The 72,089-nt window shown below is 37.4% G+C and overlaps 4 protein-coding genes and 1 non-coding gene across 9 annotated transcripts; 4 read left to right on the top strand and 1 right to left on the bottom strand.

The window, feature by feature from the left end:
* The first annotated feature begins 4,655 nt into the window (after nt 1-4,655).
* On the top strand, nt 4,656-25,873 carry LOC124375656. 5 transcript variants are annotated; one of them, XM_046834195.1, is made up of 12 exons: nt 4,656-4,897; nt 11,295-11,375; nt 11,469-11,696; nt 11,807-12,922; nt 14,091-14,252; nt 14,932-15,183; nt 15,752-15,831; nt 16,338-16,444; nt 20,606-20,749; nt 23,548-23,679; nt 23,845-24,114; nt 25,312-25,873. In XM_046834195.1, the coding sequence occupies exons 3-12, from the start codon at nt 11,548-11,550 to the stop codon at nt 25,504-25,506; spliced, it is 2,607 nt and encodes an 868-aa protein (XP_046690151.1). In that variant the 5' UTR covers nt 4,656-4,897; nt 11,295-11,375; nt 11,469-11,547; the 3' UTR covers nt 25,507-25,873. The 5 variants fall into 5 exon arrangements, with proteins under 5 accessions (XP_046690151.1, XP_046690153.1, XP_046690152.1 ...); XM_046834197.1 differs by having other exon boundaries at nt 11,515-11,696; XM_046834196.1 differs by lacking the exon at nt 4,656-4,897 and adding an exon at nt 9,789-10,110 and having other exon boundaries at nt 11,515-11,696.
* On the top strand, nt 4,787-8,378 carry otulina (OTU deubiquitinase with linear linkage specificity a). Its single transcript, XM_046877354.1, has 3 exons — nt 4,787-4,897; nt 5,737-5,858; nt 7,946-8,378. The coding sequence occupies exons 1-3, from the start codon at nt 4,787-4,789 to the stop codon at nt 8,376-8,378; spliced, it is 666 nt and encodes a 221-aa protein (XP_046733310.1).
* On the top strand, nt 22,858-22,929 carry trnad-auc. Its single transcript has one exon. It is a non-coding gene; the product is annotated as a tRNA-Asp (tRNA).
* A 4,326-nt stretch (nt 25,874-30,199) lies between the features above and the next one.
* ankha (ANKH inorganic pyrophosphate transport regulator a) lies at nt 30,200-51,496 on the bottom strand. Its single transcript, XM_046834199.1, has 12 exons — nt 51,045-51,496; nt 48,577-48,793; nt 48,159-48,277; nt 45,893-45,976; nt 45,379-45,549; nt 43,349-43,483; nt 43,163-43,255; nt 37,955-38,047; nt 34,765-34,894; nt 31,830-31,953; nt 31,159-31,258; nt 30,200-31,028 (listed from the first exon to the last, which is right to left on the bottom strand). Exons 1-12 carry the CDS (start codon nt 51,138-51,140, stop codon nt 30,891-30,893), a joined length of 1,500 nt encoding a protein of 499 aa, XP_046690155.1. The 5' UTR covers nt 51,141-51,496; the 3' UTR covers nt 30,200-30,890.
* Nucleotides 51,497-66,747: 15,251 nt separating this feature from the next.
* On the top strand, nt 66,748-69,635 carry myca (MYC proto-oncogene, bHLH transcription factor a). The gene is made up of 3 exons (XM_046877353.1): nt 66,748-67,020; nt 67,551-68,168; nt 68,625-69,635. Exons 2-3 carry the CDS (start codon nt 67,556-67,558, stop codon nt 69,206-69,208), a joined length of 1,197 nt encoding a protein of 398 aa, XP_046733309.1. The 5' UTR covers nt 66,748-67,020; nt 67,551-67,555; the 3' UTR covers nt 69,209-69,635.
* The last annotated feature ends 2,454 nt before the right edge of the window (nt 69,636-72,089 follow it).

A 72,089-nucleotide genomic window follows, 5' to 3' on the forward strand; every position in this document is an offset into this window, starting at 1 on the left:
TGGCATGCCAATAATAAATCAAAGAGTTACATTAATTCAGGTTATAGAATCACCAAGTCACTTGAATGTAATGATAGAAAAACCTGAACAGTGCCATGTAGGACAGCTGTCACCAACTTCATGAATTCAATAGGCAATGTACGCCATCTAGTGCACAAAGCCTTACAGCAAACTATTTGCCCTCAGTGAGACATTTCAAACTTGATCAATTTTCCATTTCATTATTATTAAAGAAAAATATTTGATATAAGTGTTAGCAAGAAAAAAATAAAATATTTCATTGCCTACCTTGAATTAAAAGGTTAGAACACCTGTATCAAACTGATAACAGGCTCTATGGCCTCAAATTCTTCTTACCAACTGTAAGACACCTCTATATACGTACAGTATAGACATTGCTGTTATGTAAACCATGGCATCACAAGGCACTCTTGGTTTTGCACAAAAGCATCTCAGGCTGCAACAGACACAGTGTTAAGGTGGAAAATAAACCAAAAGGGAGTGAAGACACAGTTCAAAATCTCTGCTGATGCCAAATGGACTCATTAGACCTCATTTATTAAATAAAGGTGTGTGTAAATATTTGTGTGATCGCAACAAAGCTCAACAAAAACATTTAAATAGAGTTCCAAAACTTAGATTTTTATTTGTTCTCTTGTCTGTGTGTGTGTGTGTGTGTGTGTGTGTGTGTGTGTGTGTGTGTGTGTGTGTGTGTGTGAGTGTTTGTGTTGATCAATCAGCTCATTTGCATTTCATTTCATGTTCAGAAAAGCCTAGAATACTGAATGACTACAATATGGGGGAAAAAAGGCAGAACTGAACTAAAGGTTATTTGGACTAAATTCTTTGTCAGTAAAAAAAAGTGTAAGATTGATAAACATTTTTTATGTGAAAAGAAATGAAAGAAATAGAACTGAAATCAGTGTGAATAACATAAGGTAAAAACACAACAAATCACATCACATGCCCATCACAAAGGGAATATTATTTAATGTCTCAGCTGATGTGTGCACTGCATTAAATAAAGATGCCACAGCAAATGGAACAAATTAATAAACCAGCTTTCATCCTTACATAAAATCATACTGACCTTTAAACATCCTTATGCATGCAGTGTGCTAAATTTTCCATTAGCTAAGGCATTTGTTTAAGATTTACAGATACACACGGACCAATCTGTCCTCCACTTATACAGCAGCATTTGTTTCTAATTTGTGGAGTTGTGTAGTCTACCTGTCTTTATTTTCATATTCTTTACCTAATGTTTATAACATAAAATAGTTCGGTTTTCCATTAATAATGTCTTTCTCTTATATCTTCTTGCACCATGGCCACCCAAGAGTAAAGCATGGAATTGCTTTGTGCTCCTTGAGTTCCTTAAGACCTCTCCTTATGAGAGAAAATGAGGGTTAATGACTTTGCCATGCATTTCACATCTAGACCTTCAAAGCTCAAACCTGAATCAATCCACCACTTAATACCACCATTATGATACCACGGCTCTAGAAACCATCAATATCATAGAGAAACCATAACAGCACTACATCACCGACCAAATGCCGTTACTAAAGCAAGAAACTCATCGATATTAACCTCATAAAATAACCCTACGTTTTCCATGCATGTTTTTTCACCCCTGCATTGTGGTTTGGGGTCTTGAAATTAAGGCAAATTTTGTGTTTTTGTGCAAATTCTACCCAAAATGCAAAAGTATAAATGGTCCATGAAAAAGCTTTACAACTGTTTTGAACTGTTTTAGCTGACCTTTCAAATAAAATAAAATAAGATAAAATTTTATTTTGTCACATACACATACATACAGAGTACAAAATGCAGTGAAATGCTTTTTACGATGGTCCGGCATGAGGGAATAGAATGAGGGAAAATAAACCAGGGGAAAAAAAGAAGGTAGATAAATAACAGCGGGGAAAATAAGTATTTGACACATCAGCATTTTTATCAGTAAGGGGATTTCTAAGTGGGCTATTGACACAAAATTTCCACCAGATGTAGCCATCAAGCCAAATATTGAATTCATAGAAAGAAATCAGAACATTTAAGTATACAAGTTGAGTCATAATAAATAAAGTGAAATGACACAGGGAATAAGTATTGAACACATGAAGATAACAAGGTGCAAAGTGGCATAGAAGCCAGGAGATCACCTGAAATCTGTCAGTATTGAGAGAAAAACCCTGCCCCCTATCAGTACTAATTGATATCAGCTGCTTTAGTCCTAATTTATGGCCTATAAAGGCTTCGCATTACCCAAGAGGCACACAGGAAGAACTTCATGATGGGTAAAAGCAAAGAACTCTCTCAAGATCTTCATAATCTTATCGATGAAAAGCATTTTGATGGGAATGGTTATAGGTGCATTTCCAGAATGATGCCTGAATGTTCCTGCCTGAATGTTCCTGTGAGCACTGTGGGGACCATTATCCGGAAATGGAAAGAGCATCAGTTTACCTTAAACCGGCCACGATCAGGTGCTCCACGTAAGATCCCTGTCCGAGGAGTCCAAGAATAATCAGGAGAGTTCGCCAAGAGCCAAGAACCACTCAGGCAGAACTTCAGGAAGACCTTGCATCAGCATGTACTGTTGTTTCAAAGAAAATTTAAAGCAATGCACTGAACCGCCATGGCATCCATGCACGCTCACCACGCAAGACTTCACTGCTAAACAAAAAGCATGTTGAGGCTCAGTTAAAGTTTGCGAAAGAGCATTTGGAGAAGCCTGTGGATTATTGGGAGACTATAGTATGGTCAGATGAAAGCAAAATTGAACTTTTTGGCAGTCATTCTACACACCATGTTTGGAGAAGAAATGGCACTGCCCACCACCCCAAGAACACCATATTAACAGTTAGGTTTGCGGGTGGAAGCATCATGGTTTGGGGCTGCTTTTCAGCAAGGGGTACTGGCAGACTTCATATTATTGAGGGCAGGATGAATGGAGAAATGTACCAGGACATTCTGGATAAAAATTTGCTGCGATCTACCAGAAAGCTGAAAATGAATAAAGGGTGGACATTTCAGCAAGACAATGATCCCAAACACAAGGCCAAGGAAACAATGAAGTGGTCTTAAAGAAAGAAAATCAAGTTGCTTGAATGGCCCAGTCAATCACCTGACCTAAATCCCAGAGAAAATCTATGGAGAGAACTGAAGATCAAAGTTCATAAAAGAGGCCCAAGGATCCTTCAAGATTTAAAGACCATTTGTGTGAAAGAATGGGCCAGAATCACTCCTGAGCAATGCAGACGACTGGTCTCTTCATACAAAAGGCGTCTAGAAGCTCTAATCACCAACAAAGGCTTTTCTACAAAGTATTAAATAAAGTGTGTTCAATACTTATTCCCTGTGTCATTTCAACATTTATTACTCAACTTTTATACTTAAATGTTCTGATTTCTTTGTATGAATTCAATATTTGGCTTGATAACTACATCTGGTGGAAATTTTGTGTCAATAGCCCACTTAGAAATCCCCTTACTGATAAAAACTTACTTATTTTTCCCACTGTACGTATGACAGTAAAACAGTTAAATTTAAGGTGATTGACGTGATTGTGCTTAAAGTGACCGTGTGCATTATGGTGTGGTATAAAGTGCACTGTGCTGTGCAAGTACAGAGTTAAAGTGACAGTCCAGAGATTAAAGTGTCATAGTGTCCTCACAATGTCCAGCTTTTCTTATAAAGTTTTAATCTTGAACATGTCCTTGTAAGGAATCAATCAAAATGAATCAAATAAATGTGTTCTCCTTTGTGGAATTGTAGAATAAAAAAATGCTAAAATATGTTAGGAAGCCTAAATGAATATATTTGAGCTTGTGCAGTTTGCTACAGATTGCTACAGATGGTTTGTGAGCTCTGACTGTTGCACTCTCTGAGCATCCTAACAAAAAAGACTTAAAAATGCCGATGTTACCTGTTAGAAGGCCATGGTGTTGCCAACTCAAAATCTGATTGGCTAAAGCAAGCTACAGGCCCTCACACTGTAGAGTGAGGGCCTTAATTAAAAGTTCTGGCAACATGTGTTGACTGAAATATGATTGGATCTAAACTCTAACATAAACATACACTACTGGAAGTAAAGCAACTGAAAAAAAGGCTATAAGGTTGAAGAGAATAGACTATTGGAAATAATTTAATCCACCTACACATATATATTAAAATGTAAGTTAGTGTTTCTGATAGTGTTTTAAACAAGAGAAAGGACTTGGAACTGTTTACATCTTTTACCAGCCCGCAGAGATGTCTACCAGTTTAACGTTGTGCAGCTGGTAAACTGGAGTTTTCATTTCATGTTATGATAGTGATAGTTCAGGAACTGTTTCATACCCTTCAACACTTACCACCTGGCATAAATGATTTACCAGTTTGATAGCAGTCTGCCATTTTGATTTCTTATCCTGGTCTATTCCTACCTAACATGCATAGACGTTAATAGGGTTAAAGAACTTACTAGAACAAATGTATTAAATGATTTCTGCAAATACATTAATTGTAATATTTTATTATCATTCGTTATTTTTATTGGAAAGATTATACAATATCATCAATAAACGTGCCAGAAGATAGATGGCGATGTGGCTTATTTTCTGACCAAACATGTGGAGGGAAAAAAACACACCATGCGGCGCGATTTGATGACGTCATAGCGTGGCCAGAGATATGTTGAGCTCCTCCCCTGACGTGTTTTTGTGGTTAAAGACGTGTGAAAGCATGGTTGGGATGAGCAGGTTGATGTCTGTGAGCTGACGGATTTGTAGTTGAAGTCGATATGTCGTGGGTGACAGCAGTACCGCGTTGTGACGATGTGTTTGATGAAGATCTGGATGAACTCAGCGTTCAAAACAAAGAGTGGACATGCAACATGGAAAGGCGAACTAAGGTGAGACAGCTTTTTTTTTCTTCTCCTGTAGATCCGGCATGAAGTTCTCAGAAAACGTGAAATCGGTAGTATTAATTACACGTGTATCTATCATTTATCTTTAACGATGTTCATCTTTGCTGGAGCACAGTTTTAAATCTGTCCACACATTTTATTTTACGTTTTCGTGAAGATGCCTTTCTAAAAAATTATATTATTAATTATTATTATTATTATTAATAATAATAATAAAACAACAACAACAACAACCTAACAGTATGCAGTTTCTACTATTATTAGTCATGCTGTTTGTTACCCGGAAGTAATAACCGGTTGCAGGTATTAACGTGATCCAGTATTTGGGGTTAATATTGGAACTGAGCAGCACGTTTGTGTAAAAGAATAAATTTGTAATATTATTCATTCATCTATTATAATTTGCATTATCCTAATAAGAGTTTGTGGTGGACGGGGAGACTTGGTGAAATGGGAATTCCCCCCTGGATGAAATGAGTCACATGGCACACACACTTAGGATAGCATGGTGAATTTGGTACAGATAGATCATCATGCATGTTTTTGCAAAGCGAAGTGAAATGAGAAAAAAACTCTGAATTGGGATCATTTCTATTACAAAACCATTACATTGTAGGGTGGTTGTTTGCAAATTTGCTCTGGTACTTGAACTGGGGATTCTGAACTGTGTGACAATACCGATGCCCTTTGCACCATCAGTTCTGTTGGTGTTTTATATTATTTTGTAAAGAATTTGCATTACGAAAAAAAAAAAACTTTTTGACATAACCTGATATAATAAAATTGGGGATGGGACTGGAATGGACAATGTGGTTTTCTATCAGGATGGTTTCAGGGATGGGATTGATGCAGGCAAAGAGGCTTCCCTTCAGCAGGGCTTCAACTTGGGTTACAGAGAAGGAGCTGCTAAAATGAAGGCTATTGGTCAGTTCAAAGGAATCATAAGGTAAGTATTTAGAATTATTCCTTTTTGTAATTGACGAGTACAAACCTCTGTGTTTATAATGCTTATGGCAGGACATTGTCTCCTATTTAGCATGTTACCACCCCTTTTATACCTCTGAAAGCGTATCGGTTTAAATGGGGTTCAAACGTGCAGCATCTACCACCTTTATAAAGTGCGATATCCCTTTAAGTGTTTTCAGATTTGTCTGAATTACAAATGCTATTTACACAGATTGTTCCAGACCGGTTTTTTTCCTTTTTACATAAACCATAATTCTCATCAAAATGCATTATTTTACGTTATATTACGTTAGCCGGAGAAAGATCCTACCTGCTTTGCACACTATTTGGGATTGATTTTCTCCTATTCCTCCTGGCAGATTTGCTCTTAGATCTTCAGGTTGATTGGATGCTGCTTGTTGTCAGCAATTTTCCAAAAGTCCCACAGATTCTATTTAGAATTCACAAAATTTTCACTCGGTCAGTGCAGAACATCCACCTTTTTTTTTTTTTTACCAATATTATCTGGCTTTGGTTTTGGGTTTGGATCTTTTGTCCTGCTGAAAGGTGAATTTCCTCCCAAACTAGGTGTTTCAGAAAACTGAAGCAAGTTATTTCGAGCAAATTTTTACACTTTTGTCCACAATTTGTCCACTTTGAACTAATGTTAAACCAATCAGAATCAGGTTTATTGGCCAAGTGTGTTGACACACAAGGAATTTGGTTCCAGCTGTTAGTGACTCTCAAAAGTACAGACATAAATAACACTACACATTTAGCTTGGACTAAAACAAACGAGTGCTAAAACAATGCTTATTGATAAATGTTTTACCATATTCGATAATGGAAGTTCTATTAACCCGTTTGGACTGATTGATCATCTCTTCAATGGTTTTTGTTTAGGAAACGGTTAAAATATTTGTTTCAACTGGAGTCTTTAAATACTTACACAAGCGGCATATCGTTTTCTTTAAATTATTTGCACGCATGTGCCATACAATACAGGAAAAATATTTGTTCTGCAGACAAATCTAAACAATTTAATTGGGATTGAATATATTTGCAAGCGACTGTATCTGTAAAAGCTTGCAGAAGGCATAAAAAGAATATCTAAGATGTATTCAGCCAGATCCATTAAGTGATGATTCATGTGCTGTTTTTCCTCCCCTGCTCTGGAGAAGCTTCTGTCACGTTATAGAGGTCAGTAATGTGAGTGCTTTGTTCTGATAGACTTCAGTGTGCCTCTGGATTATCCTGCACATACCAGAAAAACCCTATTCTCATTATGTGCACTGGTTTGCACAACATTTCTCCGGACTCTCAATTTACCAGCCAGCAGTAGTTTTTCTATGAGATGCTCACTTACAGAAGCATAGTTAGCTAGAAATACAATGCATTAAATAAGAGCTAGTTTGCTTATTTAAGTACAATAATACAGACAGGTAATACCTGATCAAGTAGGTGATTATGAAGATTATTATTATTACTACTTTTAACAAAGATAGCTTGGCCAAGCTTTTTCGCTGTAAGTGGTAGTCTCTCCTTGCAACACTCATACAAGCAAGTCCCATGTAATATTTGGTTTGTTTTAAGATGTTTATCTGTGTATTCCTGATCCTAAAAAGATTTTTGGTCTGTATTTCTTAAATGTATTAAATGGTCCTGGTAGAACTGTATTAGCATCAGACAGATTATCACCTTGCCTAATCTGTGTAATGCAGGAGGTGGTAGGATTTGAAAGCACATGTTACATTGAGGAGGCATATCATACCACCATTCAACTTACCTACCAAATGTGTTTACATTGTAAACGTTAGTGAGGGGTCGATTTTTGTACCAAGCAAACAAAAACCAAGCAAAGCAAACAAAAACACTAATAGGAAAGAAATCTTTTTGGTTGATTAAGATAGTGATTTGTTCATAGCTGAATTTTTATAGCTGGGTAAAAAAATCTCCCAGAAAAACAATCATTTGTTTATCCAGGCCAAGATTAGTTGTTTAAATCACTTCAGCATGTCATTACTAATTATCTTACTTGTGAATATGGATGATATGATGAGTTTGACACATTGTCCTTGCCTTCCCCAGTGCTGTGCGGTGTTGGTGTCAGTCACAGCCATCGATGAGATCAGATCCCATTACACAACTGCTTCAAAAAGTGGAGAAACATGAAGAAAGCTTATTTGAGGCCATGCGTAAAGCTCAGGAGATGCCTCCTCCCGGTGTTTCGGAGCTTGTTGGTGATATGGATGACTTGGCTGTAGATCAGAGTTATTGTGGAGGCTCCGACTACTCCAGAATCGATCAAGATGGAGAAAGTTGCAGGAAAGGTCATAATGACTGCTGTATACATGACAAGGACATCAGTGCGAATTATGCTGGAATTCATACCAAGAGTTTGTTTATAAAGGGAGAGAGTATGGAGCAGTTATTTCACAAGTTTATGGAACTTGTGACTGAAATGGGACTGCCTGAAGAGCTGAAACTACATATTCAACAATTCAGACACTTGTGTATTTGATTTGAATTTATTCTAATTCAAGTGACTCAGTTTCATGACTTGTGGTCTCTATTAGATATTTACATACAGCATCAAAATAAATTTTTTTCTAGAAAAAAAAACATTTCCCTATGTAGTCTTTTGTGTCCCATTGACAACAAAGACAGAGGCAGAACAATTTGTAAACTTGAATGAGCGCTGAGGCGAGGGATAAAGCAAACTGTCTTTTATGTATCTGTTAGGATATTAAAACACCTCTTATTAAGAAGAAAATTTTCAGTGGCTATAATGCAACGTTTAACACAGATGTGGATCCTCTGTTCTAACCTGCACACTGTATGTAATGAAAAACTCAACAGGGTGTACTTTTATAGGAAAGAAATCAGTAATTGTGTGCTTCTTGGTGTTCTTGCTAAAGAATAAGCCATTTTTTATATTTATTATTGAATGTAATGTTTAATGGGTGGACATTCAGTGTTACCCAGATGAGAACAGGTTCCCTCTTAAGTCTGGTTTCTGCATCATACCATCTCAGGGAGTTTTTTCTTGCCACCTTCACTACTGCTCACTCATTAGGGACAAACTTACAAGGAACCAACTTATAGGCACTAAACTTAAACATTTCAACTTTATTATCTCTTTATTTCTGTAAAGCTGCTTTGGGACAATGTCCATTGTTAAATGTACTATAAAAAATAAAACTGATTTGAATTGACTTCTGCGGAACTGCAAAACAAGTTAGTTTTTGTTATGACTGTGTTTTAACTGGTAAAAGTAGTCATTCTCTAACCAGTCTCTGTTTTTTTCCTCCCACTTGAAGTTAATGCAGCTTTTGACATAAAAACCGCAAAGGCCACTGTGCGGAAGACCGTTATAAAACAGTAATACTAAAAACTGCTTACAGAAATGATCAGTGTTTCCTTGCAGAAGAATTCGATGTTAGTGATATGTTTCCAAATCAGTTTATGTGGGGTGTCCATGTGCAAGTTCTTGTTAGTATCAAATGCTATTGGCATTATAATGAAAATGTTGCACAGTGGTGTAATGGTACTTTTTCCTTATTAGCCTTTTTCTATTATTGACTATGATCCCTTCTACTGGCATGTTCCAAACAATATTGCATTTAACTAAATCTTACCATGCAAACCATCATAACAGTGTTACATATATTTTTTTGCTCACTATGATATATTCTGCAGGTTATATCATGGGCAAACATTGTTGAGAGACTAAAGATGAGTGTACTTTGTGTACAACCTGTCACAGTTGTGTATATACTAGCTGTGTACTACTTTATTTAATTCCAATATTATAATTTGTTTTCTATTATAGTATTTCTTCTTGATCTATTCCTACTGTTAGGTTTCTTTGTAAGGCTTTCTTTAAGACTTTCACTTGTGAAGGATTGCTGTACAAATCAACTTGTCTACTCTGAGGATTTGGGATGCGGCCCAGGTCTAAAGTCTTCAAGTCTTCCAATTGCGCAAGACCTTTTATTTAAACGCTTCCTATGTTTGGGAATCACGTTTCCACCCCTCACTCCATTTATAGCCCGAATGCACTGGGCTAATATTGTTTAATGCAACCTGCTTGTGTTTTCTTTTCGCCATTTATTTTCTTTGTAAATATCTGAGAAGTACTCGAGTGGGCGTGGCTCAAAGCCAAAGGGAAACTACGTTGTAAAAGCTAAACTTCCTGGTTGCCGAAAATGCGGGCGTCTTAACAAATGTCAAGACCAGGCTACAGTGGTTAGGTAGGTAAAATATCTTTATATATTATTTTTTTACGATACGATTTTGTACATAAATATACAAAGCAGGAGTAGGTTTATTTAGCCCTAGCAATGTAAGGTTTAGCGGGCGCGTGTGTGTGCGCGCGCGTGCGCGCTGTCGTAAATCAGCCGCACTTGTCGCACTTGGTTTAATGAAATTTCATGTAAAAGGGATATGGTGAAATAATTGTTTAATTGAAGAATGAACAGTTGTTTCATTGTTCAGGGCGATGGCTGTGTTTGGCACAGGGTGGTACGTTCATATGACTGAGGCTTGGCTTTATTCTGTTGGTTCACGTCAATGTGTTTAATGGAGTGAGGCGAAGTGAAATCAGACCAGGCGTGTGTTCGAGAAGCTGACAGCAAAATCAACTCCTACATGCAATGCACATGTGTGTGAGGAAAAGAGCTTTGCAATCAATGCATATAGAATATGAACGCGTAATAAAGGAATGTGTACTGTAGCAGGTCCCATTTGGAAAAAGTTGAGACCATGCTGGAGGAGTGATTGTGCTGGAAGTCAGACTCCAGCTCAGGTTGGTCAAGTGGAAAAGCACAGCAGTGAGCTCCAGAGACGCAGATTAGCTTACATATTAGACATAGCGTGAATGCCACAGTGAAAGTACAAACCCTACTGACCCAATTCTGGAGCGCTCTAGTTGCTTACTGCTTCCATGTCTACACTGAGCTGTGATTTATCTGGTCAAGATCCTGTTTTTTTTTTTTTTGTCTGCATACTTTAGGCTTGTGACTGATCTGACAATGTTCAATTCCTTCCTGCACAAGTAAAAACCTGTACTACAGCATAACTGAGTGTTCTTTGCCTGTAGATAACCCATGTTACTTGTTCTTTCTTTCCATTTGATTAAATTATTTTCACCATCACAGTGGATCCAGAACCCGCAATGGAAACACTGCATGAGGCAGGAATACACCCTGGATAGAAGGACAATCCATCCACACACACAGCCACTCATTTATTCACACCCAAGGACAATTAATTCTAGCCAGTCCATGTAAACACATGCTTGTGGAAATTGGTGGAGACCAGAGAACCTGGGACTCATCCATATGCATACACACTATAGACCTGAACTCACGCTCAGTATCAATTAACAGATTCTATATATTGTTTATAAGAATATATATCATCTTTTTTTTTACAGCTTTGAATGTAGGACTTTGTGTCTGGACCACTTAAAGCTTGGCTGATGACCAACCGTCACCAAATATCTGCGGTATTACAGGTAAATACTGAATCTACTTCGGTAGTAAAGAACGCTTAACACTGTATTGTGGGGTCTAGAGTCAGATCTGTTTGTGTTTTGGATATTCCTTAGTCAGGACATTAACAGAGAAAAAGTAAAAGATTGAAGCCCATTTCAGATGATTGGGTGAGAGCATTCGTTAAACATTACCATGGGGAACAGCGGGTGCTGCCCAGCATCAAACCCGTGTGACCACACAGTGGACGAAACGCAGGGACTACTGAACTCACCCGATTCAAAGGTTTCAGCCAAGCCGCTGACGACTGAAGGCATCAGCCATGCAGTGGAGGTCGAGGAGAGGTAAATAAAAATAAAACCTCTGACGTGATGTAAAAAAAAAAGGTAGTAATAAAGGATTGCTTGATGATTTATTTATAATTTATTACTTGGGTTTTGTTTGTTTTTGACAGTAAAAAGGAAGCAGGTTGCATAATGCAAGAACAAGATGTAGTCAGCACGCAACCGACAGCAGCTCCCAAGTCGCCTGAGGGGCCTGTACAGAGTTCTTATAATTCTGTAATCCAGATACTCCACACTGATGTCTCCCTTGTTGCACAAACTAGCCAAAGTGCCTCACCTGTGTCAGTAGTGTCAAAGGAACTAGTAGATGCATCTGCTACAGCCCCAGAAACAAAAAATGAGGATGAGACTACAGAAGAGACCCAGACCTCTGCTACTGAAGTCACTGATGCATTGCTAGTTAAAGCACCAACAGAGTTGGCTACAGCTAATGTGAAAGAGGAAACAGAAGCTCACATATCTGATTCACTGGAAAAAGAACACACAGCATGCAAGCCTAAGTTGATGGTACAGGATGCGCTGGAAGAAGGTCCTGCTGATGACGTTATACAAGTGAACCCACAGGAGGAGGTTGATGAAGAAGACACAAAGAAGAAGCTGTCTGAAGCTGATAAAAATGAGGATTATGTGGAGAAAGGAGCTTGCAATGTAGAGATGGGGAAGGAGGAGCTCAAAACACCAGTAGAAGTTTTACCTGCGATGGATACCCCTCAGCTCATAGAGCCAGTTTTGAATAACTCAGCAATAGATGAACTTGAAGTTAAAGGACTCGTAGCTGAAATGGACATGGCAGAGAACACTGTAGATACCACGCTGCCAGAAAACGCCAATGAAGAAACTCCAGTAATTGTATCAGAGCCCTCATGTAAAGAAAAGGCAGGATTAGACATTGAAAAACCTGTTGCTGATAAAGTGCAAAAAAACTACGAAGATCATGCTGTTTTCGGCATGTCTGAAATGAAGGAAAACGGTTTACCTGCGGAAACTCAGGAAACTTTAGCGCAGGAGTCTTCTCCAGCAATGAACATTATTGAGGAATCCACTGTGAATTATATAGAAAATGGCCAAGTGGAAGACTTGGCTGATGTTCCTTTGAAGGATGAGAACGCAGCTGAGCTGAATGCAGAAGAACCTCAATTGACTAAGTTCTTAGTGAAGCCACCTGAGGAACCTTCACATATTGAAAATCAGGAGATAGTGTCTGAACCCTCTGCCGACAGTAAGAGGTGAGCATGTGCTATAACATTGCTTGTTACTGGTTTATAAGTCTTGCTGCTCTTTTTGTTCTTAGAACATGTCTCTCCAACACAGACAATTAAATGGTTGAGCAGATTACACTCCAATCCAGTATGAAATATTGTCTAGATCAGTTTTAGTGTGGCTTTTTCATATATATTTTTTTATTCCCCCACATTTTATGCCCAAAATTTAAAAAAGAAAAAGGGCAAAACATCGGCTTCCTATGAAAGTAGGTCACGGGTCATGGTATGTTTAACGCATACCAATATTTGCATCTAGGTCTGGTTTATAAGACCTTATATTAGATGTCGGTATCAAAAGCTGCCTATTGCTCTGATATCAAAATACTCGTTTACAAAAAAAGGTTGACACATTCACAGCTATGTTGCTGTTCTATGTAGACTGATTTGGTGGACTATATATTAAACTGCACATCGTTTTTATTTTGGGGTAAATAGAACGCAAATACTTCTGTGAACTTCTACCCTGGAAAGTTATTTCCTTACACACAGCTTAAGTTTTTAAATAGATTGTAATTTAAATAGGCATTTCTCAAAGCCATACAATTGACTTTGGCATGCAGGATCACAAAGCCATAGATCAATATACAAGAAGTTATTATTGCATTAATCTTATTATATTTTACTCTAATTATGCAGCGTATATAATGATATTTTGTTCTTAAAAGTATGGGCTTATTAGGCTCACTCATGTCAACTCTGTGTGTATTATGGCAGTTTATTTCGAAAATTTTATGTTTTTTATGGTTTTTTTATTTCCTTTATTTTTGTATTCTTTACATACATTTAGGCAACAGATAATTTCAGTCAATCTCTTAACTTAACTTTGATCACCTTAAAACCACTTTAAAAACCTTAAATCTGTGTGTCTTGTTTCATTTTTGTCTGAGGATCAATGCATCCATATATGACTATGAAGCCTATTGAGGTTTCAATTCTTCTGTAACAAATTGGAAGTATATACATTTTTTTTCTGTAAAGTTCTAATTAGGATGCTGTCACATAAATCTTAAATATATTTGGGTATAAAAATTCCCTGTGTGGATGGAGACTTTTATGTCTAGAACATATCTGTCGAGCCTCAGCACATACTTAATGAGATGACGTCCAATCAAATCTTGTCTCTTCTCTTCAGTGCCAGCATTGCAGAAGTGCTGGAGAAGCCAGAGTCAGACACTGCAGAAATCCAGATGACAATCCCCGAGTATGAAAAGGAAGGAAACGTTGGAGAGGCTTTTCAGAATGGTTTGCCCACGTACACTCCTGTAGAGAAGCCAGAATCTATAGAGAAGCCTGAGTAAGCGCTTTCTGTTGTTTACACTCCTCACCACTAGGTGGAATTAAAGGACCAGAATAGTTTTCTAAATTTGATTTGACCTTAAGATTAGGGGGTTAACAATAGCAACACCACCAGGTTTTTACTTTGGGATGGAAGGTGAAATTGTAGATTTAAGGTAACTATTTAAATCCACTTAGTGACAGATGGGAAATCATTTTGTGGTCTGAACAAGAACACGTTTTTAATAAAAGTCTAACTGTTCCAATTTTATATTGGATCTGTTATATTTTAAACATTTTAAACAAGTACAAATGAGCTGTATTTCCAGTGCTCATGGCTTGAGTTGGTCTGTTATAATTTATATTATGAGTATTCTATTAACTAAGTGGCTTTTTGAGAATGTGTGTTTATTTATAGCGACACACAAACTACACTGTGGCATTTTATAAGCTATTTATTAGCAGGTGCATGTTTCTAAATGTGCACATAGTATTTTATTTATTTATTAGTCATAGCGCTGGCATCTGTGCAGTAGGTATAATATTGTGGTGTTGTGATGTGCACCCTCAAGAGGCCAAAAGGAGAACTTACTTTGGGACCAAACAGCCAACAGTTAAAAATTAGGTTTCATGTATACTTTTATTTAATGAATTTGTGTCACTTGCTTACAATACTACCCATTTTGTCTCATTTGTAGTGAACAAGTCAATGAAAATGAACTCGAGAGCGAGTCCACTGCACCGAGCGAGGCATTGTCATTTGATCGTGACCTTATCTCTCAGCCAAGTGAGAATGATGAGAGAGCAGCAGGAGAAGAAAAAGAGGATGCTGAAAGCAACCAGGCCCAAAAAGGAGAAATTGTATTCAGCAGTGGTCATGACATGAAAGTTGCACTAATACCTGTGTGTGACTTAGAACACATTGCAGAGAAAGAGCCGGAGCATGAGGAGTAAGTGTCACAGGCATTCTAAGCTTCATTCATTTTTGTAGAACACAGAGGATAAAGAAGTAAAGGTATGATTAAATTAACTCTGGACAACTCTGTAGCTGTTTTTTTTCCTTAACAGATATTTCAGCTTTAGAACTTTACAATCCCTGGGCTATTCATCTACATAGATTATTCTGTATAAGGGGCCAGTTTAACAAACCTTGTGTTAAATGCAGTCAGTCTGTTTAAAGATGTCTTAAAGTCAGCTTTTAATCATGTTGTTGGATAGTGATGTGGAGTTTTATCACGGTTTTTTATGTTATGTCTTTGCCAACACACATAAGCCTGCCCAAGTCAGTTTAATCAAATATAATACGAGACAATATAGTTTAGATCAACACTGATGCTTTTGTGTCACAAATGGAATTTTCTGCTTTCAGCTTAAAGGCAAAATGTTTATTTCGGTTGTGAAATGTTTATACTAGTTTTCAAAATGATAAATAGTTCAAGATGTAAACATTTCACCATGGGTTGCCTCTTATTTCTTTTATTTATTTATTTATTTATTTTTTTTTCTTCTTTTTTTAAGCAGCATTGAAGACCTCTATCAGGCAGACAATGAGATTGGACAAGAGCTGAATAAATCGATGCCACTCCTGGAGTTTACAAGTATTTAATCATTTTTAATGCATCAACTGTTTTCCTTAAGTGTTATAAAACACAACAGTGCCTTTGAATATTATAATTACAGCATGAAATCTTCATAGTTTTGGTCTCATGTCAGATCATGTCTTCTGGCATTTCTTTCAAACTTTTTATAGATTATATATCTTTTTTCCCACACTGAACATAAATGTTTTGGAAGTTTTCGGAACAGCAAATTTCCGGAAAAAAAATTATTTGTATGTTCATGATTCTTATTGCTCTCCTGCCCCTTTAATCCAATTCTGTGTATTTAAGCACGTGAGCTGTAATGTGCATTTGAGTCAGTAGCCTGCTCATTTAACATTTCAGGAAAAAAAACATGAAATTTGTTTATCTGCATTAGAAATTGTAACCATAAAATGTATTTCTACCGAAATGTAATAATCTGTACACATCTCAAAGCATTCAGTGTTTGAGTGATTTACAGGTAATTTTGCACAGTCACATTGATGTGTTATTTCTTCTTTCAGTTCCTGGAGTGGAGGAGAAGTGCAGTTTAGCTGCCCCTGTTGACATTTTGGCCTACAGTGAGAGAGAGTGGAAGGGAAACACGGCCAAGAGCAATATCATCAGAAAGGTGAGTTCCAGTTTTAAAAGAATTGCAGAAGTGCAGCTTTTGTACTACAGTAACAGGATTATAATGGCTGTTAGAATATTTACAAACAATATAATCTGATACCGTAGAATGCATTTATTTAAGTATAATTTGAGGCTTTTCATAGTTTATGATTTAAGCAACACTTTGTAGGACTCTTGTCCCCTATTATGATTTTAACTGGAATGGCCAAACTAAGTTTAAAATGTGCCCAGCTAAACACTGATTTAAAAAAACTTCAGTGTGCCAGGTGGAAAGAGAAAAACGGCTTCATCATTCAGGTAACTAGTGTAGATCGTTTTAAAAATAGTATGTGCATGTGTCTCAAAGTAATCAATAAAATAGGTTCAATATTTTGCTGGTTTTAAACAGTATATGTCTATACAGTAAAACCCTGTTGTACAAGCAACTAATAGTATTCAGTATAAATTTATAAAATTAATAATATAGTATAAATTTCGAAGGCACGAGCAAACCCACGCTGCCGGTTCCCCGCTTTCGGCTGAGGGTAGCATCAGTCGCTTAGTTGATGACGTATCACTCGGTCGCTCTCATTGTTCAGTGCAGCAAAAATGTAACTTTTTTTAGTTTTATATTTTTATTTCACTAGAAATCTTGAAAAATGTTTTCCAAGAAAATCAGTGATTGTGCTGTGAAAACGAAAGTACCGTAATCTCCGGACTATTAAGCGCACCCAAATATAAGGCGCACCCACTGAATTTGACACAGTTTTTTTATTTTGAACATAAATACGCCGCACCTGTCTACAAGCCGCAGGTGTCTACACTAAAACTAATGAACTTTACACAGGCTTTAATGAATGACAGTGACTGTTACACGGCTTGTATCTAAACAGTAGCCCACCAAGAAAGTCATTGTTCACTGTCTTCCTCCTTCCTTTCACAACTATTTCTCTCGAGAGTTTTTCTTTTGGCATCGTCGTGCGTTTAAAAATCACCATCTGTGAAGCTTTTCTCCTGATGCCGTGCAGCTCAGAACACAGGTGAAGTGTGTTTTTTCATGCCCGGTTGTTTTCAGTGTGACGAATGATTCACTTTTCCTGTTGACAGTCCGAGTGAGCGGCAGGTCAAACGTCAGAGGAACCTCATCCATATTTATGATGTGGTGCGGTCCGATTCAGTGGGAGCGCATCTGATTTAATATAAAGAGTTTCATTGGTTCACCTGAACCCGTTCGGCAATTTCATTGGTCTAATGTTATGGGGCTCAGTTTTTTGGCTTGAAGTTTGTAAAACCGGGAAAAACCCTGGAAAAATCCATTTGTTAGCCGCTTCGTTGTTTAAGCCGCGGGGTTCGAAGCGTAGGAAAAAAAGTAGCGGCTTATAGTCCGGAAAATACGGTATATATTCACAGATGGTTTCTTCATTTCTGTGTGATTTTTGTGAAAAAATAATAATAATTATAATAATGACAGTGTAATAAGTTTTGTGTTGTTCATCTGATTCTAAGACCTGATAAGAACCAGATGATTTTTATAACGTCCTGATATGTAAAACCATAGAATTTTTAAGCGGGGGTACTTTTATTTTCACACATCTGTATGTGTAAACTTTTTGCTTCTGCAAATGCACCTATTGCTTGTACAGATAAACATAGGAAATGCTGGCACCTCGTTGTTAAAAATGAGCCCACCTCTTACTTGAATCATGAAGGAGGGTGGTCTGGTGAGATGCCTCACTTGTGCTGTCACAGAACCATGTTTTATTATAGTTTAATATTAAAGTTTGATAACACTATGGGATATGCTGACTGCTGTATAACTAAACAAGCTCATCATTAAGGCAGAATGTCACACGTACATGGGCATGCTTGAGTTAGATTGAGGAGAGGCCCAGTTTGTTGCAGCATAGATGTCCTGAACACTCGAGCCACAAAATCATAGGAAATGTCCATAGGTTTTTTATTATTATTATTTTTTTATTTATTAAGAGCTGCATGAAATTAGCAGCTTTCCTAAATGTCTCTGCCTTATGCATGTATATGTGTCTGCCATACAAAACATGCTGTTGCTGGTCATCCAAAGCAAACAGCAGGGGAACAGTTGAATAGGGAGTTAGGCTTTTTCTGATTTAAAACACTTGGGGATAACAGGTCAGTTAGTGACTAATTTTGTAAAATTCATGTCTGAAAGAGAATGTTGGAGCTGCAATGTTTATAATCTTTTCTGCCTTGTTTAAAGATGTGCCGTGGACCCCAATCAGTGGGCCTAGATTTGTCAGACTATGTAAAGTGGGCTCTTTTGCTCATGATACATGTTGAAAATCTGTATCTCCTGAAATAGTTTTTTCTATGGTAAAGATAGATGATTTTGGGTTTTTTTTGGTAAAAATAATATTTAGCTTCCAGCTGTTGAATTATTAATAAGTGCACTTAGAAAGGCATGTTTGAAAGAGTGAAATCAAATGAATTATTGAAATTACAGATTAAAATATATATATATATATATATATATATATATATATATATATATATATATATATATATATATATATATATATATATATATATATATATATATATATATACAGTGCTCATGAAAGTATTCGCCCCTTGAACTTTGCGACCTTTTGCCACATTTCAGGCTTCAAACATAAAGATATAAAACTGTAATTTTTTGTGAAGAATCAACAAGTGGGACACAATCATGAAGTGGAACGAAATTTATTGGATATTTCAAACTTTTTTAACAAATAAAAAACTGAAAAATTGGGCGTGCAAATTTATTCAGCCCCCTTAAGTTAATACTTTGTAGCACCACTTTTTGCTGCGATTACAGCTGTAAGTCGCTTGGGGTATGTCTCTATCAGTTTTGCACATCGAGAGACTGAAATTTTTGCCCATTCCTCCTTGCAAAACAGCTCGAGCTCAGTGAGGTTGGATGGAGAGCATTTGTGAACAGCAGTTTACAGTTCTTTCCACAGATTCTCGAATGGATTCAGGTCTGGACTTTGACTTGGCCATTCTAACACCTGGATATGTTTATTTGTGAACCATTCCATTGTAGATTTTGCTTTATGTTTTGGATCATTGTCTTGTTGGAAGACAAATCTCCGACAAATGGTCCTGTAATTGGCTCCATCCATCTTCCCTGTCCCTGCTGAAGAAAAGCAGGCCCAAACCATGATGCTGCCACCACCATGTTTGACAGTGGGGATGGTGTGTTCAGGGTGATGAGCTGTGTTGCTTTTACGCCAAATATAACGTTTTGCATTGTTGCCAAAAAGTTCGAATTTTGGTTTCATCTGACCAGAGTACCTTCTTCCACATGTTTGGTGTGTCTCCCAGGTGGCTTGTGGCAAACTTTAAATGACACATTTTATGGATATCTTTAAGAAATGGCTTTCTTCTTGCCACTCTTCCATAAAGGCCAAATTTGTGCAGTATACGACTGATTGTTGTCCTATGGACAGAGTCTCCCACCTCAGCTGTAGATCTCTGCAGTTCATCCAGAGTGATCATGGGCCTCTTGGCTGCATCTCTGATTAGTCTTCTCCTTGTATGAGCTGAAGGTTTAGAGGGACGGCCAGGTCTTGGTAGATTTGCAGTGGTCTGATACTTCTTCCATTTCAATATTATCGCTTGCACAGTGCTCCTTGGGATGTTTAAAGCTTGGGAAATCTTTTGTATCCAAATCCGCTTTAAACTTCTCCACAACAGTATCTCGGACCTGCCTGGTGTGTTCCTTGTTCTTCATGATGCTCTCTGCGCTTTAAACGGACCTCTGAGACTATCACAGTGCAGGTGCGTTTATACGGAGACTTGATTACACACAGGTGGATTTTATTTATCATCATTAGTCATTTAGGTCAACATTGGATCATTCAGAGATCCTCACTGAACTTCTGGAGAGAGTTTGCTGCACTGAAAGTAAGGGGGCTGAATAATTTTGCACGCCCAATTTTTCAGTTTTTTATTTGTTAAAAAAGTTTGAAATATCCAATAAATTTCATTTCACTTCATGATTGTGTCCCACTTGTTGTTGATTCTTCACAAAAAATTACAGTTTCATATCTTTATGTTTGAAGCCTGAAATGTGGCAAAAGGTCGCATAGTTCAAGGGGGCAGAATACTTTTGCAAGGCACTGTATATTTGTTAAAACGTTTTATTTGTCTCATTTTGCAGGGCTACTCTGAAATATCTTGTAGCTTTAATGGGCTGAGGAGAGTAAGGGGAGATAACTACTGCTCTCTGAGAGCTACACTCTATCAGGTGTTGACCACTACAACACAAACACCAGCCTGGCTACAGGAGGAGGATTTCACATCGGTAAGATCTCATAAATTCAGTCCACAGCCTTTGTTCTTAATATTCTTAGACCAGTGAGATATAATAAGGCCAGTCATGACAAACTCGAAGTCGGTAGAAAAAAAAAAAATCACCAGTCCAGATGTTAAACAGATTAGTGCTGAGTGATAAAGCGCTAGATGCAAGTTATTAAATCAGAATTAATATGTAAGACTGTTTTGTTTTTTAACCTGGGATTTTGATGAGATTTGCATAATGATGCATATGTATAAAGGAATTAGATTATTACATAAACCCATATTAAGTAATAGGAACGTGTTATCAAGTGTGCATTTGGTGTTTAATTGCAAATATTACAGCATCGCAGATGGAATTATTGGCACCCTGAATGTGCAAAAATATAAATTGCATAAAACATCCATTCATTCATAAGCAATAATTAATAGTAAATAAAAAAAACACATGGCAGTGGTGTATAGATTTATTTTGCAAACATACACTTTTGAATCTTACAAGGTTGGGAGCACTTATGCTGGACTTTGCTGGATTTTGTGATCTGCCAAAATATGTTGATTTGGGTTTGCATTTGGTTTGTTTGGGTCATTATCTTGTTGAAATATCCAACTTTATCTTCCTGGGAGAGGCAACTAGATTTAGTCACAAAATTCAGTACTTAAATGTTTTCTGAAAAGAGTGCTTTAGCCCAATAGGAATCCACCACAAATTTTTCATTAGGACTGGGGATTGCTCCTTTTATGCAGGAAATCTATCACCTGCGAGTTAGATGTAACCACAACACACAATTACAAAGGGTTTAAAAAGAGGTTCTTTTAGCTTCTATATGTGATGATTTTAAAATGTGTAGATTTAAAAAAATGTACTAAAATGTACAGTTCTGTTTGGGCAGCTCCTTGACTTTTCTCATCATCCTTAACACTGCATGTGTCAGAATTCTCACTGTTTACAGGCAAACTACTCTGTGCCATCAGAGAGGCAAAGAACAGAACAGCTGTTTATTTTAAGAACAGCTAGCGGATGTCTTCACCGACATCTTCAACATCTCCCTGAGCAGCACCGTTGTTCCTTCGTGCCTCAAGACAACGACCATCGTTTTCGTGCCGAAGAAGTCTACAGTCTCCTGCCTTAATGACTATTGTCCTGTCACACTTACACCCATCATAATGTAGTGCCTCGAGAGGCTCGTCATGAGGCACATCAAGACCCAGCTACCACCCTCACTGGACCCCATGCAGTTTGTGTATCGTCCAAACCGGTGCACGGACGATGCCATTTCCACAACCCTTCATCTCGCCCTCACCCACCTGGGCAATTAGCACACTTGCGTACGAATGCTGTTTATAGACTTCAGTTCAGCATTCAACACAGTCATCCCTCTGCAACTGGATCCTAGACTTCCTGACTAGGAAACCTCAGTCAGTCCGGGTCAAGAACAACATCTCCACCACACTGAGCACTGGAGTCCCTCAGCCCACTGCTGTTCACTCTGCTGACTCACGACTGTGTAGCACTGCACAGCTCGAATCACATCAAGATCGCCAATGACGCGACCGTGGTGGGTCTCATCAGCAAAAACGACGTGTCGGCATACAGAGAGGAGGTGAAACAATTAACAGCCTGGTGTAGAGCCAACAACCCGTCTCTGAGCATTGACAAAACCAAAGAGATGGTTGTTAACTTCAGGAGAGCACAGAGCAGCCATTCTCCAGTGATCATCGATAGATCCTCCATGGAGATAGTCAAGAGCACCAAATTTCTTGGCGGATAACTTCACCTGGTCACTCAACACCAGCTCCATCACCAAGAAAGGCCAGCACTTCTTGAGAAGGCTGAGGAAAGCCCATCTCCCTCACACTTTACCTCCTGCCATCAGGGAAGTGGTTCTAAAGCATTCGGGCTTCAGATCCAGACTGTGCAACAGTTTTTTTTCCCTCAAGCCATCAGGTTCCTCAACACACGGAACTGAACTGTACATAACTCACAGACACACTCTTACACAACCGTGTGTTACTGAACTGTATAACTTGAACTCAACACACACACATTACTCATCTCAATCCATTCCACCACCCATGGTATATTAATCATATTATACTGTTTACATGCGAGGTTCCCTGGTGGTCTAGTGGTTAGGATGCGGCGCTATCACCGCTGCGGCCCGGGTTCGATCCGCGGTCAGGGAACCAACCCCAGCCACTCTTAGTGCCGGTCCCAAGCTGGGGAGGGTTGTGTTAGGATGGGCATCCAGCATAAAAACATGTGCCAAATCAAACATGCGTATCATGAATACGGATGATCCGATGTGGCGACCTAATGGGAGAAGCCCGAAAGAAAGTATACTGTTTACATGCTGTTTTGCACCTCTTGACTGCTGCTACTGCTGTTTTTGCATAACGTTGTGTTCATGTTTACAAATACACTCTATATATTTATAATTCTCTCTTTTGCACATTGTATTGTATAACATTATACTGTAGATTTACTGCTCGGCGCTATTTTGTGTTTTGCGTATCTCACACTGTCTTGTGTTGTCTTTTGTCTTGCACTGTTTGCACTCGGTTGCACGATGCACTTTCTGTGGCGAGGACACTTACTTTAGTCCTCCACCATGTGTTTTGTATGTAGCTCCATGTTGTTTAATGTAGCACCAGGGTTCTGGAGGAACGTTGTCATTTCACTGCGTACTGCGTCAGCGAAATTACAATAAAAGCTTCTTTCTTCTTGACTTGACTCTTTTACCTGACTCTTATATTTTGCTTGTTGTCAAATACTAATTTACTTTTGTTTAATTTATATTGAAGTTGCCGGAGAAAATCGAGGCTCAGAAGCAATTGGTGGGCATGTGGGTGTTCCCTCCTCAGTGTGCCAAAGCAGAAGAGAAGGAAGATCCTGTGGAGAAACTTAAACACTATCTGGAGCTTCTGCAGATAAGAGTAAAAAACTTAACACTCAACTGTTTTCTTACTAAAACTTTTCTTGTGTGTGAAAAACAAAATCCTTTTGAATGCAGCTGCAGATTTTATTGCAATCTTGATGCTATATGACCTATATTGATATCCATCATATATAATAATCTCTGATTGTGTGTGTGCTTCCAGTGGAAGGCAGCAGCAGAGTTAGAGAGCCCAGAGGACAAGCAGAGCATGTGTGATCAAGTATTTCAAGGTGGAGAGGAAGAATACGCTCTTCTGGAGGTGCTGAAGTTTCTCATGCTGGTCAAGGCAGTGGAATTTCATAGCAAAATGCAGGAGCAACAGGAAGTGCCTATATTCTGTTGGCTACTGTTCGCCCGTGACACTTCTGAAAACCCCAAAACGTTCTTCAGCAATCATCTGAGCCAAGTTGGCTTCAGTGGGGGCCTGGAACAGGTAACCCAATTTGACCTTATACACAGTACATTAACGCACACAGTTTTATCAACAGAGGAAACTGAAGTGTAGCAGAATCCTGAAATAACACTATAATACGTTACAACACAGTAAGCATGAATACAGGTGAACAAACTGCATGTTTCATCTGGAATAGACATGTTTACAAGGGAATTAATTGTATTAATATTATTACTTTTAATAAAGCAGAGACAAGACTGGGCTTCAAATTGTTTAAAATATGTAACGGGTATAAAAAAATAAATTGACACGCCCCTAATAGTTTTTTTTTTGTTTCAGGCTTTTGGGTTTTCAGGGATTTGTGATGTAAAAATATAAAAAGAACAAGATATGGACTAAAACAACTTAGACAATATAGACAAAAGTATTATGGACATCTGACTTTTGCAGCCATATGTGGTTCTTCCCTAAACTGGTACCAGAAAGTTGGAGGTACACAGTTCTACAGGATGTCTTTAATGCAGTAGCATTGCATTGTCTACAAGTAAGCTCCATGAAGATATGGTTTCCATGGGTTGGAGGGGAAGATCTTGAGTGGCCTGCTATAGAGCTCTGACCACAATCCTGTTAAATACCTTTGAGATCAGTCTGAACACTGACTGCACCCCAGGCCTCCTGACCTGAAATCAGTACCTGACTTTACTAACACCCTTGTGGCTGAATGAACAGAAATCTTCCCCACAACCCTCCAAAATCATTATTATAACAGCGAATGGGGACTACATGTGGAATGGGATGTTTAGAAAGCACACACAAATCTTGTGGTCAAGGGTACACAAACTTTTGTCAATATTGTGTTTATATTATTTTATTAGTGATATGAAATAATAATAAGGCTGCCAGTTTTAAACGTAATGACTTGATGTGCCAGTTACCTAAAAGCAAGTCTTTTCTCTCATAAAGTTCTGTTTTAGACAAATGTGAGAAGAAAAAAAAAATCTTAAAACGATGGACATGATGTAGAAAAATAAAGATCCTCTTCACTGTGAAATATTTTAAGCACTTTTGTGTTATTGGTTTATACATTTAGTGTAATTTGTTTTAACTGAATTATCCTGACACATTGCAGAATTGATGAGGTCATGAACAGACTGAAACCTGTGTAATTTCCTGATGTGGCATGTGCACGAAATACAGAAGGTTTGTAAAACATAATTGTTCTTTCCACTGTTGCAGGTGGAGATGTTTCTGCTCGGTTATGCCTTACAGCACACCATTCAAGCCTTCCGCCTCTACAAGGCTGACACGGAGGAATTTGTGACGCACTACCCTGACGACCACAAACAAGACTGGCCATGTGTGTGTGTCATCACAGAGGATGACCGCCATTATAATGTCCCCGTTAGGAAGCCGACACATTACAGAGCGTAACATTGTTGCGCTCCGACATCAGCTGATGTCAGGAAGGAAATTGAGAGTGAAACTAAGACATCATCATGCTCTGCCTTCTCCTGAGTAATTATTAATGAAATGCCAGAAATCCTGTTCATAACCAGAGTTAAAGTGAAGGATTTTATTTAGTACAAAAGAAGATTATGTCTAAAATCTGCTTGTGTTTGGCTGAAGTTGTTGGCAATTTGGCTAAAGCTTACAACATTAACAAAAGCACTCAGGTTTTTTGTGCAATTTGTTGACGTTCTTGTTTTTGTAGTAGTTTTTATTTTATACAGTCGAAGAAGTCACGCATGACAGTTACACAAATAACATACCTGTGTTTACTATAAACTTTTAAAACTTTTTACAGTCCAAGAATGAACAGTATTGCTGACATTGACACAAGCCAAATTTATAGAATTTTCTCTCAAACATACAAATTCAGCTGCATAGAACATCATGTTTAATAGAGACCCTGCAGTGGTGGACAGTAACAAGTGAACGTAATTCGTTAACTGTACTGAAGTAGCTTTTTCACTTATCTGTACTTTAATGATTTCCATTTAGAGAGACTTTTACTTCACTACATTTCAAAGTCAAATATCGTAACTTTTTACTCGACTACATTGTGCGAAATCAGTCGTTCCTTTTTATTTACAAGTGGGTAGCACCCAGCAAGCCTCCAATCAGGGTGGAGGGCGTGCTCTGTTTTGAACTTATTTTGATTGCCGCTTGCTGGTATCTATTTATCTCAAAAATACAGTTCCGCATCAGTTCAATAGCAAGCAGAACATTTTATGATGGAAGAAACTACTGATTCTAACTTGCCACAACATCTGTGGCCTTATTTGCATGATTTAGCTTTTTAAGTAGTTGATGATAAGTTTTTGGGCTTATGTTAAGTTTAATAGATATCAATCAGTGTTTGACTGGATATCATTCTATTAATTGATTGGTGTGCTAAGAGTAACAGAGTCTTTTCACATTAACTGGGTTGATTAAGCAACAGTCTTGTGACAAAAATGATAATAGGACATAATAGCCATAATAAATCATAGTACTTTGGATATTTAAGTACATTTGAAGGCAAATATCTTTGTACTTTTGCTCAAGTGAAAGTTCAAAGGGAGCACTTTTACTGAAGTAATGTTTTACCTACTGTATCTCTACTTCACAACTTAAGTACATGAATTGTCTACTTAGTCCACCACTGAAACCCTTGATCAAAACTTTATATTTCAGTATTAGGCCAAGATAATTAACCTTTTTTTTTTTTTTGCCAGTATCACATTGACAGATGTCAAGACAGAGATCAAATTTGTACTTACAGGCTGATGACACATTAAAAGAAAAACTGGTTCACTGTTGTGCAGTAAGGGACAGTTTGTGTCCATTTGGTTGACTCCAATTGTCTTCTCAGTGCAAGGCATCACTGGATTAAAACATCATTCTCACTAATTACATTTGATTTCCAATATAAGAGTTCTATCCTGGTGGGGGTGGTCTCTCAGCATGACACACACATCAACAAAGCACAAGGGCTCACAAGGGTGTACACCTGAACACCTATGGGAGATTTGGGTCCACTCTCCACTCCCATCATCAGTTAAGCCAGAATCATTTACAAGTGTCGTGTTCAGCTCTCCAGTACAGAGCCAGAAATTAGTATGCAAATACCTTAACACGTTTTAAGATAGTTTTACTTCAATTTGTTACCCGTCTGATTAATAATGCATGTGTCTTTGTTAGAAATCAGAATTGCTACATAATAGAACTGAACTTAAACCTATGGAGTGTGAAGCCTTTTATAGGAAAACTGTCAAAACTTTGTTATATTTATAAGGAGTAGTCTGTTGTTTTTTAATAGTTGCCTTGCATGGACTACTCCAGATGTTCCTCTCAGTCAAGTTTAGCAGTCATTTATTTTTTTTTTCTTTTATGGCTCTCAAAACATTTGAACTGTGTAATCAAAGGCTCAGGAGCACCTTAATTTATTTTTCTCTGGCTCCAGAAAGCCTCAATTTGGAAAAAGAAACATGGATTTGATTGCTGGATTGAAAGTTACCACCTCACCTATTAATTCAGCATATCACGTTATAGAAACGTGATTCTCTCTACTTATTTTTCATTTACAATACAAAGGTGTGGAATGTGTTACATAGCTGTTTAGATAACTACTGAACCCCCGACTGCTGTTGTCACTACTTGATACTTGTATTTGCTTTCTTAAATCATGAAATAATTTTGTTGAGCTCGTCTCAAACTGCTGCCAAAATGTTTAGTATTACTACTGTGTAATGTAAAGCTAATCTAATTTAATGTAAATATGAAGTGAAAGTTTAAAATGGTGCTGTAGAACATGTTCGTCTTACACACAGACCCATTTTTTTTGTTGTCCACGTTGTTTACCATCAGGCACGTTTTCTGCTTTGGGTTGATAAATTCTTTATTTATGGTTAGTTTCATTAGACTGGTTCGTTATTGTGCAGAAAATAGACAAACTGTTGTATCCGTGTTTTTGTTTTTTTTGTGATGTTAGACTAGCTTTTTTTGTTTGTGGAAAATACAAATAGATATTTTATGAAAAATGTTTACATTAAGTTAATATATGAAATATTAAATGAACAGACCTTTTAAGGCAGATTTCTGGGTTTTTTTTGGTTTTTTTTTATTTGACAAACAGCAAGGCGACTTTGCAAGAAAAGTCAGCAGGTAACTTTGTTATTAACAGAACTTGTTCATATAGATGATGCAAAATAAACATGCAGCTACTAATTGGCCCCACTTGTTGCTGGAACAGTGTGTAATTGTGTGAATGATAAAAATATGATTACAACATTTTTTTTTTTTACATTTCAATCAATGCTAATATAGATATTGATATGCACATCAATACAGCAAACGAGTTTACGTGCTAAAGTACGAGCCACAACCTCTGAGTGATTGTTCAGAAATAACTGGCATCACTGTTTAACTGTAGCTTGTTGAATGCATGACATGTTCCCTTTAAAGCTGAAGATGCTAGTTGAAGAGATTATGTATCGATGACAGACAAAAACAAAATGAAGTGTATCTACAATTTTAAATATTATACTGACCACATACCTACAGTATCTAACAAAAATAAGCAGTATACAGTGAATACTGAACTTCTCTAGTGTTTAATTACAGTTTGTTCTAACAAAGGCTTCGAGCCCTGACCCTGGGAGTCCTAGTTCAGCTCAGTAAGACACACATTACAAAAGGCTGAGAATATATTGTGGCAGAAAAAAACAAAAAAATCATTGTAATGAAAGGACATAATGATTAAAGTTATTCACTTGTGAAAATATCAGTCATTTCTACTGGTGGGTCAATAGAAAACTCTTCACTTTTATCTGTTCATAAAACCTCAGTAAATCAAGTATAACTTTTGTTAGCTAAAACAAATTATTTAAGGCTGCCTCAAAGCTGCAGAGAGGCATGAGATCCAGTCAAAATCTATATAACACCTGTGGTGGGCTCTGAGAGTTGATGTAGTTTTAAGGGTTAAGAGTGGCCATGTGAGATTGTTAAATATTGTTGAAATCATTTACTTTTGTTTTTACGTAATATTTATACAGAGGTGTGTTGGTGTAACAAATAGCATTGCTGCCTTATAGCTCCAGAGTTTCTGGTTTGATCATGAGCTCGCATTATTGTGGAAATTTATACGCTCCCCTCATGTCTATGTGGGTTTCCTTCCAAAAAAAAAAAAACCTATTTTAACTGTGTCTACATAGTGTCTGAGAGTGTATTTATTTCTTCCTCATATTACAGTGTTTCCAGGATTGCCTCTAAATGCAGGATAAAGCGGTTACTGAGGAAAACCTGGAAAATTCAGTTTGCCAAGCATTCTCACTGGATATATGTAATGTATTTGTGATAGATAAAAACAAACAAACAAAAAATACACTACCTAATAGAAAATGTAACATTATTAGCATATGTAGGCTAATACACACTTTACAGTATTCTTTACAGTATCCCTGCAAAGTATATTAACATATTTGGAATTCTTGGCATTCCTGACCTTGGAATTAATTTGCCGTGTTACTCTGGAAGTCCTGAGCACAAAATACATGATCCAAAATATATTGTAAAGAAGGTAAAGGTTGTAGTGAGCTAAATGAAATCAAACTGATTCATGAACAGAAATCACAAAAGTAACATTTCCATGTTTGACAGTTTCAATCATCATTTTCTTAATCCAATCATTCATAATAATGAGGCTTACAGAATTGTAGTGTAGTTTAAGAACAATGCCTTTTAAGTATATTAAAACAGCAAAGCTGAATCATGTGCAGCTTTAAATTAAAAAAAAAATACGAATAAGTCCTTGATGAAAATAAAGTCCTTCTATTCATTCAGTTTCTGAAATGTACACTTTTACAATGTACATGTGACTGTAGCCTGGACTATTGCTTTTCATGGGACATTTACTGAACTGTAGCCTTTATTAGGGCTTTATGGGGATTTTTATAGTTCATACAAAATCTCAATAAGCATCGTTGAGAAACTACAAAGGAGTGTAAGCACTGTTATGAAAGACCGATAAAAAACGGGTTGTAGAGTTTTAATTTTTGTTGATTAAAATTAAAAGTGATTAAAACTCAAATCAGTTTGAACTGTTCTGCATTGTTTAATATGTAGATTTCTGTTTAAGCTGATGTTAGAAAGCATTTTTACCACAATTTATTTTTTTGTTAAAAAAAAAATACACAAATAAATAATCCATGCAACCTCCCATTAACCATACAACACTAAATAGAACATGTCTAGCTAAAAATATAAAATAAACAGACAATTATATGAATTTCTTTGTGCATGTCCCTGAATAGCAAAAAAAAAAAAAAAATCTTTCATAAAAATGTTCAGATATTTCTATAATATATCAAAATTCTTTTGTGCGTTAACAGACTGTGCAGATATTGTGCATTTTAAGGCCCACACTGTAACAGACATGTTCCACTGTGTCAAAGTTCAGTAACTGTGCTTTTGTGCCAGATTGTCTCCCTCTGAGCAATTATATGTACTTAAATATTTTTGACAAGTTGGCATAAAGCAAAGAGCAAATACATCTTCCAGCCGCTCCCATTATCAGGACTGCTGAAATGCAATCATTAAGTTGTTAGCTGCTGGGCAGGGAGTCTCTGAAGGACTTCAGTGCAAAAAGGTTCTTTCAGTTGCAGAAAGTGCTGTAGCAGATACAGGTTGAGCGATCGGAGTAGGAACGCCCCACTAACAGGTCGCCGTCCTGTTACTGGTTTCAAGAGTAGGGGTTGTTTTTTCTTTTTCTTTTAGTTAACAGTCATAATCAGCAAATTCTCCTTAGCTTTCTTTATCCATGTATTCCTCAGAATTTACTCTTTCTGTCCCTCCTCCTGTTCCTCGTCCTCATCTACCTCTTGGATGGCGTCTAACTCAGTCGTGGATGTGACAGCACTCATCGGGGCAGAGTCGCCCCCCTGCGTGCCTAGCTCTGTGCCTGAATTCTTTCTCTAGAGGGAAAGTGTTTTATGATTGATAATGAAGGAATAAAAGAAATGAGCATAATTCTATAATGCACAAAAACTACAAAAAATTATGAGCTCTAATGACAAAGTAATTACATGTGTAACAGTCACTCACCTGTTGGCGATACACATAGCATGCACCGACTGCCACCATCGTGGCTTCTCCAAGGAAGCCGGCCAGGAGTGAGCCCACACCTAATGAAGCACCATGCACCCTGTACAGCAAAACACAGAGCATAAAACCCTGAGCATTCTGCGCTTCAGTTTAGGGCTGCTGCTATCAATTATTCCATCGATTAATCGAGTAATCGGATAAAATTGACTTTTTCTTTTTTAAAGAGCAATAATAAATGAGAGAGAAAATAAGACAGGCTTGTTAAAAGGAATTCATAATTGACAAAGTAATTTGTTTTACTTTTCTAGTAAAGAATTACATTTTTATTGCTAAAATTGCATACAAGAGTATCGGTGAAAACTAAACCATTTTAGTGCATTTAATAGCGATATTACATCTAAATACAAATACAGTACCTTATAAAAATACCTCCACAGTGGCCGTGTAGAGCAGGTTATGGAAAACTATTCTTGTATTTATTGCCAGTATTAAAAACATGCTCCACTACCTGCTCTAGACGGCCACTGTGGAGGGATTTTTATAAGGCACTGTATTTGTAATGAGGAGTGTTATTGCTGTTTAGGAAAGTAACATGTTCATCTTAAATTGCATTCTACTGAATAGGAGGAAGAACAATTGCTGACATGATAATAAATATGGATTATTCTCACCCCATATATGGAAGCACTATGAGACTAGTGATGAGTACGACTATCCTCAACACTGAGCTAGGGGCTAGCACAAACGTCTTCTTCAGGGTCATCAACCAGCCTGTCAGATGAGCTCGAATGGTCACTGGAACACACAAAGGTCACACCGAAATATTATAATTCTGTAAACATGAATAGAAACCAAGGCATAATGACAGTTATTGGACAAAAGAGAGTAAACAATAGCATATTTTGTAATATGGTCAGGTAGTGTACTGTACTGTAAAGACTTTGTTTTACCTCCAGTAAGTGTCCATCAGCAAACTATATACACGTTTTAATCAGTCTATAAGCTGAGTCTCTGTAAAACTTGTTTCATTATTAGAGTATCTACTGACTATATTTTTTAACAGAAGGACATAAATTTGTCATAATTCTCGAGCATCCAAAAAATGGATTTGTTTATAGGCAGGTGCCACGTTAACTGGAGCAAGCACACAATGACATACACTATATTGGCAAAGGTTTGTGGACACCTGGTCATAATTATAATGTGTTTTTTTAGCATCACATTCCATTTAATCCAATTTTCTCTTATAATTCCCTCCGATCTTCTGGGAAGATGTTCCACCAAATTTTGGTGTGTGCTTGTGGACATTTGTGATCATCAGCCAAAAGGGTGTTAGTAAAGTCTGGTACTATTGTAGGTGAGGAGGCCTGGGATGCAGTCAGTATTCCAATTCATCCCAAAGGTGTTCAGCAGGGTGGAGATCAGAGCTCTATAGCAGGCCACTCAAGATCCTCCACTCTAAACCAGGTAAACCATATCTTCATGCTCATTCTGTGCACAGGGGCTTTGCCACGCTGGAACAGGTTTAGGTTTCCAAGTTCAAGTGAACGCAAAATTGTATTATAGCGCATCCAAAGACGTCCTATACAATTGTGAGCCTCCTGCTTTGTGGTAACAGTTTGGAGAAGAACCACATATGGCAGAAAAGGTCAGGTGTTACAATACTTTTGTACATATAGTCTACTTATAGTCAAAAATATTATTTATATTATGCTAATTCTAACAAATAGGATATTACACATCATATTCTACCCAATAACCATTAAGTTTGATTTTAATGATCTGTACTTTAATTCTGATTTGAACTATTCCCCAAATGCTTTCATTTGCAAAATCAATTAAAAGCCATTTAAGCTTTGGTATGTTGAGGAATGAGGAGTATCAAGATGATAGCAATGTTCAGTTTTCATACCGATTTCGAACTTTTAAAAAAGTAAAGAGTCTCAATGTAAACAGATATTGTCAGAAACAATCACGTAAAGAGAAATATCGGAGACAATTTTATGAACTCTACACACATAGAATTTACAATATATGGTGTCTTTTTAAGCGGAGTAAATAAACAAAAACAAACAGTGGCTTTGTTATGTCAGAAGGCATTGATTCGGCTTTGCATGGAGCACCGGCGGCAACACAAGCAGCATTGTTTACACCCTCGGCTGCATAGTTTATGGACATCTGGAGGATTAAAGTGACATTCAGCAGACAGCACAAATTGAAATCTAACAAAGTATTTTTTTCTGTTGTGTGGATCATGTACAGCATTTCATGATTGTTAAATGGATTTGGACATGAAATCTGGAACAGAAAAATTTCTAATCTAAGTTTGTCTACTAGTTTGTCTACTTTTCTGAGTTTGTGATTGTTGCGCAGCAGCTAACAAATTCTCATTTAACTGACATTAAATTTAACTACACTTTATTCAACTGCCGTTTCAACTTGACGTGTGTGATGTATATTTTTTAAGCCTATAAGCAAGACTAGTGCTTAGGCTATGCCTAATTTTACTTTACCCTCCACAAGCACTGCTTCTCCTCAATCCTCATCAAGTGACCCAAAGCAGACCCATCTCCTGTCCGTTTCAGACACAGTTTAGGTAGCTAGCGATTTTAATAACGACTCGCACTCCCAGCCAATATTAGCTAAAAGCTTGCTTTTAGTAATGTATGGTGCTCATATAATCCTTTTGCTCCACTGTGTGTAAATATCTGCAGGAGAATAAGGACGCTTTTTCTGAGTTGTATAAATTGTATGCAACAGCCCTGGGAATTTAGTGATCTTGGCCCATGAGAAATCCATAACAAATACTTTATACATCAATGCAATGAATTTGTAAGGATTTCTGCCAAGGGAAACAGGAGTCTAATGCTGTAGATAGATTGGTAGATGGATGGACAGAAAAACTGCTAGACAGAAAAAAATAAATTGGGATACAACTAAAGATTAAGGTTGCTGTTGTTTATAGAGAGATAAAGTGTGTGTGGGGGGGGGGACTTTGGCAACAAAGAAAAGTGGTTATATAATGTCATTTTTTTAAATAATGAATTGAGAAAATAAATCTTAAAAACAGGGAAAAAACATTTTCTATAATGTTCAGATTTTGTAGTGAAGTTTGAAAATAGGCTTGATAAGTTGATTTAGGATTTAATTTTATTTGAGAACTAATCTGATCCAATAAAACAAGATTTATGGAATTTAAAATGTAAATACAGAGTAGATATTAGATTAGATACAAAGTAAAGACTGAAAGTTTTTGAGGTTGTTTTCATTATCACACTTTTTAGTTTGAGTTAGATTTTTTTCATTTAAATTTTGTAAATATGAGTTATGGAGAGAATTGAATTAGGTGTTGGGGCCACTACCACATATTATTTGTACCAGCCCACCCTAAAATAAATGAAATTTTACCTGTATGATAATATGGCAGCAACTGTTTATAACCACATTATTTTACTATGGTGATTAAACTAAGGGGAATTTCCTTTACATTTAAATGTTTACCCTTTCCTGCCAATCCTAGCCAAATATTCATATCGAGCATGATATCAGCATTTCATAACTGCTTCATGGATCTAAGAAGTGAATGATTTGGACATGGGATCCAACCTGGAACAGGGAAGAAGGAGAATATCCGAAGAGGAACTGTGCAGAGTTGAGCGAAATTTCCATCCACCCCAATGACATTCACCAGGATCAGCTCCGAAACACCAGGGGTCCAGAACACTATAAAGCATAGCTAAATGGAAAATACAGTCATATTAATGTATCATCCTTACACAGCACTACACATGGCTTCAAAGAACCAATCATACACAACATTTAACACTGACCAATCTCATCCTGCCAGTCATGCTCTGTAGTGTGTGTCGTCGCAGTCAATGGATGTTTTTCTCATCTGTGGTGTTTTGAATGTGCTGCTGAAACCAGCATGCTTTGTCATTGTGCATGCAGGGACATGCAGCCAGAAGCCACCCTGGCATGAGCAGCACTTCTAATGCTGTACTAACTCTTTTTCCTGGCGTGTATGTCTGGCACACAGTGCCAAGCACAAGCTTCAATCACTTGTTTACAATGAAGGAGCCTGCGCGTTCTCCCAGGCTCTTACTTTAACACACACCTTTCAGAAAAAAAGCACAACCCTCCCAAACCCTCACACGCCACAAAACATCCTGTTATTGAACTGAAAGAGCTCCTCCACTGCACCAGGGATCAGGCTTCAAAGGAACATATCCTTAACCCCAAGCCGCTGTCTTGTCCCTGCCGTGTAAATGTATTTTTGTTTGTTTGGTTGCTTTTTTTTATCCAAAAGAAATGGGCTTTACCATTTCAAAAGTGTATTACACTGAACATCTAAGAAGAGCACTGGAAACTAAATCACAGGGCTCTGGTGAAAACAAACAAACAAGACAAACCGATGCATACCGACACGCGTCTCTGTGCGCAATAACTGCAGATTGTTGCATTTAAGTGGGTTTCTGTTTGTCAGACTGTTGGATTTTATGTGAATACCAACTTTACAACACCTCTTAAATCAGCACTTTGAGCAAAAACAAAGAAAGTGCTGAAAACAGCTAACAGCTAACACCATTGCACCATTACGTTCCGTTTTTTTTCTGATTACAAGTGGTTGGATTTTAACATATTTAATGCCAAAACAGTTTTAGCCTACGATCTCCGGGATATCCGCATTATGAACGTTTTTTTTTTTTTACATTTACGGCTCATGACATTCCAAGTCCGGTTTCTTATCCACTAAGGTCCACTTATTATAGAGTTACAATGTAGAAGAGAGGCCACAATAGCATTTGCTATTTAATGTACAGTAATATTACATACATATTAAGTGCATTTACATTAAAATGCATGCCATTTAACAGATTTCCTTATCCAGAGCATTTTAAAATTGTCTAATTTAAACTTTTGAGCCTGTGCCTCTTATGAACCCCTGAGCTACCACTAAGCTACCTATTTTTTTGCTTGCACAATTACTTAATACCAAATAATTTGTCCTTTTCCTGTCCATTTTCTTTAATGTTTATTATAGTGTGACATGATAATGTGAAAAGTTTTTATAACAGAAGTTTAATGTATTTATGTCTTTCAAACGTGTACCACCGCATTGTTAAATTCTCAATTTTTATTTGTATTAGATTTAGCAAGGCCCTGATACGTACAAAAAGTTCCAATCAGATGTTTATAAAACCCTGCTCATTCTAATACAGTATGATTTATATATTAGCAGCTAATACAGGGATGTGTACAGTAGGCACCTTCAAATACTCACATACTTATGATAGTCAAGTCCTACTATAAATAAATAAATAAATAAAAATTATTTGGAAAAAAATATTGAGAATTACGACTCATTCAAATTTGGATTCATTTCTTACGATTCTGGAGAAATTTGTTAAACCATTTGAATGTAAGAGACAGCAACCTTCTTATTATCTTACCGCAACGTCCCACGCTTATTTATACTGTAATCATTTTCCTGATGTAGATGTAACCAATAGTAATTTGGAAAACAGCTAAAAAAAAAATCACTGCATTTGAGAAACCACAGAGTTTCAAAAACAAGTCAGATCTTGCAATGCGAAAAAAATTTGTGAAATTCCATTAAAAAAAAAATACAATCAAATAAAGCCTCATATGTCCCATTTCACCCAATTATATTTGGTTTCAGTGATGGAGTTCAAATAACCTAAAATCAGTTGTGAAATGAGAACAGATTTGAGGGAGAAATCTTAAACATAAATCAATCAACAATCTAATCACTGAGGTCAAACGCACATCAGGCTTTGAATGAACAGTACATACAAAGTTGTGTTTTAATGCATACAAAAAGATTAAAATAACAAAATTGCTTCTGTTGTTTCTAAAATCTTTCAATATACTGTACAGTGGTTTGTTGTTAAAAAAAAAAAAAAAAAGTGGCTGAAAACAACATTTTGATTGACAATTGAATTATGAACTACTTGTACATGTGCCAGGTCAAATCCAGTGTGGTAGTGAAGCAGAAATTAATCCGCAATCTTGGGTTAATTCTTCCTCCAACATCTCATCTTACAAGTCACATCACAATTAATAAACGATTTGAAATGCCTGAACATGCTGCATACACCTAATTCGTGACAAGCCTTAAATAATTGTAACGGCTTATGGTGTCAAAATAAATTAATAGCTGGGTCTTATATTTGACTGCATTGTAAATAATATTTGTGATCTTTAATATTTTGAGTAATTTTCTGTCTCAGGACTATGGACCAGATGAATCTCATATCTGTGTTGACCTGCTTGAAAATGTTTGTGGTGTTTTTAACATCAAACGCTTTACTACAGACAGTCTGCATCTTGTATCTGCTTCATAATGTTAATTTCATTCCCATACGCTTATACAAATATTAGAATGAACATCAACCGTCTTTTCTTGAATGGAATCGTTTTTTGTACCAGCCTTAACGCTATGTATCAGCACATGTACAAAAAAAGAATAATTCTGTAAAAACACTGATACAAAAATGTTTTTGCCAATAATCCTTCTATTTAAATAATTATTCACTGGATGCTCCACCTTGTTCAATAAAATGTAAATTGGTTTCAATTAGTTCATTTCAGGAGAAATCGAAATCTTAGTTTGTGTGGTTTTATATGAAGCTCCTTAGACCTGGAGAAACATTGTTTTGTATTACTGTGGACTTTATCAGTGGTAGGAAAATAAAACCACATTGCATTACTCATCAATGAACAAACAAAATTCAATAACTAAATTCTTGAATTGATATACAGCGAATCTTACCGTTAAAGAGAGGGTAAAGCAGGCTAACGTGAACCTCTTGATGTGGGATTTTGTCACTCCAGTACCAGCAGGAAACTTGTTGTTTAAGTTGTTCTGAGTAAAAAAAAAAAAAAAAAAAATAATATATATATATATATATATATATATATATATATATATAAAAATACACACACACACACACACACACACACACACACCCGCACATACACACAGTATCTTCAATGTGCAGCCTGTATAGCAGTACAGATTTACTGTCCTCCAAGACGTAACTCAACATACAGCCAATATTGGCAAAATAGCTGCCAACAAAAGTGAGTACACCCTAAGTGATAACAACTGTATGTCACTTAACTAGCAAAGCCACATATCCACAATCATGTTCATGTCTACTTGAAAATTTAGTGCTTTGAGTACATGTAACATATGTGCTCGCATACTGAACACTGGATGTTCAACATGGCACCTCACAGCAAAGAATTCTCTGGGGATTTGAGAATTAGAATTGTTGCTCCCCACAAAATGGCCTAGGCTATAAAAAGTTATAAAAACGCTGAGTTACAGTAGAGTGGCCAGGGTCATGCAGAGGTTTTCCAAGACAGGTTCCCTGGGAATAGGCCTCGCAAAGGTCGCTTAAGAAGTTGAGTCCTCGTGCTGTATAAAACCAGATACATGAACACTCGCAGTATTGCTTTAGAGGTTGCAGAAGTGGAGGGTCCGCTTGTCGGTACTCAGACCATACGCAGCACACTGCAACAAGTTGTTTTGCATGGCCGTTGGCCCAGAAAGAAGCTTCTTCTGAAGCTGGCTCACCAGAAAGCCTGCAAACAGTTTGCTGAAGACAACCTGTCCAAGAGCCCAAGAAAAAGAGCACTAAGAAAATGGTGTCTTGGTTACAGTCAAGCATGGTGGTGGCATAATGGTCTGGGGCTGCATGAGTGCTGCTGGTACTCATTGAGGGAAACATGGACTCCAACATGTATTGTGACATTGTGAAGCAGAACATTGATGCCCTCTCTTTAGAAACCGGGCTGAACGGCAGATTTCCAACATAATAACGACCCCAAACACACCACCAAGATGACAACTGCCTTGCTAAGGAAGCTGAAGGTGATTGAGTGGCTATGGATGTCTGCAGACCTGAACCCTATTGGGGCATCCTCAAGCGGAAGGTGGATAATTGCCATGTGTCTAACATCCAGCAGCTTCATGATGTCATTATGGGAAAGTGGAGGAGGATCCCAGCAACAACCTTTGCAGTTCTGGTCAATTCTATACCCAGAAGGATTAATGCAGTGCATAAGTATTGAAAATATTGAAACGTTGGACAGTTTTGACATGTTTACTGAGGGTGTACTCACTTTCAATTCCAGTTATTTGACATTGATGGCTGTATGTTGAGTTATTTTTAGAGGACACTAAATCTGTACTACTATACAAAATGCACATTGACTAAAGTATATCCAATTTCATTTCAATAGTGAGGGGTGTACTTACTTTGTCAGATACTGTGTATTTTAAATTTTATATTATATATATATATATATATATATATATATATATATATATATATATATATATATATATATATATATATATATATATATTAGTTACAAAATGTTGGAGAAGAAAATGTTATCAATCAAAACTATAATAAAAGTATAGTTGCCAAGCATTTAAATAAAACAAACAAGAAAATTACATTATTGAATTAAACATAGCTTACAGTCACACTATCATTTTACTCTGCACTTGGGTTTTGTATTTTCGGCCACAGTGCGTTTCATCCATGTTCCCCCAATTTACTTTAAACTGAGTGAGGTATGAATGTGTGTGATGTCCTGCAATAGAACGGCTTCAGATAGTATAGTGCATAGTATATTGCACCCAGACCGCCCGCATTATGCCACTAAATCCACTAAAGCTAAATGGTGAATAAATTAATTAGTAAATCAATCAATTAATGTTAAAATTGCATTATACAAACAGTGCAACTGATCAACCATTATTTATGACTTTATTCTTATTTGCTAAAAGATTTTGATAGATATCATAATATCATTATATTTATGAATATAAGAAAAAGTTTGAATAATATTATTTAATATATTTATTATAATAATTTCTATGTTAAATTAGATATACATTTAGTTTATTACTGGTGTATATTTGAACAATTGTCCAACTATTTAAAACAAAACTTTTAAAAATATTACTTTTGTACATCTCTGTTTAATCTAAATACAAGTAAATCAACACATTTTACTCTGCATGTATTCTTTCAAAACAAATGACACAGATGAACCTACATCTCCTCTAATATATATCTATATATTATATCTATATATATATATAATATATATCTTTTTATAAGATATTTATGTACACAATCACACATAAAAAAAAAAAACACCTAAACCATATAAGACAAAAGCTACCTTAAATATTACAACCTCTTTATACGTTCTACAAAAAAAAGATAAGGTCACATTTTATATCAATAGGACATTGTGTCCTCTTCAGTCAAGCCAAAACACAAACAACTGAATCATAGACTTTCTGGTAGGTTCACACCACCGCAGGCAAGTCACTGTTATATCACCGCTATGTAATTAACTACAGGTGTGCTTACAGAGACACTCTAATGCAAAACATGTTGGCTAAAACGGACAATGTGTGCTGATTTGGAAAATTCCACCCTGTTGGTGCAGATCAGGACAAGTTTAAGAATTCTCACTAATGACAGGTGAACATCTTGCTCTGACATAACTCAAATATAACTCAGATAAAGTCACCTTACATGACCCTTGTAAATTATTTTGTTAAGATTGCACTATGTCTGATATAGCTATCATACATACATATATACCGTAATTTCCGTAAATTCACTGAATTTCCCAAAGATTTTTTTATTTTAAACATTTATAAGCCGCACCTGTCTATAAGCCTACATGTCTACATTGAAACTAATGAATTTTACACAGGCTTTAACGAAAGACAGTGTCTGTAACAGGGTGTAACGGGTGAAATAAGTTGCGCTTTCTTTAGGAGCATAGCGGTATTTTGGGAATAGTCTGCTGCCGCATTTTTCCGCTATTACTGCCTGTGTGCAAGACTGAGGAAGGAATATGTCCTTATTATTTTCTGATGCTAATTTCTAAGTTTCTTTGACTAACCCGTAACGCTGTTGCCAAGAACAATAAAAAAGCACGAGTTTTGGAAACCTGTCTGTGCTTATATGATTTCTGTTGCAACTGGAGTTAGCGAGCTCTCCCTTCACCCAGACTCAACGCGTTACAACGGCTTGTATCTAAACAGTAGCCTACCAAGAAAATCATTGTTCACTGTCTTCCTCCTTCCTTTCACAACTATTTCTCTCAGGAGTTTATCTTTTAGCATCGCCGTGCGTAAAAAAAAAAAAAAAAGTTTTTTCTCCTGATGCCGTGCAGCTCAGAACACAGGTGAAGTGCGTTTTTTTGTTTCCGTTAGGAAATTGTATTCGTCTGTTATGGGGTTCAGTTTTTTGGCTTGAAGTTTGTAATACCGGGAAAGACCCAGGAAAAATTCATCAATAAGCCGCTTCGTTGTTTAAGCTGCGGGGTTCAAAACGTGGGCAAAAAAGTAGCGGCTTATAGTCTGAAAAATATGGTGTGTATATTTTATATATATATATATATATATATATATATATATATATATATATATATATATATATATATATATATATATATATATATATATATATATATATGTGTGTGTGTGTGTGTGTGTGTGTGTGTGTGTGTGTGTGTGTGTAGATACACACACTGGAGATCAAAATTAGAGAACAATTTATAAACAATTGAACAATTCTGAAATAATGTCATCTTTACTGCTCAACAGTTAAAGGAGTTTTTGTCCTTTTTTGGAAAGGAAAATCAAAGTCCATAGCTTAACCACTTTGAGATGCGGTGAGGGTATTCTAAGAGAGCTGTGCATAAATTAACTCCTGTAAACACCAGGGAACTGAAGCAAAGTTGCAAGGAATAGTGGGACTGATAAACAACCTATTGAGAAATGTTTGTCTCCATCTGGATTTTGAATGTTTATTTGGGGAATAAAAGAACATTTTTAAATCTGTTGGGTATTGTTCTCTATGCTCAAAGTAAATTTTTTTGTTGTTGTGGGGATCACAGAATTGTTATTTAGTGTGTGTATGTTTAAATAAAACAAAACTGAGATTTTTGTAATAAATCTTGGTAAAAAGATTCTGGTGTTAGTTAAAAAGATTAAGATAAGTTTTTCATTGATACTTGATGAAAGCTTTTGTCAACTTTCAGGGATTTATTAGGATTATGTTGTCTTAAATGTGTTTTACAAAGCCATACATGTCAGACTACACTGAAGATATTGTAAAGTGTAAAGTGAAAGCAGTGAATGCATTAAAATGTAATCATAAAACAAACCCTTTTTTTTTCCAACATAAATTACAGAATTTCTTAATATTTGGTATGTCCTAAACCAGGGGTCACCAACCTTTTTGAAACTGAGAGCTACTTCTTGGGTACCGATTAATGTGAAAGGCTACTAGTTTGATACACACTTCTGATATAACAAATTTGCTAAATTTACCTTTAATTAAATGTTATTACTAATAATTAATGATATTATAAGATTTTGTCAGGGAACCACCAGCCACACCGCCCTCCATTGCTCTAAATCTCACTCAGCCTCTCCCTGCTCTAATCACCTACACCTGTTCCCCATTACCTTTCCCCTTTAGAAGGTCCCGATTCCACCTCACTCACTGTTGGTCTACTCGTTGCCAAGAAAAAGCTACCGGACTTCCTACCACTAGTATTCTCCGTACTTCCATGCTCCAGGCTCCGCTTCAGCGGACTACCTGCATTACGGATCCTATCCGCATTACGGTTTATACTCGCTCTCCGGTTCGTACTTCTCCTCAAGCCTCTGCCTTGCATACATTGAGACTAAATAAAGACAAGGTGTTTAACCATACTCCGGTTTCCGACTCTTGGTCTATCCTTGACATTTTTAAAAAGAATAGCAACAAAAACTATGTTCTAAACTATGCCCTAAACTATGTTCCTATAAGGCATGGACACCATAAATATGTGTAAATGCTGTTGATGCATGTTCAATGAAGTCCATCAGAAAATGGTCTGAGAGGAATTGTGTTTGCTAGGACAAGGAGAAAATATGGAAACACACCTTGTCAAATGCTGGATAAACAGCCCGTAGTTCCGTTAACCAACCGTATGGCATGTGTCCCACTGGGTAGGTGGCTGTCAGCACTGCTACAGCCTTTTAACACATACATAAACATATATTGTCAGTCTTTTTATAGGGAAAAGATTTGTGGCAATTTGTAACAAGTTGAAAGCTTAGACTACTGACCTCTATAGAAGCAGAGCTGCCTTTGAGATCTCGTGACACAAACAGGTTGACGATGGGCCTACTGATTCTTTGGGTGGCTAATATGAGTGCCAGTGGCCACCAGAAGCCCAACATCTTCCTGATGGTGGTATCTCCCTAAAATAAAACAAAATTCTGGCAAAGCTGTTTGATTGATTGTTTACTGTTGGCCAGTCAAGTCTTTGCTTTGTAATATTAAACAACAATGATCAGTTCTTAATGACAGTCACTCATATTGCAGATGTGCAACAGATAATGTACAACCCCTGCTGTAAATATTTATAGCACTGTACACAATTATTAATTTTACCTCTATATCTGTATACATATATATTTCCATCATTACTCATTTTAGCTTTTAAAATATACTACTGTAGTAGACAGCTAAAGTATAAATATTTTGTCAATATACACCAAATGCAATATATAATTAAGCCATACCACATGCCCAATTGTATTGTTATTCCTGTTATATAAAATTATTATGAAATAGATATATATTTACTGACTTTTTTTTTTTTACACACTATGGACATATTATTTGGTCATGTTCTGATCCTAAAATGAAAATTGTATGAAAATGTATGTGTTGAACACAGAATAGCTTATCAATAGAAAGAGTGAAATGTCCTAATACTGTTATACTGAATATGAATGCTTCTCATCCAATCACAGTTGTTCAGCTCATCACAAGGTTATGTGAAAGTGAAACCCTCTTTGAATTCTATGATTGTATGTATCAGGGTATAATAAAAATCATCTGTCCCTTAGCAAGTCTTAGAATTAGGAAAATTATTTATTTTTTCAGAATTAGAATTATTAAATACAACCTCAGATAAAAAACACATCATGTTACACAGTGTCAGATTTGGCAAAAAATAAAACTAAAATGTAAGTATATTTAAGTACATCTTATGATTCAATAGTTTGTAGAACCACCTTTAGCAGCAATAACCAAGTAATTGTGTTCTGTATGACTTCATCAGTCATCATTGTGGAGAAATTTTGGCTCACTCTTCTTTATAAGGTTGCTTTAGTTCATTGAGGTTTGCAGGCCTTTGTTTATGCTCAGCTCTTTGAAGGTCATGCCACAGCATTTCAGTCGGGTTGAGGTCTGGACGTTGGACTTGGCCATTGCAACACCTTGATTCTGTTCTTTTTCAGCCACACTGTTGTAGATTTGCTGGTGTGCAAAGGATCATTGTCTTGTTGCCTGTTACTTTATTTCAGCCAAGTTTTAGCTGTTAAACAGATGGCCTCACATTTGAATCTAAAATACTTTTGTATACAGAATTGTTCATGGACAACTAAATGATTGCAAGGTGCCCAGGGCCAAAGTCTGCAACGCAAGGCAAAAACATTACCCCTCCACCACCACCATGCTAAAGAGCTGGTATGAGGTGATTGTGCTGATATGCTGTGTTAGGTTTTCACCAAATGTGCTGTGCATTACAGTAAAACAGTTCAGTTTGGCCTCATCTGTCCAAAAAACATTGTTCCAGAAGTCTTGTGTTTTTTTCAGATGCAATTTTGCAAACCTAATCAGTGTTACCATGTTATTTTTTTAAAGAGAAGAGGCTTTCTCCTGGCAACCCTCACAAAAAAATCATACTTGTTCAGTGATTTACTAATTGCATTGTCAAACTTAAACATTTAATATGCTAACAAAAGCCTGAAGAATCCGAGATGTAACTTTTGGGCGTTTTTTTAATTTCTCTGAACATTGCATGATTTGACCTTGGGGTGAATTTGCTGGGTTGTCCCCTTCTGGGAGGACTGGCAACGGTCTTAAATGTTCTATTTGTAAATAATGCTCCTTACTTTAGCATGGTGACTTTAAATTGCTTGTTGATCAAAGGTTGTGCATAAACCCATAGAATTCATAAAGGGTGTACTTTCTTTTTCACAAGACTAAGTATGAAAATTCCAGATGCAGAAGAAATTTTGTCCAAATTATATGCTACCCTACACATATCTTGCATGTGAAGTGGGTAAAGATTGAGTAACTGTACCCCCATGTCCTGGCTGTTGGATTCAGGAAAGTTGTCATGAATGTTGCAGTAGTAGCCGAGTCCCACTATGCTAAAGCGCACCAGTGCTCCCATATACAAAGACAGGATTGGAATGAGCAAGGGTTCAACACACTCAAGGTTGCTGTGGAGCAGGACTGCCACAAACATGATCTACAAAAGAGGAAATGATTGAAGACGACAACATGGTACATGGTCTTAAAACAGCACTGAAAGAGTTAACCATGAAATTATCTATATGTGTCTCACAAACAGAAGAGAACAAGACAAAGCATGCGGAAAAAAAGAGAAAATAATACAATAAAATATAGAAAAGGAAAAATAAAGCCCCAGTAGTTATTATATTTAAAAAAAATGACTGTTGAAAAATCAATTTCCGATTCCCCCAAACCTGTAATCCTAGTGTAAAAAAAATCTATTTCTCATCTTTGTATGTCTACGATTCAAGAGTTCAGAAACTGAACATACAGAGAAGTGAGTGTGAGAGCTACGTTACCTGAGCCACCACATCAGAGATGGAAGCAGAACCCACCAGCAGGCTGTATTTGTGCTTTAGAAGAATGCCAGCATGAATCCATGCCTTTTGGTGGGAAATAGGAAATCAAATATTTTGTATTATTCAGGTATAATATTGTTAGAATGGTATAATGTTAATGTTGCATTCCACCTGATAAACACAATATAGTTTAGTAGACAAATTACAGTTCAGCTGGAAAATCAGGTTCAATACTGAAGTGGTGGTGTGGTTGGGTGTTTCGGCCCTGCCAGGCTGCCATGTCTCAGTTAAAAGCTGTTTTAAGTCACAAAAAAATTCTTAAAATTTTGATTACATAAGTGTATATACCCACAGATCTATAACCTCTATATTAGTTCTGGTGCAACCAGTTACCACCCAAACCACAGAATTAGCTAAATGAAGCCAAATTGTGTGCAAATAAATACACCTGATGGCGCTAGCATTTGTTAGAGAACCAACTCAAAACAAAAAAACTGCATCAAAAAGACGTCAAAACAAGTCTGGAACAAATTTAAGCATATGGTCGCAGAATCACATTGAGTTACTGTTGTTTGCTTCTCTAACTAGGGCTCTCTGTACTAACTTTTTCCATTTCAGCCTCAGTTTCTAACATTACAAAATGTGCAAATGTTCAAGAGTTAGTGGGGGTGAAAACTGAGGCAAGGCATTTTATATACCACTACAAGAAACAAGTCCAGATTACATTTAATTTAATAATTACAATACACAATTTGTTCCTACATATAAGTGAAACATTTGATTAATGTCAACAAACAAACAGTAAATTAAGGAATGGAAATATATTTATACTATATATTACTATAAGCTAAAGAACTAGTATTGTGTAAACCTTAATAAAGTTGTAACAGTACAAAAGCTATTTTAATGGCTTGTTTTTGACTAGAGTTTCTTAGACTCTGACACAATTTCTACAGCATACTGGTACCCGATAAAATGTTTTCTTAAGGTTTTAATTAATATCTCTGTAAAGATTATTGCTTGTCACAGTATTTGAAATGATCCCCATAAAACCTTAATTGACTTCTACAACAGACATGCAGCAATGTGTTTCCTTGTTCCAGATTATAGAATTAAGATCCTCTAATTATAAACCTGCTTCTACAATCAAGGATTTGCCACGATCATATTTATTTCTGTTCCATGAGTTTTGCAATATACTTTGCCACCTGCCTTGGAGAATTTATGATGATTGGCCATACTGTTTTTGATTTTCTAAATGATTTTCTTATTTAGTAGCTGGTTTCAAGCTGATTTCAAGTTTTATCATAAAACAAGACAGTAAATTCATTTATTTTATTACTACCAGAAAAGCCTTAACATTCCGAATTGTAAAGAGTGCATTGACTATTCATTGAAATGCAATAGAAGACATATGCTATATGGACAGAATATGCCATATGTGGTTCTTTCCTAAAATGCTCGCACAAAGTTGGAGGCACACAACTGTTTAAGATGTCTTTGGGTGAGGTAGCATTAAATTTCCCAACCCAAACTAATGCCCCTGTGCAGAAAGCAAGCAAGGTTTGGAGTGGAAGGTCTTGAGTGGTCTGCTTTAGCACTCTGCCCTTAACCATATTGAACACCTTTGGAATAAACTGAAACACTGAGTGCATCCTAGTCCTCTTCACCCTACATCAGTACCTGATTTTACTAATGTAAGATCTCCATGACAAAACTACAGAATCTAGTGGAACATCACCCCAGAACAGAGGTTATTATAACAGCAAATTGGGACCGAATATGGAATGGAATGTTCAATAAGCAGATATGAATCTTATGGTCAAGTGTCCACAAACGTCTATCCATATAGTGTATATGAAAATATGCTAATGTGTCAAATTTTACTTAGTAAATAAACTAGCAAAACTATGATATAACTGATATAATGAAATGATACTCTACTCTTTATTGTTGCCTTGTAAAACGTGATTTTGTTGATACTGAAATTAATTGCTATTTGATGTCCTAATTTACATTACTGTGGTATTAGAAATTACAGCAAGCTCAAATTAAGCACTCAAAAAACGTGTTTAGATATTAAATGCTCCACGACAGTTAAATTGAAGTTCATATCTCTAACGCAGAGAGACAAATGAATTATTTGTTATTTATAACTATTTACAGTTATTGAAGATTTCAGTTTAGATTTTTAATCTATCATGATTTGGTTTTGAAGTTACATTAGACACCATAATCACAAGAAAATAAACTAGATCAGACTCACCATTGCATCCAGCAAAGGAAACACTGCAAGGTAAAGAAATGCTTTTCGTGTTTTGTTGCCCACGGATTCGTCCACATGGTGGAGTTTGTTGATGATGTAATAACCCAGATCTGTGTAAGCTGTCAAACAATAACATTTGTAATGGATTTATAAAACATGGGCCCAATATGGGTTGATATTCCAATCAAACTACATCAAACTAAACTAGTTAAGTATAAGCTTTTTAGTTGCATCGAATTTTGTCACTGTAACTGGCAATGTGAAAAATCACCCTATTAATAGTTATCACCATTGCAATATTTAAATGTGTAACATTGCAGCTTCTACATTATAAGTCTATGACACTTGGGCAGAAGCAATAGAATTTTGAACAAATGCAAACAATTACCTGTTAAATGTTAACCAAACACACACATACCTATGAGAACATGAAGGATCATAGCTATAACACCAGCCACAGCCATGCACAGCACTGCTTTTCTTCTGTCTTTCTTGCTGTGGACCAGTACCAGCCCAACACTCTTGAAGTCACTCATGGGTCCAGTGAAGAACTTCATAAGTGAGTAGGCCAAACCATAGCTGGCCAGCATCTCCACACGATCCTCTTTTACTGATGCAATGCCTCTGTTCAGAGCCTGCCAAAGACACAAACACGATTTTCAGCATTGATTTACACAATTAAATTTGCCCATTCCATAATAAATTCCTTTCATCTAAAGGATGGCAGAACATGAGGCAAATATGCAGCTCAACAATTTGTAATTCTCCAATTGGCCCTTTTGAACAGCTGTCGAATTTGGATCTAAAAAAAAAGCCTGATCACAAATCACAAAAACGTTAAACACAGACATAACTGTGACACAAATTAGAGATATCCATTTTAAAGGCTCCTCTCGAATGAAAGCAGAACAATGCTCCTTAGTAGGTGTTTTTTACTTTATGTAAGTACGAGCAGATATGAAGCTCAAGGCCATGTTCATTAACATGTATGGTTTTCAAGTGGCACTGTTTGATATGTTCAAATAATTTATTTCTATTAATTGATCATTCAAGAAACTCCACAATTCACTACATAAACACATGCAATGCTCTGACTTGTTTTGCTGTCACGTTTCTCTATCAAACATCTACCTGTCTGTGTGGGTGCTTCTAAAAATAAACATTAACACACACACACACACACACACACACACACACACACACACACACACACACACTAGAACTGGCTGTCCCTTAAACAGAAATAGAACTGAGAATAACATTTAGTTACACTACAGTCCACCTCACTGTAAACAAGACCACTTGCACTACAGAAGACATGGACTGACCAAACTGTTCATTTGCATACAACAGCTCCGAAATACTTCAGAAAGTGTGATTAATTCATGCTCGGTTATTATTAGCCATAAAAGCTGTAAGCCAACTGAAAAATCAGCAGTTCCCAGCCCACTGTTTCATAGACTAGCAGCTACCATGACCGCAAAAGCCATGGCGTGTTTGCTTAAGATTCTTTCCTCTGGTATTTTTCCCTCAATACTATGGTCTTACCCACAGAACCAGCTCCTGGCTAAGCTTCTCCACTTCAGCTGAAAAAATAAACCAAATAAGGTGCAGAATGTGCAAGAATATAGACAACAGAAAAAATACCTGCTGGTCCAAATTAAGAAAAACATTCCCTGTATATATTAAAAAAAAGAGGTTTGGGTGCATTTTGTAAATAATTTGAGGAATTACTGTTATTAAATAATAAAAAATATTTTTAAAATTTTAATATTTCATATATATTATTATAAAATATTATATCATTTAGGCAAATATCTGGGGAAAACACACACAGCCAAAATGCAAATCATTCTGTTAAACATTAAGAGATTTTATTTAAGTATAATTAGGTGCCTCTTGAGATTTTGACACATGATTAAAGAGTTTTCTAAGTATTAATAAGAAATGTAAATAAAAAGTAATAAAGATTGATAAGTAACATATAAGGACATTAAATGAAGTTTTATTCTATTACATTTGGTTGGAAGAATGAAGCTTCTTTAACCTCACTTCTTGACGCGCCTACCACTCTGTAAGACCTGCCACTTGTAAAGTAAGTATTGGTGTTTTAGTGTGTCTGGTACCTGCGCATTATGGTTACATACAGGCATAAGTGAAGGCATTGAGAAATCCTGCACGGTTAAATTTGTAAAAATACTCTCGTTTAACTCTTTGCTGTTCTTCATTTTCAACCAATGTTAAGCGACTGTTTAAATATGTTCACATTTGGCGTGGGTGTGGAATATTTTGAATTCTATGTTTTGTTATAATCCTGCCACTGCCAAAAAATCAATATTATACATTAACGTGCACGTGAACATTTTAGACCTGCAAAAGCTGAGCGTGCAAAAGCTTTTAGGTGAGATTGTTTATCACAAATGTTCGCATCTCCCATTTTCTGTGTAAAATGGTATATTTACTGTGTATCAGCTCTTCAACAAATGTAGATCTTAAAAAAAAAAAAGAATCTAAAATTCTAAGCACACAGTGTGTCCATGATGTACTAAAACATTTATATTGCGATTGTGTGTGTGTGTGTGTGTGTGTGTGTGTGAGAGAGAGAGCACCAGTGACCTTGTGTGACCATGGCAACAGGAAGAAATTTGCAGTATCAAGTATTTGACTGTGTTGTATGACTTTATACTGTCAACTGTCTGTTACATGGTTACTAAAAGAGAGCTAAATTACATGATTTTTTCAAATATATATGCTTTAGTTGTACATTTGCTCTACTCTATATATTATATATCTGTAAGGTGCACAGGAAATGTGCTCGAAAACAGTGCATCCAGCAGTTCTGCTATCATTTACAAAAAAGATCACGAGAGATTCTTGTTTTCTCACCTGTTCCCCGAAATCGATGGCAATGTTAGTAATGGCCAAAGGAACCAGGAACCGGATGAGAGGCCAATAAGCATTGAGACAAGTCAGCTCCACCATGATCCTCGAAAAAATAAAGAAATCAATAAAAATCTCGGCTTACATTCGCGTCGATCTGATCATCAAACACCAGCACGTTTCTGGTGAAGCTTCTGTATCTAGAATTCGGTGCAGTATTGAGCAATCAGCTGCAGTAGCTCGCAACTAAGTACCGTTCTTCCAGGGATCATCAGAAGAGACTCCAAAAAAATTGTATTGAAAGCGAACAAATGTCAAGGCGTCAACATGCAACATATAACTGACAGCTGATCTCTACTAACTATACCAACATGCATCAGACTAAACATAAACATTTCAAGGGCAGCTCGTATCTATACACCTTCTGCTCTCTGATCAGTGATCTGTCTGAGAGCAGCTTCTCTTTTAGGACGCACGTGGGGCTGCAAAACACCAACCCCTGCCCTCCGGAAATACACGTCACTGACCACGCCTACCAAGCTGCACGTGTCAGGGTGTATTCATGCTTAATGTCTGTTTTATATATATATATATATATATATATATATATATATATATATATATATATATATATATATATATATATATATATACATACACGTATATATACATATATATACAGTACAGACCAAACGTTTGGACACACCTTCTCATTCAAAGAGTTTTCTTTATTTTCATGACTATGAAAATTGTAGATTCACACTGAAGGCAACAAAACTATGAATTAACACATGGAATTATATGTGGAATTATATACATAACAAAAAAGTGTGAAACAACTGAAAAATGTCATATTCTAGGTTCTTCAAAGTAGCCACCTTTTGCTTTGATTACTGCTTTGCACACTCTTGGTATTCTCTTGATGAGCTTCAAGAGGTAGTCACCTGAAATGGTCTTCCAACAGTCTTGAAGGAGTTCCCCGAGAGATGCTTGGCACTTGTTGGCCCTTTTGCCTTCACTCTGCGGTCCAGCTCACCCCTAAACATCTCGATTGGGTTCAGGTCCGGTGACTGTGGAGGACAGGTCATCTGGCGCAGCACCCCATCACTCTCCTTCTTGGTCAAATAGCCCTTGATGCCTTCAGTGTGACTCTACAATTTTCATAGTCATGAAAATAAAGAAAACTCTTTGAATGAGAAGGTGTGTCCAAACTTTTGGTCTGTACTGTATATATATATATATATATATATATATATATATATATATATATATATATATATATATATATATATATATATATATATTTATATATAAAGCATAACCGGGGCTATTTTTCTTATGTAGAATCTGTAGTCTATAATTTCTTATTTCTTATTTAGACACTTAGTATCGTTACTATCATTTAAACTGCAATTAAAAAAGTACCATGATACGCAGCCATTATCCATTAGTAACACAAAGAGGCCAATTAAGTTAAATATTACCAGTTAATTTTAGTTAGTAAAACCAATCTCACTACACATGAAACGTTAATAAAACAGGAAATCCAGGAGAGGCAGGTGAGAGAGTGCCTCAGCTGCTAAATTCTAATAAAAACAAAAATCTATGTAAAATATATAAATGTGTACAAGATATTTAGGCTCGTTGCTATCGACAAAACTGCAATAAGAAAGTACAATGCGAGGCAGCCATTACCTTTACCACATGGGGGTGTGTGAGAGCTTAAGTACTGATTGTATGACACCCCTAACACTGACTGTACAACACCCCTAACCCCTAACCTTTTTTTTTTCGAGGTTAATATATGTGTAAATCTGGTTCTGTCTGTCCAGTGACGCAGCCTCCCTTGTCCTCATTGTATGTCATCAAGTTCAGATCAAAGTGTATGCCTCTGTTTCTGGAAGTGTTGCTGTGGTTGTTGTTTTTGTACATTTCTGTTATTTTAATCTAACAGAATGCAGAATGTTATCCAAACGAGCTGCATGTTTTTCTGTTAAACGTTCTGACTATTATCACTGTTTTGCAAACAGATAATGAAGGGTTTGGTCTCAAACACAAAATACCTCATGAATTGTAAGTATCGTCTAGAGTATAATATACTATAGTATAATATGTAATAAATAAAGAATTATGCCAAAAACATTAAATTCACACTCCTACATACAAAATATTCAACATTTGAACTGTCTGTGTGTGAGAATGAGACAGAAATAATGAAACAAATAGCTTATGAACACACACTCTCTTCCTTGTTTTAACCTAATGAATCTGAAAAGAAAGTTACTGTGCGAAACAGCCTGCAGTATCTACTTATCTGAGTTTTTATACTATTTCACAGCACAGACATACACAGACAGAAGTTACTTTTGATATGGTGAGGACGATGTACAAAATGAACTCATAATAGTGTCATCATTATAAGATGTAATCTCCTGTGTAACAAGCTTGCCAGATTAGTAAAGCTGCCATAAATTAACACTGATCAATAAACTACAGTACATTAAATAAGAAAAATATAGAAAACTTCATATTGCAGCTTAATACACTTTCACAAAACATTTCTAACCTAAATTGTTTTATCTGATCAATTCAATACTGTACAGACATACAAATATGAAGTAATTCTGCAAACCTCATAGATAAATGTATTTACTTTTTTTTAAGTTATAATATACATTTATCTTTATTGTTTTGGAAGGAGGGTTCTTGTGTCTGAAAAAAAACTCAAAACTTCGAATAAAGCCCAAATCGCTTCCCGAGTCCTCCTGAAGAATAAAGTGCTTAAAAAACTTTATATAATGATGGTATTAAGAGACGTCTTCAAAGTTACTGTGTGTATTTTGTTTCTTCTGTGTTTTAGGAAGTCTTTTGGCACTTTGAAGTTAATCCGTACTTATGTGTGAGACATTTAATGTGCGAATGTCAACCAACCTACTGTACACAACTAAATGTGTGTGTGTGTGTGTGTGTGTGTGTGTGTGTGTGTGTGTGTGTGTGTGTGTGTGTGTGTGCGTGGTTTGATCTAACAGGTCAATTTAATTAAATATATTCAGTTACTGTCAGTTAGTGAAACAATCTCACCGCACATGAAACATTAACAAATGTATCATTCTAAGCTCAAAAGTTGCTAGTTAACTAAAAATCAAACGCTCATACATTAGAACAAGGCTACTGTAATTCAAACAACCACAGTGAGCAAAAAAGCATCCCAGGATGCACAACAAATCTAAACTCGATGCAGATGACAAACAGTAACAGAAGGCTGCATTGGGTTCAACTCCTGTCAGCCAAATACAAGAATCTGATGTTTGTTTTCACTTTAATTCTTAAGTTCTGTAAAGCTGCTTTGAGACAATGTCCATTGTGAAAAGTGCTATAGAAATAAACTTGAACTTGTTCTTTTTTATCTTCAGTTGATATTTTGATAATACTGTGCCCTCTGTAGCCTCTGATACCTGCATTTTGCTGACAGAAACTAAACCATTGTAAACCATTTATTAGCTTAATACATTTTTTTATCAGGTGGATGTCTTAACTATTAATTAGCTTTTTTAAAGAAATGTATGTAAAAATGTACTGTCAATTAAACAACATTAATATTTATATTAACATAGTGTATTATGTTAATTAATATAAACATGGGGTGCCCTACAGCTAGAATTAATCTCATGTAATTGCTTTTGTCCATGCTGTAATCAGAAAATAATCAACTTTTTGTGCTTCATGCCCTGATTTTCTTTGCTTAATCTTCAGACAAATTAGAATCAAACATCCAATGGTAAACCTGTGGTATAAAAAATATATTTGCAAATACACATTACATTTGCCCTGGATAATAATAATAATAATAATAATAATAATAATAATAATAATAATAATAATAATAATAATAATAAAATTGTTGCTGTGTATTATATCTTTGCTGCCACCTTCTGGACATTATTGTGCAATAAGAGTTTGTCCTTCCAATCATTGAAGGTTATTAATGAAATTACAAAAAAGGTTTAAGCTTAAAATTAAGTAAGGTGAATTCAAAAAGAATATTGTATAGATTTTGTGTAAATAGTAAACATTTTGGTGTGTCAGCAGAATTTTAGAATTTTCTTTTGACTGACCGTCAATATAATTTTTAGATCTACCTTGAAGTCAAACGACAAGTTGCTATCATACAAATTCAGACCTGAGTGAGATAAAAAATATTGACAAGAAGAACTTGTAATAGGATTAATACAAAATCATCTAAACTAAAATCCAGAGACCACTAGATCAGTGGGCATATGGGTATAATAAAAAAAGAAAATTCATCAGGTTCTTTTCATAGCTAATTAATGGTGTTTAACTAAAGTTTATCCCTCAGGTCTGTGTTACCTTCTGGCTCTCCCTTTAATTAAACTGCCAAAGCGAGTTCTGCACCGTGTCCAAAATTTTCATACAAACAACAAAGATACTTTTCTTTTTTTTAAAAAAGTTAAACATGCCGTACCAGTGACCACTGTTCCTGCCCCTCTCCGCAGATCTGCCTGCTTTGTCCCGGCCTGTCTCTGGAGAGTGTCCTCTTCGATTGGAGGCCACTCTGTGCAGTTAGCTACCTTTCACGTCTACGGCCTGGTGATCCATAAAATTACTGAGACACAGGGGCTTTAAGGATGGATTTGCACTGTACTTAATGGCAACAGTCTGCTACACTGACTCAGGACTACAGGTTGCATTTGAATACCATCACTGTAAATGGCACATAAATGGACATTTAGTGCCACCCAGATGAGGATGGGGTTCCCTCTTGGGTCTGGTTCATCTTAAGGCTTTTTCTTTATGCCATCTCAGGGAGTTTTTCTTTGCCACAGTCACCACCAGATCGATCATTAGGGGCAAACACACTTATAAAGAACATCTTATTCATTCTTTTCTACCACATTATCTGTGTAAGCTAAGTCCATTGTTAAAACTCCTATACAAATAAAAATGAATTGAATTGAATTGAATTGAATTGAACTACTAAGCTACCACTTCCCTGTTGCTATGATGCTACAAAGATGCTAAAATTGCAAGAAAAAACCTATGTAAGAAGACATGAGAACCTTGAAAGGAATTAAAAAGATTACAGTCAACATGTATATAAAGAAATGCTTTCGTATGTGTTAAAATGAAACATATTATTAGATTTGATTGTCATATAAATTGAATTGTTCAACAAGATTCTGGAAGGTGGGAGGATGCCTGAGGAATGAGAAGGAGTGTGCTGGTACCGATCTTTAAGCATAAGGGAGATGTGCAGACCTGCAGTAACTACAGGGGAATTAAGTTGATCAGTCACACCATGAAGTTATGGGAAAGAGTAGTGGAAGCCAGGCTGAGAGAAGAGGTGACCATCTGTGAGCAACAGTATGGTTTCATGCCGAGGAAGAGCACCACAGATGCCTTATTTGCTTTGAGGATGTTGATGGAGAAGTATAGAGAAGGACAGAAGGAATTGCATTGTGTATTTGTGGATTTAGAGAAAGCGTATGACAGGGTGCTGAGAGAGGAGTTGTGGTGTTGTATGAGGAAGTCAGGTGTGTCAGAGAAGTATGTGAGGGTGGTGCAGGACATGTATGAGGACAGTGTGACAGCAGTGAAGTGTGCAGTAGGAACGACAGACTGGTTCAGGGTGAGGGTTGGACTACATCAAGGATCGGCCCTGAGCCCTTTCCTGTTTGCAGTGCTGATGGACAGGTTGATGGACGAGGTCAGACAGGAGTCTCCCTGGACTATGATGTTTGCGGATGATATTGTGATTTATGGTGAGAGTAGTGAGCAGGTTGAGAAGAACCTGAGGTGGAGATATGCGCTGGAGGGAAGGGGAATGAAAGTCAGTAGGAGTAAGACAGAGTACATGTGTGTGAATGAGAGGGAGGGCAGTGGAGTGGTGCAGTTGCAGAGAGAAGAGGTGGAGAAGGTGGAGGAGTTCAGGTACCTGGGGTCAACAGTGCAAAGTAATGGAGAGTGTGTTAGAGAAGTGAAGAAAAGAGTGCAGGCAGGGTGGAGTGGGTGGAGAAAAGTGGCAGGAGTGATTTATGATAGTAGGGTATCTGCAAGAATGAAAGGGAAAGTTTATAGGACTGTGGTGAGACCTGCAATGTTGTATGGATTAGAGACAGTAGCATTGAGTAGAAGACAGGAGGTGGAGCTGGAGGTAGCAGAGCTGAAGATGTTAAGGTTTTCGTTGGGAGTGATGAGGATGGACAAGATTAGAAATTAGTTTATTAAAGGGCCAGCGCATGTAGGATGTTTTGGTGACAAGGTGAGGGAGGCGGGATTGAGATGGTTTGGACATGTGCAGAGGAGGGACATGAATTATAGTGGTAGAAGAATGCTGAGGATGGAGGCAGATGTAAAGGACAGGGTGGTATAGAGACGGATGATCCGCTGTGGCGACCCCTAATGGGAGCAGCCGAAAGAAGAAGAAGAAGAAGAAGAAGAAGATTGTCATATAAATTGAAGTACTGTAGTGAGTATGAGGTTTTATTATCACAGTAGCAGTGTGCTTTTATGGCATGTAGGATGTACTGAGTAGATGCAAGTGTTGATTAAAGGCAAATTTATGAACTTGTGAGATGAGGTACAAAAACTGTGAAAAGTCAACAAGCAGCATATTAGAGGTCAAGCAGAAATCAAGAACAGAATACAAAATAGGTCGTGATAAACAAAACAAACTAAATCCAAATCGAAAAACAGAGACAAATGCAACGGTAGGTGTCCTTTGCAGTGCGTTAAATTAAATAGTCCTTAATACCATGGCTGTAAGTGTGCATGTGAATGGGAACATGCATGTCTAATAAGAGGGTGATTTTGGGTGCTGTATTGAGTGGAAGTAGGAGTTCCTGGCAGCCATGTTTAGAGTCCAGGGTATGTTTGTTGGGAGTTTGAATTTGGCAGTGACCAAACATGTTGCAATTATCAACTGAACAAGTGAACAGGATGGATATTCTTTTCCCCAAAACAATAAATGTGTTAATGCATTCAAACATCTATCACTCTAAGAAAGAATGTAGCATATTAAACATCTTTTCACATTTCTCAATAAAAAAGACTATTGTGCAGGTTTTTCTATATTTAAATATTGAAAAGCTGAATCCTGTTATATAAGAGTATTATGTACCAAGACAGACTTGCCAGTCTGGAAGATTTCTGCCTACATATGCTTACAGCAAAGTATGTTTTTACATCATTTCTGCCTTTAGTATTTAATTATATTAAAAAAAAATATGAAACCCTCTCAGTAAATAAGTAAAAGGATTAATTTTTCTGCTTAAACTCCTGATATCATTTTATCTTACAGACATTACAGAATACAGAATACAGAAATAACTTTATTACCAAGTATGCTTACACACACATAAGGAATTTGGCTTGGCGTCAGGAGCTTCCAGTGCAGAAGTACAGACTTAATGTAAGAGAGTAGTAAACCAGGCAGTTAAATGAATGTTTACTGGTGGTAATGAAGTTTGTTTCATAGGCACAAACAAACTTCATTACCACCAGTGAACATTCAGGGGAAGGACATTGTGAGATTGGACTCAAATACAAATACAAATACCTGGGTGTTCATCTGAACATCAAACTGGACTGGACAGACAAGACTAAGGCAATCTGTAAGAAATGACAGAGCAGACTCTTTCTGCTGTGGAGACTACGGTCTTTTGGAGTGCAGGGAGAGCTACTGAAGACCTTTTTCGACTCTGTGGTGGCCTCAGCCATATTCTATGGTGTGGTTTGCTGGTGCAGCAGAATCTCTAATGCCGAAAGAAAGAGATTGGACAAGCTGATCAGGAAGGCCAGCTCAGTCCTGGGAATTCTTCTGGACACTGTACAGGAGGTGGGAGAAAGGAGGATGGTAGCAAAACTACTACATTGCTGGAGAACTTCTCTCACCCCCTGAATGAAACAGTATAATCTCTGAGCAGCATCTTCAGTGACAGACTGTTACATCCTTAATGTGTCTGAAGGAGCGATACAGTCTTTTCTCCCTACTGCTATTACACTTTACAATGAAAGCTGCTCCCAGTGAACCAGTCACCATAACACACACTGTTATTACTGTTTAACTGCAATAATAGCAATGTCAAAGTATTTTAAACAACACTGTGCAATAATTGTAAAAAGATCTTATAAAAGTGTTGTTAAATAAATGTACAGATGTTATTTACAAGTGTTTACAAATGGACCATTTGGATTCTATGTACAAATGTGACAGTTATGATTGACAAATTGTAGGCATGAATATTTTATTTGTTCGTGCTGATTATAGCCTACAACAAAACTTTTTGTGCCTGGCTGTTCTGGTGGACGGAACTCAGAAGGCAACAGTTCGAAGAGAGAGTGGGCTGGGTGTGTGGGGTCCAAAGTGATTTTCATAGCCCTTTTTTTCACTCTGGATGAGTAAAGATCTTGGAGATTGGGCAGTGGGGCACCAATAATCCTCTCAGCAGTCCTGACCATCCGCTGTAGCCTCTTGATGTCTGATTTGGTAGCTGAACCAAACCAGACAATTATAGATCTACACAGGACAGACTCAATGATGGCCGAGTAGAATCGTTTCAGCAGCTCCTGTGGCAGATTGAAAAGAAGTACAACCTCTGCTGGGCCTTTTTGGCAATGGAGTCAATATTATTGTCCCACTTCATGTCCTGAGAGATAATGGTATCCAGAAACTTAAATGATTCCATTGTTGTTACAGTGCTGTTCATTGGGGAAGTGCTGGGGGATTTCTCCTGAAGTCCAAGATCATCTCCACGGTTTTGAACGTGTTGAGCTCCAGGATACAGTGATTGCAACAAACAGCCAGCTATTTAACCTCCTGTCTGTAAGCAGACTCATCTCCATCCTGGATAAGGCCAATGACTGTAGTGTCGTCCGCAAACTTCAGGAGCTTGACAGAGGGTTTTTTAGAGGTGCAGTCATTTGTGTACAGTAAGAAGAGCAGTGGTGAGAGAACGGAAATCTGGGGAGCACCAGTGCTAATAGTGAGAGACCTGGATGTGAGTTTGCCCAGCCTCACTATCTGCTGCCTGTCTGTCAGGAAGCTGGTGATCCACTGACAGATCAAGTCAAGTCAATTTAAGAGGCTTTTATTGTCATTTCTACTATACACAGTGGTACACAGTACACAGTAAAAATGACACAACATTCATCCAAAACCCTGGTGCTACACTAAACAACATAGAGCTACAACACAACACAAAGCTACGTAAAGTGCATCGAATGCAACCTAGTGCAAACAGTGCAGACGAAAAACAGTACAGACTGACAGTGCAGGCAGACAACACAAGACAACACAAGAGAAAACACATAACCCAAGATAGCGCCGACCAGTAAACCTACTGTATACTTCGATTATACAGTACTGTACAAAGAGAACTGTAAGAACTATAACTGAGAGTAAATATAAACAGACACAATGCAGTGCAAAAAACAGCAGTAGCAGCAGTATAATACAATCAAGAGGTGCAAAAAACCAGCAGGTACACAGTGTAATGTGGTCAAGTATAAATAATAATAAATAAATGATGGTGGAATGGATTAAGATGAGTAATGAGCGTGTGTTAAGTTCAGGTTGTACAGTTCGGTAACACACATTTGAGTGTGTGTGTGTGTGTGTGTGTGTGTGTGTGTGTGTGTGTGTGTGTGTGTGTGTGTGTGTGAGTTCCATTCAGTTCTGTATAAAACTATTGCACAGTCTGGATGTTCAGAGACAGGTTGTTTGCTCCGCACCAGGCTGTTAACTGTTGCACCTCCTCTCTGTATGCTGACTTGTCGTTCTTGCTGACACGACCCACCACAGCAAACTTAATGAGGTGATTCGAGCTGTGCATTGCTACACAGTCGTGAGTCAGCAGAGTGAACAGCAGTGGGCTGAGAACACAGCCCTGAGGGGCCCCAGTGCTCAGTGTGGTGGTGCTAGAGATGCTGTTCCCGATCCAGACTGACTGAGGTCTCCCAGTCAGGAAGTCCAGGATCCAGTTGCAGAGTTAGGTGTTCAAGCCCAGTAGGCTCAACTTCTCAATCGTTTTTACACAATCGATTGTGTTGAATGCTGAGCTGAAGTCTATGAACAGCATTCGTACATAAGAGTCCTTATTGTCCAGGTGGGTGAGGGCCAAATGTAGGGTTGTGGAAATGGTATCGTCCGTGGATCGGTTTGGACGATACGCAAACTGCATGGGGTCCAGGGAGGGTGGAAGCTGGGTCTTGATGTGCCTCATGATAAGCCCCTCAAAGCACTTAATCACGATGGGTGTGAGTACAACAGGACAATAGTCATTGAGGCAGGAGACAGTACACTTCTTCAGCACGGGAACAATGGTCATTGTCTTGAGGCACGTAGGAACAAGCAGGGATCCAGCAGAGGTCCAGTGATGTCCTTCAGGTAGGCCAGCACCCGTCTTTCAAATGACTTCATGATCACAGACGTGAGAGCAACAGGTCTGTAATCATTGGAACCAGTGATTTTTTGTCTTTTTGGGAACTGGAATGATCATGGAGCGTTTAAAGCAGTAGGGAACTACACACAGCTCCAGTGATCTGTTAAAGATCTGAGTGAAGATGAGGGCCACTTGGTCAGCACAGGCTTTTAGGACAGACAGGTGAAACACCGTCTGGGCCAGAAGCTTTCCTAGTCGCCTGTCTTCTGAAGACTCATTTCACATCCTCTACACATACTTTAAGCACAGGTTGAATGGAGAGGGAGGCAGGAAGGGGTGTTACAAGGCAGTAGGTGAATGCGTGATGTGCAGATCTCAGGGTGGTGGCAGGTGGCTGGTCTGCACTTCACACATTCACCCAGCAGCATGTTTTACCTGAAAAAGATAATACAAATGGTAATGCAAAAACTAGGTCTGAAAAGAAAGTGCGTTTCTTACACATTATATAACTTGAATATTATATAACATAAAATATTATATAACATAATATTTAATTTGTTTCAAATAATACTGTTTTGACAAGAATTGGTTATGACACATCATCATCATTATTCAATTCAATTTATTTATATTTTTTAATACATTACATTTAATAACATTTTATTTTATTTTATTTTTGCATTTGTCATTGAAGCATTTAGAATTAGCCAGTACTATAAAGCCGATTAAATCCTCCTTTCCACCTTAAATAATCTAGACATATACTGTGTTTTTCAGATAGATGTCATAAACTGTGTTTTTTTTAAACTCAATTTGACCAATAAATGTGTTAATGATAACTAATGAAATGTGAACTTGTTACAGCAGTAACATGCAATAAAATGTGAACTTGTAACAGCAGTAACTTCCTCTCAAGACAATCTGATCACTGATTTATTTGACATATTAAGTATATACGAGAAAAATTTTTTCTCAAACATCTTCTTTGACTCAATAATAATAATAATAATAATAATAATAATAATAATAATAATAATAATAATAATAATAGGCATATGAGGAGCTGTATGAGAGGTTGAACACTAAGGAAGGACAAAAGGATTTATACTGATTGGCCAGGCAGAGGGACCGGGCTGGGAAGGATGTGCTGCAAGTTAGAGCAATAAAGGATGGAGAGGGAAATGTGTTGACTAGTGAGGAGAGTGTGTTGAGAAGATGGAGGGAGTATTTTGAGCACCTGATGAATGAGGAAAATCAGAGAGAAAAAAGGTTGGATGATGTGGAGTTGGTAAAGCAGGATGTAGATAGGATTAGTAAGGAGGAAGTGAGAGCAGCGATTAAGATTACGAAGAATGGAAAGTCGGTTGGACCAGATGACATACCTGTAGAAGCATGGAGATGTTTAGGAGAGATGGCAGTGGGTTTTAACCAGATTGTTTAACAAGATTCTGGAAGGTGAGAGGATGCCTGAGGAATGGAGAAGGAGTGTGCTGGTACCGATCTTTAAGCATAAGGGAGATGTGCAGACCTGCAGTAACTACAGGGGAATTAAGTTGGTCAGTCACACCATGAAGTTATGGGAAAGAGTAGTGGAAGCCAGGCTGAGAGAAGAGGTGACCATCTGTGAGCAACAGTATGGTTTCATGCCGAGGAAGAGCACCACAGATGCCTTATTTGCTTTGAGGATGTTGATGGAGAAGTATAGAGAAGGACAGAAGGAATTGCATTGTGTATTTGTGAATTTAGAGAAAGCGTATGACAGAGTGCCGAGAGAGGAGCTGTGGTACTGTATGAGGAAGTCAGGTGTGTCAGAGAAGTATGTGAGGGTGGTGCAGGACATGTATGAGGACAGTGTGACAGCAGTGAAGTGTGCAGTAGGAGCGACAGACTGGTTCAGGGTGAGGTTGGACTACATCAAGGATCGGCCCTGAGCCCTTTCCTGTTTGCAGTGGTGATGGACAGGTTGACGGACGAGGTCAGACAGGAGTCTCCCTGGACTATGATGTTTGCGGATGATATTGTGATTTGTGGTGAGAGTAGGGAGCAGGTTGAGAAGAGCCTGGAGAGGTGGAGATATGCTGGAGAGAAGGGGAATGAAAGTCAGTAGGAGTAAGACAGAGTACATGTGTGTGAATGAGAGGGAGGGCAGTGGAGTGGTGCGGTTGCAGGAGAAGAGGTGGAGAAGGTGGAGGAGTTCAGGTACCTGGGGTCAACAGTGCAAAGTAATGGAGAGTGTGTTAGAAGTAAAGAAAAGAGTGCAGGCAGGGTGGAGTGGGTGGAGAAGAGTGACAGGAGTGATTTGTGATAGTAGGGTATCTGCAAGAATGAAAGGAAAGTTTATAGGACTGTGGTGAGACCTGCGATGTTGTATGGATTAGAGACAGTGGCATTGAGTAGAAGACAGGAGGTGGAGCTGGAGGTAGCAGAGCTGAAGATGTTAAGGTTTTCGTTGGGAGTGACGAGGATGGAAAAGATTAGAAATGAGTTTATTAGAGGGACAGCGCATGTAGGATGTTTTGGTGACAAGGTGAGGGAGGCGAGATTGAGATGGTTTGGACATGTGCAAAGGAGGGACATGAATTATATTGGTAGAAGAATGCTGAGGATGGAGCCACCAGGTAGGAGGAAAGAGGAAGGCCAAGGAGGAGGTTCATGAATGTGGTGAGGGAAGACATGCAGGTAGTTGGTGTGAAAGAGGCAGATGTAGAGGACGGGTGGTATGGAGACGGATGATCCGCTGTGGCGACCCCTAATGGGAGCAGCCGAAATAATAATAATAATAATAATAATAATAATAATAATAATAATAATAATAATATCAAAATAATAATATCAAAATAATAATATAATAATTATAACTATTATTATAATTATGTGTTTGTTATAACGTGTAAATTAAAATTGCAACTCCTTGTGAGCAGGACGGTGCTGGAGCTCTAGTCTTCCTGTCTCCTCAGCTCTGTGTGGACCTTTGCCTGTTCTTGCGGTTATGTGGGTTTCCTCCTAAACATAATGCAGCTAATTTGCCTCGAGATATGAACGAATGTGCGAACTGCTGTGAATGTATTCCCACCTTGTGCCTTGTTTCCAGAATCCATCACAAGCAGGATAATACAATTACGAAAGATGAATGAATGACAATAAAACAGAATACTATACTGACAGCAGGGGGCGCCATACACCTATCTAATCCTTACCCACACGCACACACACACACACACACACACACACACACACACACACACACACACACACACACACACACACACACACACACAAAACCACACAAACACACATTGAGATCTATTATTAGCAGTTACCCTTATAATTTAGGTTCAGAGCTCCTTGTTTAAGTCTTGTAAGATCAAAGCCAGTCATAAACATACATACATTTTCTGAGTTTAATTAGAATGCAGACACATTCATTATGAATGCTGACTATTACTGTTTAATCAAACTAATTAACCAATTAGACTAAGAGCAGATATTATGACATATAACAGATCTGTGTATGTATATATATATATACTGAATTACTGAATTAAATGTCAATTTGGGATTTTAAATGAAAAAACATGTTTGGTGACAGTTAGAAATAGTACAGTCATGACCAATAGTAAAGTCATGTGATACTACAATGTTATAAATACCCTCATCGTACCAAGATGTCTTGGAGGCACCCATGCCTTCTTGTAATTGAATCTTATTGAATTTTGTTAGGTATTTCCAAACAACTACTAACAAAAGTCTTTTAAATGAGTTACTCATACAGTGCAGCCCCCTGACTCTCAACACTGCTGGCAAGCCTATGATCATGTTTTGGTGTTATCCCTCTAACCAACTTACAGTAGATAGAATGACTCAAGAGCATTCTAACATATCTAACCCTAATGTACATAACTAGGATGTGACCAAACAAGTACTTTAATGTAACTTCTGTTAGGGCAGGCTAAACGGATTACAAATTGTTTCATAAAGAATAATTACATTTACATGTCCATTGTGAATGCAGTAATTACACAACAATAAATGTTCCTTCTGACTTTGGCAGATTAATATTGGAAAAAACACAATGTCTGCTTGCTATATTGTTATACTAAAGGTTCTGCAGTAAGTTCTTGAAATTTACTTTTTAAATTCAATGTCGTCATTCTGATGTCTCTTTCAATCACTGTTCTTCAGAGTAAAATAAAACAAATCTAATTTCTTAGATCTAGTATTCTGATTGCATACTTCTGATGCAAAATTGAATATTGTATATGTTAATTTATACAGAGGCTTTACATTATTACTGCCTTTCCATTTACACACACACAAACATACACACACTTATACACATTTAAAATAACCAACTCTCTCTTATTCTCTATAAGTTCATAAAGGCTATAGGCTACATTATAACTCCCCTTTGACACTGTCACTGTCTCTGTTTCTCTGTTTCCTTCCACCTCAAAAATGCATGCAGGTGGAAGTAGACTGTCTAATTACCCTGGATGTGAATTATTGTGTAAGTGTGTGGGTGTGTGGTGCCCTGTGTTGTACTGGTGTATCCTGGGTGTATTCCCACAATGAACTCTGAATATCTGTGATAGGTTCATGAATGAATAAATTAATGACTGCTTAAATAAATGAACAAACAAACAAATGAATGAATGAATGAATTCTTCAATGAATGCATGGATGAATGAATGGATGAATGAATGAATGAATGAATGAATGACTGCTTAAATGAATGAACAAACAAATGAATGAATGAATGCTTGAATAAATAAACAAATTAATGAATACACGAATGAATGCACGAATGAATGGGTGAATGAATGTATAAATTAGCATATTTCCTAGCTCATTGAAGCATCAGAACAATACTAATAAGTTGTACAAAAAGTCCAGTCTCTTAAGAAACCCTGTATTTAGCTCCTGGATTGACTCTGAATCAATCCATTAATTTATAATCTATAATCTATCCTAATCTAGTACGGATCTTTTATTAAGACATGATGTAATGAATAAGATTTTAACTCCAACATATTCTAATTCAATAATTGCATTTCATTTGCATTTAGTCTCTGCACATCAAATTCTCAAACATTTCCCAAACGGTATCCTTCCGACAGGAAATAGTCCCTAGCTCAGTCTATTGGATTGTTTTAAAACTATGAAACTTACATTAAAAAGAAATCGCGCTTACAATACAGTTAATTGTACATTTTATAACGCATCATTGCTCAAGTTTGCTTAAAAATAGCTAAAATTGCTGTCGATAAGGGCGTGCTAATTTGGCGGGAAAGTTGCGGATTGATACACCCACAAGAGATGCGACCCAGCTGTCGGATTTATGCGCTCTGCGATGGCAAGAGGGGATCAGAAAGCTTTCCGCGTCCCTGTGTGCTGGTGTGTGTGAGTGTGTGTGAGTGTGAGAGTGTGTGTGCTTACTGAGAACTATTGGATCAGGAACAGTGTGGACTTTTACATGCTGCATGGGAACACTACGCAGTGTTGGATTATAGGCTTTTTTCCGTGTTTTGTGCAGTTTCCTCGCGTCTCCTGCTGAAGTGCTCTCACAGTGACTGGAGTACATGGTGAGTGTGTGTATGGAGCTCAGCTTACCTGCGCAGGTTTCCTCCTGCGGGAAATAGGCGTAAATCTAAATTAACACTACACTAAGGTTCAATTATTATTACTATGTCAGTGTTTCGGAAGTGTGTGTGTGTGTGTGTGTGTGTGTGTGTGTGTGTGTGTGTGAGAGAGAGAGAGAGAGAGAGAGAGAGAGAGAGAGAAAGACTGCGTGTGTGTGAATGTGTGTGTGTATGTACGTGTGTGTTATGAATCGCAATGGTCTGCACGTGAAGTGCGTACTTTGACAGCGCGCGCGTGTTTTGCCTGCAGCACTGCACGGGGGTATAAATGTCTGGGGTGTTAAAAGACTATTATAGCGAATAAGAGATAGTTCTGCAAAAGATTACACACGCACACAGACACGCACGCATAGCGTGCGTTAGCTGACGTGAACACTGAGTGCATGCGCCTTCTGATTAATAAAGACAAAGTCATGCACCAACTGACACTGAAGTTCATGATCATCATCATGTCTCTCTGTCTCATATCACAGCTATCATGCCGATGAGTAGTGGACTGGCGTGTAAGAACTACGATTACGAGTACGACTCGTTGCAGCCGTACTTTTACATCGACAACGATGAGGATTTCTACAGCCAGCTGCGGCAGCAGGCCCAAGCGCCCAGTGAGGACATTTGGAAGAAGTTCGAGTTGCTGCCCACCCCGCCGCTTTCCCCCAGCCGGCGACCCTCTACTGCTGAGCAGCTGGAGATGGTGAGCGAGTTACTCGGCGACGACGCGGTCAACCAGAGCTTCATCTGCGACTCTGATCCCTCGGTTTTGCTCAAGTCGATCATAATCCAAGACTGCATGTGGAGCGGCTTCTCGGCGGTCGCCAAGCTCGAGAAGGTGGTGTCCGAGCGGCTCGCGACTCTGCACGCGCGCAGGAGGAGTCTGTCCGCGTGCGCCGGCGCTGAGGGCGCGGACGGCGGCGGGGTCTATCTGCAAGACCTCAGCGCCTCGGAGTGTATCGATCCCTCCATGGTGTTTCCGTATGCGCTCTCGGAATCGCCCAAGTGCGCCAAACTCACTGCGCCTCCGGATCCCGAGCCGCCCTTAGACACTCCACCCAACAGCAGCAGCAGCAGTAGCAGCAGCAGCAGCGATTCAGGTACGACAAAATGCCCTGACTTTACAAACACAGATGTACAGATGATTGTGTTGCTCCAGGATTTAAGGATTGTATTTGGGAAAGGGACACCTGCATCTCAGAATTAGCATGGACTTAATTGTGATGCAGTGGTCAGAGAGGGAAAATTATGCGAGTTTGCCATGAATCTGGGTTTGTGTAAGCTTCTTCTTCTCCACCCAAGCATTTGTGAACAAATCTGGACCATAAGTCAAGCTTTGTGACTGCAGTATTCAAATATCAGCTGATAAAGAAAGTGGGTGGGGACCAGAATGCAGAGATTTTTTTCGTTCCTCTCCCCGCCCTTCTCTGTCTGTGCAGAATGCCACTCACTACATTCCATTATTTTCCCACAGCTTTCCACTGTGGGAACATGTAATCAAGCACTGAGCACATTTCTGCGCTCTTCGCTGTAACATTATTTTCTTCTCATTGCAGATGATGATGAAGAAGAGGAGGAGGAGGAGGAAGACGAGGAGGATGAGGAAGACGATGAGGAGATCGATGTGGTGACTGTGGAGAAGCGTCAGAGGAGGAGCGAGGTTGAGACAAGTGAAGCCAGGCAGCCCAGTCCGCTGGTGCTGAAGCGCTGCCACGTCTCCACACAGCAGCACAACTACGCCGCTCAGCCGTCCACGCGACATGAACATCCAGCTAGCAAGCGCCCACGCCTTGAAGCCTCCTCCCTGGGCCATGGTAGCAGCCGGCACAGCAAACCAAGGAAGTGCACAAGTCCACGCACGTCAGATTCGGAGGACAACGACAAGCGGAGGACACACAATGTGCTGGAGCGTCAGCGTCGCAACGAACTTAAACTGAGCTTTTTCGCCCTACGTGATGAGATCCCTGAGGTGGCAAACAATGAAAAGGCAGCCAAGGTTATGATCCTGAAGAAAGCAGCAGAGTGCATCCACAGCATGCAGGGAGATGAACGGAGGCTGCTGTCCATCAAAGAACAGCTGAGGAGAAGGAGTGAACTATTAAAACACAGATTACAGCAGTTACGGAGGTCTCAGCTATAAAAAAAAAAAAAGCAGAGAAAACACTTTAAAGACTTTAAAGAAAAAAAGACTCTTAAGAACTGTTCCTCATTTTTTAATGCAAGTTGTGCATATTTTGATTTATTTTGCTGTTTTTTTGAATATGTCAGATTTTTGTCTATGTTTAAAACTGCCTCAATTTAAAGTGGTGGTCAAGTAAGATAATTTGTATTTAAGTCATTTATTTTTATTAATAAAACAAGAAAACAGGGAGTTTTTGCCCTAACAAAATAATTTGTATTTTCTTTTTGTATATATTGAAATTCATATTTCATAAAAAGTGTATTTTTTGATCTTTATTGTCTGAGTGTTCTTCAGACTGCATTTTGTTGTTTTTTTCTCACAAATGATTCTGAACCATAAATTCATTTTTTTCTCCTGAAAACGTTGGGTTTTGTATTTTTTAAGAGTTCACATGTGTCTTTACCTGTCCTGTAAATATATGTTTGCATGATCTAATTTTGAGTAAAAAAATGTATATAATCAGAAGGAACTTTGATAATAGACTTGTGAACCATCCAGGTTTTGTGCATGCATAAATAAGCATGTATACACAGGTCTTCTATGCAGTTTAAGAAGATGAATGTACTGATGTCTGAGCATATATTGTTGAAAAATCTTGACCTGGGGTGATTGTTGTCTTGAGTCAAGTTCAAGCTTTTATTGTCGTTTCAGCCATATACTGTACAGTACACGGTGAAATGAAACAACGTTCCCCCAGGGCTCAGGTATTATTTTGATAATATAAATGAACAAAATTAACAAAAAAACTAGAAGGTGCATGACATAAAGTGCACGTGCACAACATTTTCAGTGTATAATGTGTTGTACGTTTGAAACAAATTCCACACTGCAAAATATGTGTAGGATTCTGTAGTTCTGGATTATCAGTATTGTAGGAATAGGGATGTTTTTAAATATATATATATATATATATATATATATATATATATATATATATATATATATATAAAACAAAATGAAGTTTTATTGTGACATCAGAGATGCACATTTTGTCTCTGATCCCATAACACACATATAAACACATGTATAAAGCTGATGTTTGTGTTTCAGTTGACTGCCACGTTTATAGTGGCAGCATGCACATGTACAGTTCACCGCAATCACTGCTGCTCAGTTCAAGCCACGCCCACAATGCCTTCTTTTCTTTCCTATCGTTATTCCGAAATCGAAAAATCATCCCGCCCTCTGCGTTTGATTGGTTGGAGAAGTGGAGCAGTGTGTAATGATTAGACAGCGGTTCACACTCCAGCCAAACGAATGCAGGCATAAATAAAGAGGCCAAATATTTTATAAAACAGTGGAGCAAAATAACTGCAGAGAAATTACTTGCGTTTCTGGGGTAAACAAGATCAACATAATGTAGTATTTATGGTTTGAGAGGAAAATGACTTCCGAAATGAATCAACAGACCGCATCTCTAGTGACGTCATCATAAGAAGAAAAAAAAATCCCAGTTCCATGTGGAGAGACTGCGCGCGCGCTCCTCGGTCCCGGGCGCTGCGGTAAAACCCATGAGCTAAGCCAATGTACGTGACGTCACCTGCAGTTTGCGCTGCATGCGGAGCTACGAGCACATGGGATACGAGGTCGAGCCACAGTGATTCCCCAAAGTGGTCAGCAACACAAAGAATCAACCTCAACTTCAATCTCAAGTAGAGTCCGAATTGGAAATCTGATCTGATCTGATCTGACTGATCAGAAGACAGGTAGGTGTAGGCATCCTTTTCATTTTCATTCCAACTTTTGTGTTTTGCCAGTAGCCTGTCAAGTGCAAATCTACCAGATTATATGTGCATGTAACTCAGGCAAGAATAATAAAACTATATTCGCCAGATGATATATACATGCATTATTGTGTACATTATATACCTAAATGATCTACCTGTATTATTACTACCTGTATTATTTATATACTGCATGTAATGTTTTTTTTATTTATGCCTTTTTATACGATGAATAAATGAATATTAGTACAGTTGATTTGAGTACAATCTATTGTTCCTGAAATCTTCCAAGAAACCTGTTGGTCAAAGTCATTTGCTACACCGGCTTATGTAGGCTACTATCAAATGTCATAATATAGCTCATTCCTTTGTTTATTTGAGTGCATTACTTTGTCATGCATTGTAATATGCATTAAAATGTTGCTTTGTAAAAATAAAAAATAAAACATAGAGGTGGAATTGATCATGTCAGCTGATATGACTGGATTGTGCTGGATTGATTCACCTTTCTCATCAGAAAGCCTATTGTAGTCTATATTGTGTCTATAATGTGTTATTTTGTATACTTGTCAATACATCTGAAAAGACCACCTGCCTTTAGTGCACTTTGCTTAAAAGAATCTTTCGATTGTCTACATGCCAAAATATTTCACAGAGAAAAACAAATCAGTTATAGTGCATCTGTGCAGCGTGTTGATATGTTTTGTGGAAAAACCAGCCGCTGCATTGTTCAGACGTGTTCGCTCTGCGTTCAAATGCTGCACAGACTAGATATGGGAGACTGTATTAATATTTGTAATGTTGCATTTCATTTAGTTCGAGCAGTGTGTGCATGGGAATGACTTTTCTGGTTGTCAAGGGTTCATGTTTGACAAGGATAAAGGATTAATTTAAAAACAAGCACAACATTATTAAAAATCCTATTTATATTATCTACTGTGTTTTCTGGTGGCAATGATTTATTTCTAGTGTAAATTGGATTAAACAATTATTGAAAAATTCTGCACAGTGCTAATATTATTATTGTCATATGTAACTCTATAATAAAAGTCACGTCACAGGTGTATGAATCAGTAATCATGCTACCATCAATACACAGATCTAAAATAAAAGCC

This window comes from Silurus meridionalis, chromosome 21, assembly GCF_014805685.1.
Source record: "Silurus meridionalis isolate SWU-2019-XX chromosome 21, ASM1480568v1, whole genome shotgun sequence".
In the NCBI taxonomy this organism is placed as follows: domain Eukaryota; kingdom Metazoa; phylum Chordata; class Actinopteri; order Siluriformes; family Siluridae; genus Silurus; species Silurus meridionalis.

Coding starts and splice junctions, on each gene's coding strand:
- otulina (XM_046877354.1), top strand. CDS start 4,787: ATGTCGTGGGTGACAGCAGTACCGCGTTGTGACGATGTGTTTGATGAA. Junction 4,898..5,736: donor ACATGGAAAGGCGAACTAAG/GTGAGACAGCTT, acceptor GTTTTCTATCAG/GATGGTTTCAGGGATGGGAT. Junction 5,859..7,945: donor CAGTTCAAAGGAATCATAAG/GTAAGTATTTAG, acceptor TGCCTTCCCCAG/TGCTGTGCGGTGTTGGTGTC.
- LOC124375656 (XM_046834195.1), top strand. CDS start 11,548: ATGGGGAACAGCGGGTGCTGCCCAGCATCAAACCCGTGTGACCACACA. Junction 20,750..23,547: donor AGGAGGAGGATTTCACATCG/GTAAGATCTCAT, acceptor TTTATATTGAAG/TTGCCGGAGAAAATCGAGGC. Junction 23,680..23,844: donor TGGAGCTTCTGCAGATAAGA/GTAAAAAACTTA, acceptor GTGTGCTTCCAG/TGGAAGGCAGCAGCAGAGTT.
- ankha (XM_046834199.1), bottom strand. CDS start 51,140: ATGGTGGAGCTGACTTGTCTCAATGCTTATTGGCCTCTCATCCGGTTC. Junction 48,278..48,576: donor GATCCTTCATGTTCTCATAG/GTATGTGTGTGT, acceptor ATTGTTTGACAG/CTTACACAGATCTGGGTTAT. Junction 31,029..31,158: donor GCTATGTGTATCGCCAACAG/GTGAGTGACTGT, acceptor CTTTCCCTCTAG/AGAAAGAATTCAGGCACAGA.
- myca (XM_046877353.1), top strand. CDS start 67,556: ATGCCGATGAGTAGTGGACTGGCGTGTAAGAACTACGATTACGAGTAC. Junction 68,169..68,624: donor CAGCAGCAGCAGCGATTCAG/GTACGACAAAAT, acceptor TTCTCATTGCAG/ATGATGATGAAGAAGAGGAG.